The sequence below is a fragment of the Moschus berezovskii genome, chromosome 6 (genome assembly GCF_049115385.1).
Source record: "Moschus berezovskii isolate FMDL1 chromosome 6, NW_MosBer_1.0, whole genome shotgun sequence".
Taxonomy (NCBI): Eukaryota; Metazoa; Chordata; class Mammalia; order Artiodactyla; family Moschidae; genus Moschus; species Moschus berezovskii.
The window spans coordinates 25,953,773-26,025,861 of NC_142465.1; the positions used below are offsets into that span (position 1 = coordinate 25,953,773).

The 72,089-nt window shown below is 41.4% G+C and overlaps 1 long non-coding RNA gene across 2 annotated transcripts; it reads right to left on the reverse strand.

Moving 5' to 3' along the window:
• Positions 1-6,976: 6,976 nt before the first annotated feature.
• On the reverse strand, positions 6,977-51,808 carry LOC129537252 (uncharacterized). Of its 2 annotated transcripts, none has more exons than XR_016037497.1 (4): positions 51,518-51,808; positions 50,390-50,519; positions 49,438-49,515; positions 6,977-7,108 (listed from the first exon to the last, which is right to left on the reverse strand). It is a non-coding gene; the product is annotated as an uncharacterized LOC129537252 (long non-coding RNA). The 2 variants fall into 2 exon arrangements; XR_008681960.2 differs by lacking the exon at positions 6,977-7,108 and adding an exon at positions 45,954-47,702.
• Between the last annotated feature and the right edge of the window lie 20,281 nt (positions 51,809-72,089).

The window sequence follows — 72,089 nt, forward strand, 5'->3', positions numbered from 1 at the left end:
GCTTCAGTCCAACGTCTGACCGGGCGTGTTTCAGTCTGTGGGGCAGCAAAGCAGAGATGTTGGAAAAGAGAAAAAGGAAGGGAAAAGAGTGTTCTTCAAGACCGATCAGGATTTTTAGAAGTGTGCTTGCTAAATATCGGCAGCATCTGACATGAGGGCTACCACATCAAAGTTCAACACAAGAATTCAATCCACTCTCCTTCCTACCTTCGCCCTTGCCTTCTGCCCTTGGACTCTTCCCAGGTCGTTTGTGACCCTGTTTGAACCTACAGAGTCTCAGCATGAAGTTCACACACTGACACTGGAATGCAAAACAGTTTAATTAAATAAAAATTGCAAATTGTTCTCTTATTTTTCTCCTAGTGTCATTTCATTAGGTCCGTCCAAGTTTGGTTTACTTTTCTGAAACTGTCTACATTTGCACAGTTACCCTTTAACTTTTCTATGGGTTTGGATAGAGAGTTGGTTATTTGTTTGCAGTGTCTGAACATCCAGAAAACAAAGAATATAAATGAAAAGTTGAATGAATATCCAGGCTTTCCCTTCCTTTCCAATTACCAAGAAAATGCAAGTGCCTCTGTGTCTCCTTTATTTGGCGTTCATAAATAAAAGCAGATTCTTTTTAGGAGTTGGTGTGAGGTGATAAAATCACCAAGGTATCCCTGACTTAAATCTCAAATGTGCCAGCTTGACAAGCAAAGTACAGTTTCAGAACTCAGCCCCCTTTTGATCATTTCAGCTTTCAAGATCTTTGGTGCTGGAGGTAGTTACAGGAATATTCAGTAGACAGATACAATCATTCCTGTTTATAAAGTTCCTGTAAGAAAAGAAAGCGGACCAAGGCTCCCTGCTGTGGACTGTGGATTGAAATATATTTAGCCAATGAAAACACAAGCCACGGGAAACACTGGGGAGAGGGAGAGCGTGTATTTCTTGGCCAGGAGGTCACCAGGCCTTGAAAGACAAGGAGTTAAGAGGAAAATTTGCTCACTGCAGTCTCTTCCAATTAAACCCCCAGGAAAATGCTCTCATTAATCACTTGCTGCTTCAGACATGACTTTCTAGCCCCTCATTTCATGTTCATAATCATATTCCTCTTTTCATCATACAAACATCTTTTGGGGACTGTAAATCTAGAAGCATGTTGGGGAGACATAAATAAACCAAGCCCTGCCTTTAAAAAAGAGATCATATTTTTTGTGGTGCAGAAAATAATGTCATTTAGCCAGGTCTCTGCTCATAGATCCCCTCCTCAGAGCAGCTTTCCATCACTCTGCCACTTAAAATACCAACTCCCTGATGTCCTCTATTTTCTTCTTCTGTGTTTTTTTTTCCCCCACTGCCCTCACAACTTCCTGGAATTACATTACATTTGTTTGTTGTCAGTCTCCTCCAATAGAATGCAAATTCCATGAAGGTAGAGATTTTATAATTTTATCTGTGCTGTAAATGGCTGTATTTTCAGATCCAAGAGATTTTTTGCATACAGGAAGCTCTCAATGACTATTTGCAAGATGGATGAATGAATGGGTGCATGGGGCTGCAGACAGCTCACATGGTGGTTAAAACTTGTATTCTGAAGTCAGACATCTGGGTTTGAATTTTGTTTACACACATTACTTTGGGAGAATTATATAGTCACCTAAAGCCTCAATTTTCATTTTTCTGTTATATGAAGATAACAATAATACTAGCTCATGAATTACTTGTGCCTAATGTGGGAAACTCCAATACTTTGGCCACCTCATGCAAAGAGTTGACTCACTGGAAAAGAGTCTGATGCTAGGAGGGATTGGGGGTAGGAGGAGACGGGGACGGCAGAGAATGAGATGGCTGGATGGCATCACCGACTCGATGGACATGAGTTTGAGTGAACTCCGGGAGTTGGTGATGGACAGGGAGGCCTGGTGTGCTGTGGTTCATGGGGTCGCAAAGAGTCGGACACAACTGAGCGACTGAACTGAACTGAACTGAACTGAATGTGTAAGTGTGGGTTTCCCAGGTGGTGCAGTGGTAAGGAATCCACCTGTCAATGCAGGAGATGAGGGTTCGATCCCTGGGTCAGCAGGATCCCCTGGAGCAGGAAATCACAACCCACTCCAATATTCTTGCCTGGAGAATTCCATGGACAGAGAATCTGGCAGACTACAGTCCATAGGGCCCCAAAGAGTTGGACACAACTGAGCACACTGAAGGAAAAAGAAAAAGAAAAAATGTGCTAATTAACATTCAATAAATATCAGATATCATTATTATAATAGAGGCATGAACACAAAGTCAGAGAACACTCCAGCTGTGTCTTAAAGGCATGGAGGGTACAACCTCCAGAAGGGACAGCATAGAAAAAAATACGTGGACATGAAACAATTCAAAGCTTTTAAGGGCAATGCAATGAAGAAGCTAAGATAGCAATACAGAATGCCCCAATTACCCAAAGCTGCCCAAGAACGATATCGCAATCCTGGCTGGCCCAGAGCCTCATAACATGCTTTCATCAATCACAGAAAGAAAATCCTATCTTCTGTCTTCAGTGATAGGACTCAGCAATAAATTAATAAAATGAGACGCTCTAGAAGAGCCTTTTCTCTAATCAAAGCCATATGTGTTCCTAAGACTTATGATGAAGAGACGCAAGATGGTAAAGGACAAAGAATATGAGTCTACCCCACTGGCCACAGGCCCTTTAAAGTTGCTCCAACCTCCCCACCCTATGCACCACCAATCTGAAAAATGTGAGTTACAAAGAGCAATGATCATTGAAAGAATCCTCTGGAACTCCCTCTCACCCATCTTGACCTCCTCACCCTCTGCACTGTCTTCAGCTACCTCTGAATTCTTCCTGAGTAATTCAGCCGCAATCCCTACCTCTTGTTTCTCTGACCATGCAGTCTTATATGCCACCACTGGAGTTTGGGCTTCTTCTGTTGTAAGGTGGCTTAATCTTTTGGCTCCCAGGATCCTTTACTACACTGGGCAGAAGCATCTTGCTGGAACCTCAAGCCTTAGATGCCAGACCTTACCTCCATCCATGAAGTCAACACCTAAATAACTAGCCCTAGCCATCATCTTTCAACTCCACCTACAATGTAGAATCAGGAGACATGGGTTCAATTCTATTATACCTCTTATAATTATACTCCAAGACCAATACGGGATTTCTCTGGTTAATGATACCCATCAGGCAATGCAAAGGAGACCAAGAGTTATGATCATTCTCGCACTTGGAAGGCAGAAGAGGAAGGCACCAAGGCTCAGACAGGGGACCCTGACTGCCTATGTTGGAAGAATGTCCAGGTGGGCAGGTAGAGCATGGTATCTTGAGGAACTGCAGTGGGAAGCAGGTAAAGACTTCCATAGCAATTGCTACTGGAGGACTGTGACAGAGGGTTAAAGAAACACTGGCTGGTTGGGTAGCCTGAAATCACAGGGACCATACACATAGTACTGTTCAGTACAAACTGGAGAAACAAGGGCATGGAGCAGTAGGTAACTCCAGCTTCCTGGTGACATGAAAGATCTAGTTTTTTCCTTGTGATATTGGAAGAAGCACAATAGACCACTCATTTGAGTTACCGTATGACCAAGGAAAGGACTCCTGCACAGGGGACGATATTGAAGTTTATTTATAGAAGCTAAACATGTAGCTGATACATAGAGATAAAAATCTTGATTTCCTGCAGCTCATCTGTTCCACCTCTTTTTTGTGGTTTGTCACTTCTCAATCTCCATTTCCTCATCTATAAAATAGACTCAAAGTGTTTTCCATCTGACTGAATTTTGGAAGGATTACAATGATATTCAAGTTAAAGTCTTATAACAGTGCATGGATTATATAAGCACTTGATAAATGTTCACTTTGATTATTAGTTTATAAGATAAAGAGACCAGAAAACCAGAATGGCCTCTGCATGCATGCATATGTACTCAGTCATGTCCAGCTATTTTGAGATCCCCTGGACCATAGCCCACCAGGCTCCTCTGTCCGTGGGATTTCCCCAGCAAGCATCCTGGAGTGGGTTGCCATTTCCCTCTCCAAGGGATCTTCCCAACCCAAGGACTGAACCCACATCTGCATCTCCTGCATTGGCGGGCAGATTCTTTACAAACTATGCCACCATCATTAATTAAGATTTAATTAGCAATTATTTTTTGCCAGCCATTCTAAGTCCTTTATATAGATTTCTTCATTAAATCCTCAAACAACCCTGTGAAATCTGTATTATTATAATCTCCACTGAGCAGATAGGGAAACTGAGGCACATCCAATGAGAGCAACTGGCCCCAGGTCACACTATTAGCAAAAGGCAAACTGAGGCATAGACCAGGCAACCCAATTTCAAAGCTTGAGTTCTAAACACTCTGCTTACTCTGCTGCCCCTCTAAGTAAGGGGTATAGAACTGCCCTCTGAATGTTAAGCTATGAAATAAACACAGAAATGTGCAAAGTCTCTCCAAGGAGTCAGAATCGCCATCTGGCTAGAGTCAGCCTTTCCTGTAAACTCATTAGAGTTATTAATGTGGTGATCTTAAAAGGGGAGTTGGTCAACCATGGAACACAGAAAAATGAGGCTCCTGGAGACAAAGAGTAGCAGAGCATGTACAACTCCAACTAGGGGTGGGGAAGCTCTGGTCACCAGACAAAAATATTAAGGCCCATACTCCTACAGAAGACAAAAAGATGCCCTAGTTATCTTAGCTAAGGTATTCTTAAGATCAACCAGCTCTCTTTGCTCTGATGTCATGCTCACCAAGCAAATGTTTGATTTATTTGCCTATGGGGGGAAAATGTGTTGCTGTGGGGATTCAAGTACTTTGGGTAACTTAAAACTAATATTCTTGCTTAAATAGTATTTTAAAAAGTATTTTCTGTATTTATTTAGTGTACTCTTGCCTTGAGAGTTTTCTCTGCCATCGGTCAACACAAAATAAGTCTTTGAAGTGGGAGACCAGACATAGGCAATTATACAGAGAATCCACTAAGGTAAAGGCTGTCGTACAAGGGCTCTTACAGTACACTGATCAGCCTCCCTGGGTGAGACGTGTTCACCCCATTGACCACCTTTGCAACGTCATCATGGCTCAAGGTAGGACAAAGTCAACAGCAAGATCATTGCTGCTGAATCCTGGTGTCAGATTAGGGAATTGTAAACCCTTCAGTCTGTCCTCAGATCGGGGTTGGTGAGACTGAGCCTACACATGGGTGCTTGTGGCTTCAAAAATTAGCTGTGGCTGCAGATGGGGAGGAAGAAACTGAAAACAGGGAAGGACCAGGTTCCTGCTAGCAGTAGCCCCAGACAAGTCATGTAACTGCTCTGAGCTTCATTCTCCTAATAGAAAGCATTTTAGATGGAATGTCTGCTTCACTCACATCTATAAGCACTTCTTACAGAGAAGCAAAATCCATGCAAAATCATTCTGTGAACTGTATGTAATTACATAAAGCTAAAAAAATGCGAACGTGAACCCTCAATATATGATGTCTCTCATTAACTCAGCACTTACCTCACACCAGGTAATGTTCCAAGCGTTTTCTATGTTAATTTATTTCATACTCACAATCACCCTGTAGTTAATGCTATGATGTGTCACCTAAAAAATGCCTGCAGGACAGTCAGGCAACTGAGACACTTATTTCCCAGCTACCACAGCAGTCCTGATGACTGACCACTCACAGCCAAGTTGCTCTCAAAAAAGTGCTTTCAGGACTTCACTGGTGGTTCAGTGGTTAAGAATCCACCCCCCAACGAAAGGGACGATCCCTGGTCAGGAAACTTCTTACACGCCAAGGAGCAACTAAGCCCATGCTCCACAACTACTGAGTCCCGTGCGCTAGAGTCTGGAAACCCCAACTGCTGAGCCCACGTGCTGAAGCTACTGAAGCCTTGTGGCCCTGCAACAAGAGACGTCGCCACGATGAGAAGCACATGCACCACACTGAAGAGTAGCCCCCTTTCACTGCAACTCTAGAAAGCCTGCACAGCATCAAAGACAAACACAGCCAAAAATAAATAAATACGATTTGCAAAAAGAAATTGCTTTTAGCCAAAGGGAACGACCTCACCAACCACCCCTTGACTGGGGGTAACCCACTTTTAATGACTGGTTGCCATGAGAGGGGACAAAGTCTTAGCCCACTTACCTGAAAATGAGACCACTCTGAAGGGCCATTTAGTTCCACAGCTCCCCGTGGGAAGGGCTGAGGCCCCAAGTGTACCTGGTTCACTTATCAACTCTTTACTCAACCCCTTCTTGCGCCTCGCACTCCCTTTCATGTTACTCCTGGGAGCCTTCTTCACTGCATCATCTTTCACAAATACCTGCCTCGGAGTCTATTTGAGCGGTCACCAAACTTAAGACAGACCCAGTGAATTATTATTCTTGTTTTAGAGGGATGAAGTAACTTGTTCAAGTTCACACATCCAAGCAGCAGAGCCAAGATTTGAAGCCATGCCATCTAGAAAATGTTCTTACTGTAATATTTGGCCCAGGAATTTCTCTAAGTGAATGGACTGCTTGTGTTTGATGCATATTTTGATTAATGGTTGGGCTAGAAGCTGAGCCCTAGGAGCTAGACATGGGTTGTTGCCATAACTTCAGGGGAAGAAAAAAGCTATTCTGAAAAAAATAGTGAGGCAAACTTGTAGTTGAGTATTTAGAGATTAACCAAGAATGGAGGAGATGAGAAGGAAAGAGGGTGGAGGGAGAGAGGAGGCGATATAATTAGGGGGAAAGCTGTGGGCTGTGTGATGTGATCCCTCCCCATGACATTGCTCCATCCAAACATCTTCAGTAAAATCTGCCCAACTCAGGACATGTTTGGTGGTGTATTGCTTTACCAGAGCTGCCATAGCAAAGTACCACAACTGACTAGATAAAGAACAGAAATTTATTGTCACAGTTCTGGAGGCCAGATGTCCAAGACCAAGGTATCAGCAAGGTTGGTTCCTCCTTGGCTGTGCAGAGAAGATTGGTCCCATGCCTCTTCCTCAGCTTCTGGAGGTTTGCTGGCAATCATTGGAGTTCCTTGGTGTGTAGAAACCTCACCCTGACCTCTGCCTTCATCTTCACAAAGAGTTCTCCCCGTGTCTGCATCTGCTCCAAATTTCTCCTGTTTTAGAGAGACACCAGTTATACTTGATTAGAAGCTCACCCCATTCCTTTATGACTTCATCTTCTTTTATAATAACTGCATTTGCAGCAGCTATACTTCCAGATAAGGCCACATTCTGAGGTACAGGGGTCAGGACTTTAGCACATGAATTTTTGCAGTACACAATTCAAGCCATTACTGGTATGGATTGGCTTCCTGGTGGAAACCTGTAAAGAGTGTGCCTTCTACAACTGGGTTGACATGGAAAGAAATGGAAACCACTAAGTCTGATCAATAGGGCTGTGGAAAGAAATTCTGAAGTGGCCTAGTGCTTTCTCAATTTGAGGAATTGGGATTAGAGACAAGCCTGCCCACTTTTGATGGACTGGCATGCATGCATGCTAAGTTGCTTCAGTTGTGTCTGACTGTTTGTGACCCCATGGACTGTAGCCCACCAGGCTGCTCTGTCCATGGGATTCTCTAGGAAGAATACTGGAGTGGGTTGCCATGCCCTCCTCCAGGGGATCTTCCCACCCCAGGGATTGAAGCCAGGTCTCTTACATCTCCTGCATTGGCAGGTGGGTTCTTTACCACTAGTGCCACCTGGAAAGCCCAAAGACTGGCAGACCCACCTAAAATCTGATGACAATGTCTCGAAATGAAGTCATTTCAAGGACAACGATCTATTGCCTCCCCACTATGACCCTCAGACCCTATAGAACCAACTCTATCTTCTCAACTCCCCAAAATAATTATCTACTTCTACAAATTTTCAGGTCTATCAGAGGGAGAATTTCTATTTCTTTTATGTTTTCTGCATGTCTAGCACAGGGAAACATCCTGCCACAGGCCGATTACTACATGATTTCTGCAAGGGAGTTCACAGTACCTAGATGGCTTTTGAACACATGCAATTTTTGATGATACTGGAATGGCTAAATTTATATACATCATTTTTCTTGGTCTCTGATTTAAAGAAAACCTTATAGTACAAGAAATACAGTATATATATATATATACATATATATATGAAATATAGTAGTATATGAAATAGGAATTTCCTACTTAAATGGTCTGAGCTAAAAATCCAGCTCTATCACTAGTCACTGTGTGACTTTGGGAAATTTACTTAATTTTCCTGTACTTCAGTTCCCTTGTCCATAAAATGGGGATAGCAATATATCTATCTCAATGGGCTATTATGAGAACTATGTAAGTAAAACACATAGCGTGTTGCTCTCACATAGTAAGCTCTCAATAAATGGAGGCTATTATAATGTCATAATAGCCACTCTCCTTCATACTATCAAACTGTGGTACTGGAACAGTACAAGAGATGATAAAAATAAGGATCGCACTTAAAATTAAGTAGAAGAGTGGAAATAGCTCTGCCTTCTAAGACTCATAACCACAGGTAAAACTTCAATCATTGGTCAGGGACCAGGAGATATTCACCAGATACTTAGGCCATTACACATATTTCAGATAGAAACTGCCAAGCCCAGAATCTACATTATCAGCCAACTCAACTACATAGTCAAAATAAAAATTCATGGCTCAACCACAGATTATAATAATTTAATTATTTGTTTAATCTACCAACATCCTTAAAAAGACAATCTGATGGCTTCCCTAGTAGCTCAGAAGGTAAAGCGTCTCCCGACCTGGTTCGATCCCTGGGTTGGGAAGATCCCCTGGAGAAGGAAATGGCAACCCACTCCAGTGCCCTTACCTGAAAAATCCCACGGACAGTGGAGCCTGGTAGGCTACAGTCCATGGGGTTGCAAAGAGTCAGACACGAATGAGCGACTTCACTCGCTTTCCGATGGTTTAAGAATATAAATCCTAGGCTCCAAGATGCAATTTCAGAGTAACCATTACCTTCCTTGCACTTTAGAAATGTCTGGGGAAGAAAAAGAATGCACCTCATAAACAAGAGCCATTATGAAAAAAAGGGAGGTGAGGTATCGACTTGAAAATAAAAGTCAAAGATCTGACATACTCACCAGGTTTAATTCTTTAAAAAAATAATAAAAAAACAAATGGTGAGGTTCTTATCTTAGCAAGTCTGTCATGAGCTCAGACATTTCTCAGAAACACCACCATTTAGAAGACAGCAGAGGTTCTTCGTCTACCGATAAGTATTTCAAGGCATCACTGGAGGATCAAAGTGAGATAATTTCCATAAAGGCAATTTGAAAACTATAAAATGTACATATTGTTGTTGCTTAGTCGTGTTTGACTCTGTGATCGCATGGACTCTAGACCATCAGGCTCCTCTGTCCATGAGATTCTCCAGGCAAGAATACTGGAGTGGATTGCCATGCCCTTCGCCAGGGGATCTTCCAGACCCGGGGATCAAACCTACATCTCCTGCATTGGCAAGTGGATTCTTTACCACTGAGCCACCAGGGAAGCCAAAATGTACGTATGCTAGTTATTATACTTGTAGAGAGAATTATGACTACTCAATAATTACTAGACACTATTATATGAAAATGGGCTTCCTGAGTAGCTCAGCTAGTAACAAATTTGCCTGCAATGCAGGAGACCCCAATTTGATTCCTGGCTCAAAAATTTCCCCTGGGAAAGGGATAGGCTACCCACTCCAGTATCCTTGGCCTTCCCTGCTGGCTCAGATAGTAGCTAATATCCCCCCATGGAGGTGATGGAATTCCAGTTGAGCTATTTCAAATCTTGAAAGATGATGCTGTGAAAGTGCTGCATTCAATATGCCAGCAAATTTGGAAAACTCAGCAGTGGCCACAGGACTGGAAAAGGTTGGTCTTCATTCCAATCCCAAAGAAAGGCAATGCCAAAGAATGCTCAAACTACCGCACAATTGCACTCATCTCCCAAGCTAGTAAAGTCATGCTCAGAATTCTCCAAGCCAGGCTTCAGCAATATGTAAACCGTGAACTCCCAGATGTTCAAGCAGGTTTTAGAAAAGGCAGAGGCACCAGAGATCAAATCACCAACATCTGCTGGATCATGGAGAAAGCAAGAGAGTTCCAGAAAAACATCTATTTCTGCTTCATTGACTATGCCAAAGCCTTTGACTGTGTGGATCACAATAAACTGTGGAAAATTCTGAAAGAGATAGGAATACCAGACCACCGGACCTCCCTCTTGAGAAACCTGTATGCAGGTCAGGAAGCAACAGTCAGAACTGTACATGGAACAACAGACTGGTTCCAAATAGGAGAAGGAGTACATCAAGGCTGTATATTGTCACCCTGCTTATTTAACTTCTATGCAGAGTACATCATGAGGAACGCTGGGCTGGAAGAAGCACAAGCTGGAATCAAGATTGCTGGGAGAAATATCAATAACCTCAGATGTGCAGATGACACTACCCTTATGGCAGAAAGTGAAGAGGAACTAAAAAGCCTCTTGATGAAAGTGAAAGAGGAGAGTGAAAAGGTTGGCTTGAAGCTCAACATTCAGAAAACAAAGATCACGGCATCTGGTCCCATCACTTCATGGAAAATAGATAGAAAAACAGTGGAAACAGTGTCAGACTTTATTTTTGGGGGCTCCAAAATCACTGCAGATGCTGATTGCAGCCATGAAATTAAAAGATGCTTACTCCTTGGAAGGAAAGTTATGACCAACCTTGGTAGCATATTAAAAAGCAGAGACATTACTTGCCAACCAAGGTCTGTCTAGTCAAGGCTATGTTTTTTCCCGTGGTCATGTATGGATGTGAGAGTTGGACTGTGAAGAAGGCTGATTGCCGAAGAATTGATGCTTTTGAACTGTGGTGTTGGAGAAGACTCTTGAGAGTCCCTTGGACTGCAAGGAGATCCAACCAGTCCATTCTAAAGGAGATCAATCCTGGATGTTCATTGGAAGGACTGATGCTAAAGCTGAAACGCCAATACTTTGGCCACCTCATGTGACGAGTTGACTCACTGGAAAAGACTCTGATGCTGGGAAAGGTTGGGGGCGGGAGGAGACGGGGACGACAGAGAATGAGATGGCTGGATGGCATCACCGACTCTGTGGACATGAGTTTGAGTGAACTCCGGGAGTTGGTGATGGACAGGGAGGCCTGGCGTGCTGTGATTCATGGGGTCACAGAGAGTCGGACACGACTGAGCGACTGAACTGAACTGAGTATCTTCCAGGGAGAACCTAAACTAGAACCATTTATCTGAATCAAAGCTCAGTGTCCAGAAGGCCATACAACATATACTTATGCTGAATACCAGAGCACCCCAAAACTAAGTAGTCTTTTTTTTTCAGTGAGAAAGGAATTGTATTGTGTTAATTCATGACATTGTTGAGAAATTTGTTACAGCATTAACAATAAATCCCTAATTATTGCTGTTTAATGCTTATACAAAAAACAATTCCCCATTTACATCCTCATCCAACCCACCAAAAAAAAAAGGAATTCTGATTATCTATCAGTTACTTAGGTTAAATATCTTGCAGTCATCATCCTGGACTCCTATCTCTCTGAAATCTCACCTCAGTTTATCTACAATTCCTATCAGAACAACCATTAAAATAAATCCAGACTATAAGCATCTCCGGAGAAGGCACTGGCAAGCCACTCCAGTACTCTTGCCTAGAAAATCGCATGGATGGAGGAGCCTGGTAGGCTTTCCGTCGGTGGGGTCGCTAAGGGTCGGACACGACTGAGCAAGTTCACTTCCACTTTTCACTTTCACAAATTGGAGAAGGAAATGGCAACCCACTCCAGTGTTCTTGCCTGGAGAATCCCAGGGTCGGGGGAGCCTGGTGGGCTTCCGTCTATGGGATCGCACAGAGTTGGACACTACTGAAGCGACTTAGCAGCAGCATAAGCATCTCACCACATGTCTGACCTGTGCATCAGAGTTAAAGCACCTTGTAGTAACTGCTGGAAAATTTTTCTAAAACTAGGTAGCTATGTTGTTGTTGTTGCTTAGTCTCTAAGTCATGATCGACTCTTTGCGACCCCATGGACTGTCGCCTGCCAGGCTTCTCTGTCCACGGGATTTCCCAGACAAAGATACTGGAGTGGGTTGCCATTTCCTTCTTCAGGAGGTCTTCCTGACCCAGAGCTTGAACCTGCATCTCCTGCATTGGCAGGCAGACTCTTTACCACTGAGTCACCAGGGGCATGTATTACTGTGAGAAGCTCGTGGCTGAACTGGACAGTTCTCCCAGTGTCAGCTGAGCTGATGGGTACATCTGTGGTCAGCGATGGGTTGAGTGAGAAACACGGCCGCTCTTGCTCATTCTTTCACACAAGTCTGTGGGATGACTTGCTGTGGGCCAGCCTAGGTGGGCCTCGGCTAATGTAGTTGGGACAGCTCATCACTCCTTGTGCTGCTGCATCATCCAGGAGGCTATCCCAGGCTTGTTCTTTACAGTGGCCCCAGCGGTCTGAGAGAGGAAATAAAAGTGGGCACGTCGTCTTGAGGGTTTCCCAAGTGGTGCTAGTGGTAAAGAACTTGCCTGCCAATGCAAAAGACACAGGAGATGTGGGTTCAATCCCTGAGTCGGGACGATCCCCTGGAGAAAGGAATGGCAACCCACTCCAGTATTCTTGCCTGGAGAATCCCATGGACAGAGGAGCCTAGTAGGCTATGGTCCAAAGGGTTGCAGAGAGTCAAAGCCGATTGAAGCCATTTAGCACACATTCACACACAGCCTGTTGAGACCAGGAGGTAGAAATAGAACTTTGTTCCTTCTACTGTATTCTATCAGCCAAAGCAAGTCACAAAAGCCAACCCCAAATCAGGAAGCGGAGAAAGAAATTCCACTTTTGGATACATTCAGCTGAAAAATCACACAACAAATAGAATGCATGGGGAGAGTTGAATTGGCCATCTTTGCAAGCATTCTACTGTAGCCAGTGATATGTTTTTAGTATATCAAAGAGGATGGGGGCTAGCATATTAACACACATATTAGACATTTGCATTGATCTGTTGGTCTTCACTTTGCAGGATAGAAATCTCTCAGTTCATCAGGCAAGGGATTTGATCATAAAATATAATCTACTCATCTTTGTATTCCCAACACTTTGCATCTCATCAGGCAGATTGTAGGCATTCCACAAAAGTTACTAATAATGATAAAATAACTTTCTTGGTAAATGTCACATTGCACCTGAAAAAAATGACACTTATTTTCAAATATCTTTTGATATTGATTTCTAACATAATTTCACAGTGATAGGAGAACAGACTCTGTATGCTTTCAATACCTTTAGATAATGCAATTTTTGCACTTTGTTTTATGTCCCTGGATATATTCCAGTGTCTCCTGGTTTATAACCTATGGGAACTTGGGTGGAATTTGTATCCTGATGTTGTGTGTAAATCTTAGCTATGTTGAAGTGATTTATAGTGCTTTTCAGGTCTGCTATATCCTTCTACTCTTCTGTCTATTCATTCTTTTAATTTTTGAGAGCTTGATATTGAAACTCCAACTAAAAATATTAATTTATCTATTTAAAATAATTGTAAGATAAAGTGGGACATAACTTTGTTCTGCAAAAAAAAATTAAAAATTGAGAAAAAAGAATATAAATACATTTGAATAAACAATGGTAAATACAAAACAACAGAAATGGTAACGGAAAATTACTCTATTAAAAATTAAGAGGCAGCTGAATCATAATTCAGCTATGCCAGATTACCTGTGTGACTCTGGAGGGAAATAATTCTGCCTCCCTGGGATTTCTAGAGACAGACTGGCCATTCTCTAAACTATTCCTTCCTTCATTCCCTTCTTCCTTCCCCTCTTTCTTCCTTTCATTTTAAAATATTAAGTCTGTAAGAGCCTTAGAAATCATGTAGATGCAACCCACTTATAATATAGATGGGGAAACTAAGGCTAAGAAAATGAATCAGTTGGCTTAAAAACACAGATGGCTGACATCAGAAACTAGAGCTCCGAGTTCCTGACTCCCAGCCCACCTTCCCCTTGTGTTATTCCAGTACATTGCCATTCAGAGCGCTTCCATGAGCCAAGAGCATCAGCATATGGGAGTTTGATAGAAATGCAGAATCTCAGACCCTCTCCCAGCCTTCCTGAATTGGAATCTGGATTTTAACAAGATCCCCAGATAATTTGTACATATGTTCAAGCTGGAGATGCTCTAGGCTTCCTAATAAATGCTTAATGGCTAAAAAACTAAAGTGTCTTGTTAGTAGCCTGTTCCTTTGGATACATTAACACTGACGCCATATTTTTGCACACCTCTCACTAATGTTTTTAACAATTACCTCCTGAGACTGACTCTGTCTGAAGTGTTGTAAAAATCTGCTCGCAAGCAGGTTTTGCCCTTCTGGAGTTCACTAGTCCCGAGGGAGACAGACCCCTTCCCCTTGTCCCACACCTTCCTTCTTCTGTGCCCTCTCTTTGCTCTTTACCTTCCCAACCTCCTCCCACTCCTCTATGTAATGATTCCACCACCGAGATCTATTTCTGAAGTTGTTGGTTTAAGAGCAAAGCACTTCATTCATTTGAAATTCCAATTTCAGAATAGTGATTTAAGATGTTGGAAAATTTTTATTTGGCTCACTTCCAAGTGACTTACATTATAACAGCAGCAGGCAGAAAGTGAAGAGGAACTCAAAGGCCTCTTGATGAAAGTGAAAGAGGAGAGTGAAAAGGTTGGCTTGAAGCTCAACATTCAGAAAACAAAGATCATGGCATCTGGTCCCATCACTTCATGGGAAATAGATGGAAAAACAGTGGAAACAGTGTCAGACTTTGTTTTTTTGGGCTCCAAAATCACTGCAGATGCTGATTGCAGCCATGAAATTAAAAGACGCTTGCTCCTTGGAAGGAAAGTTATGACCAACCTTGATAGTATATTAAAAAGCAGAGACATTACTTTGCCAACCAAGGTCCGTCTAGTCAAGGCAATGGTTTTTCCCGTGGTCATGTATGGATGTGAGAGTTGGACTGTGAAGAAAGCTGATCGCCGAAGAATCGATGCTTTTGAACTGTGGTGTTGGAGAAGACTCTTGAGAGTCCCTTATACTGCAAGGAGATCCAACCAGTCCATTCTAAAGGAGATCAATCCTGGATGTTCATTGGAGGGACTGATGCTAAAGCTGAAACTGCAATACTTTGGCCACCTCATGCGACGAGTTGACTCACTGGAAAAGACTCTGATGCTGGGAAAGGTTGGGGGCGGGAGGAGAAGGGGACGGCGGAGAATGAGATGGCTGGATGGCATCACTGACTCTGTGGACATGAGTTTGAGTGTACTCCGGGATTTGGTGATGGACAGGGAGGCCTGGCGTGCTGTGATTCATGGGGTCGCGGAGAGTCGGACACGACTGAGCGACTGAACTGAACTGAACTGAACTGATGACCCTAAAACTGTGTATGAAAATGACTGAAGTACTCTGAACATTTTGGGAGGAAATTCTGTATGAACATAGTACAGGTTAATCATACATATTAGTTATTGCTTTTGTCTTTTTCTAATGCAGTCTTTTTCTCAAAGAAGATAAAAGTTTGGGAAGCTGAGATACTATCACAAAAATACAATAAGACTGTATTTTTTTCCCTCAAATATTTAAATCCAGCACATCATTGAGATGCAAAAGAAAAAATTTTCAATATCAACAGATTAATTTCATTCAAGAACTTAGTGTAAAACAATTAAACAGAAATCCAGTAAATTAACTGTTTTCCAGTGAGTAATATGTAAGATGGCGTCTTTATGGTAGATAATTGGATCACAGGTAATGGTTGCATGATGATATTCAATTCCTTTGAGGCTTATATGCCTGGCATTTTAAATTCTGGTGATTAAAAATATTGTACTTCTCTCTTTGTGTCTTTTCTTTTCAATACTCCCTCATAGTCCTGAAAAGCCCTGAGCTCATTTCATTCTTTCCTTTCCTGTCTTCTCCCTCTTCAAAGATATTCCATGATGATTTCACTTTTCAAAATCAAGACTGCTTGAACTTGAGCCGAGAGTAATGAAATTTCAATCTCTCACACAATGGCAGCTCCATCTTCTTTCTGCTCTCTTGGTGTCAGAATAGCAACTGCCCAGCGTGAACAATAGGACTCCTTTCAGTTCTAAGGGGTTGACCGTTGCTGAACAGCAGTGCATAGAAATAATCCTTGGCAATCCCATGGGTGGCATTTCTCCTTCCTTATCGCCCATGCTGCATGCAGCCGGAACTTGATAAGACACCCAGAAAGAAGATAATGGCTGCTATCAAGCTGTCTAGGTAGAAATAATAATAATAATCTGTTTATGGAACAGCAGCTGTCCTATTGTTTCGGATTTCATGAAATCTCAGAGTCAGATCCTCTCTCCCATGCCAGCCCCACTCCTGGTCCCCATGCCAATCCAATCACTTTGGGGCTTTAATGATGGGCATTTTGTTTCATGATCTTTTGATACAATAGACAAGAATGCATGTAAATATCCTATAATCATATTCAGTCACAGAACATAGTTAAAGACTAGAGAAGAAGCATTTTAAAGGAAGATTTGGAGGCTGGGAGGACTTGGCAATGAATATGGGACAGCCCAGCATCCCTTTTAAAATATATAAAAAAAAAAAAAAACACAATAGTCCAGTGATCATTCCAGTCTGAAATCTTAACCCTCACAAACTGCAAAGTCTCAGCTTCTCAGAGTGAAACCCCAAAGAATTGTGATATTGTGATTGCCAACCATGTGGGCTCCATCCATGTTGATTGTTTTTATATGTCCTAAACAGAACAGCCCAAGGCTCAGAAGCATCCTGGCTGAAACACCATTGTCCTCCTTTTCTTTGAGCTGGATTGCTCCCTTGGCTGGGACTGAATAGGTGATCACTTTATTTCCCAGTGTCCAGCTAGACCCTTGCCTTTAACAAAGTCATCTTCATGTAGGGTTATCTGTGGATGTTATTTCTGTTCTTTATCCATCCCCAAGTCTCTGGTGAAAGAGTCAGGCAATCATGCCCTTCAAGGTCAAACATCAAATTGAAAAGAACAGAGTATATCAGTTCCTTTTACCTTCACCTGGTCTAAAACACAACCAAAGGCTGCATTTTCACATCCAGTGCTGGCTGGTATCTTCATTTGTGTGACTGTCATCCCATAAGGGTCCCACCTCTGCAGTAAGCAGAGACAGGTTAACTTTGGTCCTTTTCCTGTAGTCTCCATAAGTCATCACTTCTAATTTACCACAGCTGCACTCACCTTCTCCCTGCATCCTCTTTTACTAAGACATGACAATGCCATAAGAGCAAAGAAGACAGAGATCTGGGCCTCATAAATAGAGAAGCAACCTTGAAAAATCTCCCACTGCTACCGCCACTATTTTGTGCATAGACTCACTCTGTGTAAGTCAAGTTGCTTTGCCTCTGGTAAGTCCAGGTCTCTTTCTACACAGGACTTCCCACGTGCCTCAATGGTAAAGAATCCACCTGCCAATTCAGGAGACGCAGGTTCAGTCCCTGGGTAGGGAAGATTCCCTGGAGTAGAAAATGGCAACCCACTCCAGTATTCTTGCCTGGAAAATTCCATGACAGAGGAGCCTGGTGAGCTGCAATCCCTGGGGTGGCAAAAAGTTGGACATGACTGAGCAAATGAGCATGCTTCCTACACACCAAAGCACACCTTACCGGATCTCTCTCTCTCTCTCATATCCCACTCCATAGAGGAGTAACTCAAATACTACTTTCTCTCTGGGGCCTCACTCTAATCCTCTCCCTCCTTCTTCAGCAGACTCAGTTAATCATGTATCTAGCTGTGCACATTACTGTAAGATACCCTTTTCCATTCTGTATCACATGACTTTCTCTCCAACTGGAATATGAATTCCAAGAAATTGAATAAAATGCCTTTTTATATTTGTATTCATTTTTAGGAAGGCAACTTAGGCAAATGAATGGGGAAATGGTTTTACATCAGATAGGTCTAGATGTGAATCCTAGCTCTGTTATCAATCAGCCATGTGTCCTTGACTTTTCTGAATTCATTTTACTAAATGTCAGATGGAGCTGTTTCAAAAGTTGTTGCTAAAGAATTAAGTGAATTAAAGTACGTGTATGTAAGATGTTTAACATAATACCAACATGCAATAAGGTCTAGATAAATGGTAGCTATTATTATGACTGCAATTAACTTAGTATCCCCAGTCATCCCATAGTAGACAATCAATAAATATTTATTAAAGAGTAAAGGAACAAATGAAACACACACATATATACACAGAACGTACACACAAACCATCATCCACCTACTATAAATTGCATTGTTCTCTGCTTGTCTGAGCTCTCAAAATGGGAGGTTGACCTGTGGGGTATGTGACAAGGGAAAGAAAGGGATCACAAAAGAGTTTGCAGGGTTTCTCTTTTCTGGCAGCTTTACTGTAAATGGTGACCTCAAGGAATCTGCATATTTTTCTCTGAAAGTGCCGAACTGGCCCTTGTAACATCCAGCTGAAAACACAGGTGAAGCAGGTGGTAAGAGCACCGTGCCTCTTACCAGAAGCAGATCTGCAAAGGGAAATGCACAGGAGATCAAATCGGTGTCCGCTTGCTAGAATGAGTCATGGCAGAATTCAAGAAACACAGAGATGCATCCTTGAACTTGTACTTCCTTCTTGCAATAGTCCTTTTTTGCACAAGTCATTATAAATCGCCTGGTCTCACACCTAGTGACTGTAAAATCCTGGAAGCGTCTGGATGCAGACTTGTCATTTCCCCAAAGGGGTTAATGTCTGGCCAGAAATCAAAGTCTGGCAGCTTCCACCCCACACATAATGGGCATTGTTGTTCCTGAGAGTGTGTCTGTTTTTTCTGGCAGACTTTACCACTTGGAACCGATTCTAAAACAGAAAAAGGAAAAGTCAGTCTGCTTTTTTTAAGTACACATACAACAAAGCATAGGGCTGGTCACAGAACTGTTGTTTTGCTAGATTTCCAGGAAAGTTGTTGGCCTACTACTGTTCAGAGAAGATGAACTGTCAACTTAAAATTCATTTACCTCAAAAGGAATTCATTTGTATATGTGCATGAGTCACACATAATATCTTGAGGTGGTCTCCTTGTCTCAGATATGAAGCAACACATTACGACTATATTAGCAGGTAAGTGAACTGTGGCTGCCCATGCATCTGCATATGAAACCCATTTGCATGACGTTATTAATGGGCTCACTCATCAACCTTTCCAGGTCAGTTGCAATCCCAGAACCTGTTCTTCACTCCCACCTGATGGGCCCCCAGATGTTCTCATGTAAAACCGCATGAATATGTCTTACAAACTTATCAGTACAACAAAATCCCCCTACAAAACACCAAATTCTCTCCCAATGGGAAAGGCCATTATTTTTTATTTCCAATTTGTCATAAACCAAGGCTTTTATATGTACCAAAATCGTGCACTTGGATGTCAACCACACATCAGATTGTTATAGATGTTTCTAAAGACTGTTCATTTCTGGGGAAAGTTTTCAATTAGCAATAACCACGCTTAGAATAAACCTCATTGGTTATGATACTGCTACTGTGCAAAAGCTGCTTTAAGCTTCTGCACTTCGCTTCTCACAGATCAGTAACAGATGGTTTGTGAATCACACTGGCCCCTGGACCACACTTTGCTGGACTGTGGGCTTTGTTATATTGCTGACAGACCATCTTTTAGATAAAAGTTCACCAACTTTTTCTGTAAAGGGCCAGAGAGTAAAATTGCACGCTTTCAAGCCTGCTCAGACTTCCTAACTCCTCGATTCTGCTGTTATAGTGAGTGGGGGCAGCCATGGACAAAAGAAAATGAATGGGTATGGCTGTATTCCAAGAAAACTGTATTCACAAAAGCCAGTCACAGGCTGGGTTTGGCCCACTTGCTATAGTCTGCCAACCCCGGAATGATGACGATGATAGGACACATTTAGTAAACGACTCTTAGGTATCAACCTTTTTCTATCTTCCCACTATAGCCATGAATTATGTAAAATTGTTTTAATTTTACAAACAACGAAACTGTGGTATTAATAAATGAAGAAATTATTTCAGCTTATTCTGAAAACAGGTGGCTGTTTCAGGATCACAATCACAGTCCCTAGGCTCATACTATATACCATATATGCACAATGAGTGGGATGTCTTTTCCACCATGAATGGAAAACTTGAAATATTAGTGTCATCTTGGTCATCTTTTTCCCTTTTTTCATCTCCCTACCCACAATCCACCTCAAACAGTAACAAGGTCTTGGAATTCCCTGGTGGTACAGTGGATCAGAATACCCTGCCAACGCAGGGGACATGGGTTCAATCCCTGGTCTTGGAAGATTCCATATGCAGTGGAGCAACTAAGCCCGTGTGCCAAAGCCAAGTACTAAAGCCCATGCACCTAGAGCCTGTGCTTGGCAACAAGAGAAGCCACCACAGTGAGCCCAAGGACCACAAGGAAAAGTATCCTGATAGCCACAACTAGAAAAAGCCCACACATAGCAACAAAGACCCAGCACAGACAAACATAAATAAGTAAATAAAAATAAAGGTCCATATAGTCAAAGCTATGATTTTTCCAATGGTCATGTACAGATGTGAGTTGGACCATAAAGAAGGCTGAGCACCAAATAATTAATGCTTTCAAACTATGATGCTGGAGAAAACTCTTGAGAGTCTCTTGGACTGCTGAAGATCAAACCAGTCAACCTTAAAGGAAACCAACCCTGAATATTCATTGAAGGACTGATGCTGAAGCTCCAATACTCAGGTCACCTGATGCAAAGAGCCGACTTACTAGAAAAGACCCTGATGCTGGGAAAGATTGAGGACAGGAGAAGGGGGTGATAGAGGATGAGATGGTTGGATGGCATCATCGACTCAAAGGACATGAGTTTGAGCAAACACCAGGAAATAGGGATGGACAGGGAAGCCTGGCATGCTGTAGTCCATGGCGTCACAAAGGATTGGACGTGATTTAGCAACTGAACAAAAAAAACAACCAATGTCTTAGTGTTCAATCACCCTGTGGAGTCCCTACAGCATCAGGGCCAGGCCTGGGCAGTCTCCAAGCTCATCAAGACACTTAAGTACTCACCAAATATATGTTGAGAGTCTCCTCTGTGCCATACACCATTCTTAACAATGGGGCCATAACAGTGAATGAAATATACAAGTCCTTACCCGTTACCTTCTAGTAAGGGGTTATTGTCACCCTGCTTATTTAACTTGTATGCAGAGTACATCATGAGGAACACTGGGCTGGAAGAAACACAAGCTGGAATCAAGATTGCTGGGAGAAATATCAATAACCTCAGATATGCAGATGACACCACCCTTATGGCAGAAAGTGAAGAGGAACTCAAAAGCCTCTTGAGGAAAGTGAAAGAGGAGAGTGAAAAGGTTGGCTTGAAGCTCAGCATTCAGAAAACAAAGATCATGGCATCTGGTCCCATCACTTCATGGGAAATAGATGGAAAAACAGTGGAAACAGTGTCAGACTTTATTTTTGGGGGCTCCAAAATCACTGCAGATGCTGATTGCAGCCATGAAATTAAAAGACGCTTACTCCTTGGAAGGAAAGTTATGACCAACCTAGATAGCATATTAAAAAGCAGAAACATAACTTTGCCAACAAAGGTCCGTCTAGTCAAGGCTATGATTTTTCCCGTGGTCATGTATGGATGTGAGAGTTGGACTGTGAAGAAAGCTGATCGCCGAAGAATCGATGCTTTTGAACTGTGGTGTTGGAGAAGACTCTTGAGAGTCCCTTGGACTGCAAGGAGATCCAACCAGTCCATTCTAAAGGAGATCAATCCTGGGTGTTCATTGGAGGGACTGATGCTAAAGCTGAAACGCCAATACTTTGGCCACCTCATGCGACGAGTTGACTCACTGGAAAAGACTCTGATGCTGGGAAAGGTTGGGGGCGGGAGGAGAATGGGACGACAGAGAATGAGATGGCTGGATGGCATCACCGACTCTGTGGACATGAGTTTGAGTGTACTCAGGGAGTTGGTGATGGACAGGGAGGCCTGGTGTGCTGTGATTCATGGGGTTGCAAAGAGTCGGACACGACTGAGTGACTGAACTGAACTGAACTGAACTGAAGGGGTTATTGTTGTTCAGTCACTCAGGCAATAAACATGTAAAGAAATATATATCATGTAGGGATATCATGCAAGGAAGTCAGGCTTGGAAGAAAAATAAAGCAAAATAAGAGTAACAAGAAGATGTTTCTATTTTATCTAATTCTTGTATCTTTTCTTTACCAACTAAGATATGTAAATTCCAAACAGATCTATACTTTCAAGTACACCTATTAGATGTAAACATATACCTACAGGATTTTTGTAACATATTTTTATCAGCTATTTTCCCCATAGTTGTGTGGGAAAGGACACCAAGGAAGAAATTAGTATATTCATTCATACTGTAAATATTTACTAACTGCCTACTTTGTGTAATGTTTTTAGAATAAAGAATCCAACAATGAGCAAAATACACAGATTCTTGCTCTCATGGGTTTCCATTATGGCCAGAGGAGTCAGAGAATAAACAAAAATAAAATAAACATATGTTAGAAGTCTAGAATAAGTACAATGGAGAGAAAAAACAGCAGAGAAGGAGACAGGGAAGGCCTGGGGGCAGGGACCAGGCTGTCATTTTAAGTAGCAAGCAATCGTCCCTTGATCAGGTAGAATGCCACAAAAACAATACCTATGCCAATAGTAAGCCTTAGGTTTTAGTTTGCCCATTATTATAGTCAGAGTGTCATCAATTAAAAGAAAACACAGGATGTTTTGTGTTGAGCGTTCTATTTAAGTCCATAGAAAGAAATGTTATTCTTTCAAACTCATTTTTGCCCTTCCCTTTCCCTTGCTTCAGAAAAAAATGAGGGGTTGGCAGCCCAAACAATGTAGGGATGGGAGAGGGGAAAGGAAGGAAAAACTAAGGGCCAGCATTCACGCCGGCGGACTGTTTTAATAAGGATGTAGCTGTGACCCAGCCCTCCTGGGTCCCCAGACAGCCTTGTTAAGGAACCCACAAAAACAGAGCTGGCAGACACCAGGCATTTTCCATTAAGCATGGCATGCACTTTTTTTCAAGACGTAACGAGATGTTAATATAGATTTGAATTTTAATCAGATCCAACTTGGGAACAGAGTGCTTTTCTATAAATGTGAAATACTTCTAGGCTTTTAGGAAAATGTCATCCATATAAAGGCTAACTACTGTTTTACATATAAAACTGCCATTTTTCATTGATTTTTCAGGAAAGAGAAAAATACGATAATAAAATGAAACATCACCACAAAGACGTCTTACTTTCCTGTGGACATTGTTTCCAAGGATATATTTTTTCAGAATTCTTACATACTAGGAAGAATGCTTTTAGGCTTAAGGCAAAAATTTAGGGAATTTCAGCTTATAAATTATGAAAATAGACATAACAAATCTATTTCTTGATAATAATAGTATTAACTTAAGGAGGGTACACAACCAGTAAGGGTGGATTCTAATCCCCATCTCACTTTTTCTAAAATCAGCATCTTAAACTAAACTTTTCCCCTTTTTACTCTTTTTTATTTTCCTCTATTTTTCCCCAAAATCTTTCAAGGATATGTGCTTCTTTTACAATTAAAAAAATTCCCTTTTGGAAAATAATTGTTGTATAATACATACATTACACTTAGTTGATCACCGATCAGTTTGTTCTGATCAAATTCATAATTACCACATGTTTTTGTAAACCTCAGCATAAAGTCCTCTGGGATGTGATGCGGCAGGCTAGGTCCTGGGAGTCACTATTACCTCCCTTAGAGAAATCAAGATTTTTCCACCTGACAAGTCTATCCCACAATCCACATCCACAATCAAACAAGGAATAGGAACTGCCTACTCCCAATCCACTTCCTATCCACCCCCTTGAGATTTCTCTTAAGACCACTAAAAATCAACAAGACCATGTCAGAGTCAACAGCTGGTAGAAATCAGGAGACTAGGGACAAGAATTCCCTAAGCCCCCTGAAGTCTGACATTCGTATTCCATAGAGAAAGGGGAGACGAGTTCCATTGAATGTTCATGTTCAGAGGCTGGGCTTTCTTGCAAGCTTGATATTTTCCATCTGTGCATATTTTTGGATGTCTAAACATGTGTTTATAACACACAATCCTATTATTAAACATCTAGAGAAATAAGACAAATGCATTGGAGGGAGGGGTGTTTATTTACTCTATTAAAGCATTTTTCACATGAAATTATAAATCCCTATTGCATTCTTTGCAAAGTAAACTGCCTGAAACTCTGAGGTGCCAGATTTCTTTTCCTAAACCAAGACAGAACACACAGACTGGGAATATAAACCAGGCAACTATGGCAAAGGGGAAGAGGCATGTACACAGACAGGTGTTCTGAGAAGTCCCTCTAAAAATGACCAGCCCCAAACCTCCTAAACAGATTTCATTCTTCCCTGTAGCGCAAATGGTGAAGAATCTGCCTGCAATGCAGGAGACCAGGGTTCTATCCCTGGGTTGGGAAGATTCTCCGGAGAAGGGAATGGCAATCCACTCCAGTATTCTTGCCTGGAGAATTCCATGGACAGAGGAGCCTGGTGGAATACAGTCCACGGGGTCGCAAAGCGTCAGACATGACTGAGCGACTAACACACACACACACATAGAAATTAAATGTATCCATTTGTAAAATCGCACATATCATCTATAGGAAGATCCACCCAGGTAGTAAATTTGAGTATTTGCATCAGTGAAAGAGAAGATGGATCTGTGGATTTCAGGTTTGGCATCCATCAGAAGCACTTGGAGTGGTCTTCAACTTGTGCCATCTGAGCCCACAGCTGAAAATTTTGATTCAGTGAATCTGAAGGGATCCAGATTAAATCCAGAACAAGTCGTTCCCCTGGAACCATCCACCAGGCTACATGGCTCTTTAACATAATGTTTTTTATTTATAGCATATATTTGGTTTAAAATTAAAAGGGAAATTGATATTCTTCTGTTGAAACCTTCTCTCATAACAAATCTTGGCCTTGTTTTTGTACTATCTTATGCATTCTCCATATTTCTAATATTGCGATTCTTTTTTTTTTTTTTTCAGTTCCCCAACCAGGAATGGAACCACACCTACTGCGGTGGGAGTGCAGAGTCTTAACCTAATCTTGGACTCACAGGGAAGTCCCTGCAATTTCTGATACAGAATTTCCCTGGTGAAAATCAAGAGATACCTCTAAGAAAAACCAGAAAATGAAAACCATTATCTGTTCTTAACGCTCATTAACAAATGATTCCTGTGCATTGTCAGTCAGCTAGACCTACCATAAGCATGGGTGGCTTAAGCAACAGTCATTTACTTCTCACATTTCTGGAGGCTGGGCAGTTCAAGATCAAGCCACCAGCCCATGAGGTTCCTGGACTCTCTTCCTGGCTTGCAGATAGCTGCCCTCACACTACGTCCTTACATGGCAGAGACAGAGAGAGAGAGGGAGGGAGAGAAAGGGACAGGAGCCAGGGAGGAGAGTGAAGTGATAGGGGTGGAGATAACTCTGGCGTCTCTCCCTCTTCTCATAAAGTCACTAATCCTATCATGGGGGCCCCAACCGCATTATTACTTCCCAAAGGCCTCACCTCCTCACCTCTAACTGTCAGAACACTGGGGCTTAGGACTTTAACATATGAATTTTGGAGGAGCACAAACATTCAGTCCCTAGCATACACAAGGATAAATTTTATGCTCTTCAGACGAGAGGCTGTGAGCATCAGTCTCCACATCGATTTGTCGGTCTTTGCTCCCTTCAAATGAGTTCTTTGAGGTGAGAATGTTAACATACTTGAGAGAATGTAAATCAATCTTTTACTCCGCCCTAAAAAAGATGCTGGTATTCAGTTTTGACTACATTGATAGTCAAACATTTGTGGAAACATAACAGTAACAAAGAATGAAATTCAAGAATCTACTTGTTTACTTGGTGGTGATTGCTTGGCTGGTGGCATTGACTGTTCAAAATGAAGTAGTAAAGAATGACTGCAGTTATCTAACCACATTTAACTCTTTAATTCTATCCATAAATTGTCCATTCTACTTCATAAAACTGTCTTTCCTATTTCATTTTTTCTCTTACGTCAGACACTCTATACTACTGATTTTATAAAAGTGTTATACAGGCTGGTAAATTTGAGAAGTACTTCTACTTAGATATGCCAGAGACAGAACAGTTTTCTCCTCCTCTTATATTTCTATTAGCTGGTACTTAAAGAGGCTGGTGAAAGAGGGTATATTCTATCATTTTATCATCTGCTTGCTCCCCTCCAGCCATCACGGGAAAGATTCTGAACACAGACATGCTATCAGATCTGTACTCCTGGAAATGAGGAGTTTGTGCAGTGAATAGCAGTTACATTCTAATTATATTAATTCAGACTGCAATTTCTTTGAAATATAAAGGACCTGCTTTCAGGGTGGTGTGGACAATGGAGGCTGAACATGTCAACGACATGACAAATTCCGCGAACAGAGTGCCAGATGTATTGTTGCCTGGGATTCTTTTCTGAGAACAAATTCAGCAAGCGCTATCAGTGTCAACTCCAGAGCAAGGAACTAGTTCATCTGTTATCTTTCCAAGTTGCAGGTACATCTGCCAGAAGAGTCTGCCAACAGATGAATTGGTAATTAAAATCATTTCCGTGGTTGGAAGAGTGATTCCAAAATTGTTCCTCTTTGCTTTCTTCCTTTTCCTGTGCAAGATAAAACTCTGGTGAATACTGATATCGATTCGGACAACACTAGAATTGCGTGGATCACTAGGCTCTCACTGCTCACTTTAGTGCTTCGACATCTTTACTGGGACTTATCGTCAAGGTTTTTTAACAGATTTTTCAAGTTCTGTTCTTTGCTAGTATCATATCCTCCCTTGTTTTGTAAAAGTTCCTCACAGATGTTTGCAAAACCTAATATGGGTCAAATACATCTAACTGCTCAATTGACAGAAAAGGTATAGTGTATCTCCTCTCTATGCCAGATATGTGCTAGGATATGTAATGGTGATAGATTTTAAAAATATTAAAGTTGATAATAAATTGTATAAGACAGATGCTAATTTGGTACCTGCCTCTAGTAGGTATTCAACAAGTATTGGTTTCTACTATTCTTCTCTTCTGTGTCGAGAAAGAGACACTGCTTTGTAAATATTCACATATTTGCACATCATCATCATCATTATGACAACAAAACCAACTAGCGTTTGCTTTATCCTTACATGTCTGTGCTATTTTATTCCTATTTCACTGGCAAGGAAACTGAGCCACAGAGAAGCAACAGTGGGCAAGTTGACACAACTAGGAAGGACTGGAACTAGAGATTTGACCTAAGTGTCTGAATATCAAGGCTTCAAGCTTAGCCACGTCACTGTAATGTCACATGACCCTACACAAATAAGTTAACTGCAACAGTTTCCCCAGACTATGCAGTAGCCTATTAATTCATCAGCTGATATTTTTTTACAATGTATTTATTTTTGATTGCACTGGGTTTTCATTGCTGTGTGTGGACTTTCTCTTGGTGCAGAGCACGCGCTCTAGGTGTGCGAGCTTAGTAGATGCAGCTCATTGGCCCTAGAGCTCCCAGGCTTCAGTAGCTGTTGTACATGAGTTTAGTTGCTCTGCAGCATGTGGAATCTTCCTGGATCAGGAAAAAACCCATGTCCCCTGCATTGGCAGGCACATTCCCATCCACGGTACCAACATGGAAGTCCCTTAAGTGGCTTATATTTTAATACTTATTTGCTTGCTCTGGTTTTTATTTCTTCTTCCTTTCCTCCTCCTTCCTCCCTTCTTTCTTTCCTGCTCTTTTGTCGATAAACACAGCTGCTTTTGTTTTTCTAGCAACAGAGGAAGGTTTTCTACCATCTTCAGAGACTCAGGGGAATCTTTATAAGAATCAGTAAATGGAAAAGGATTGTAAGATAAAATGTAAAATCCCCACAAGAATTATTTCCTCCAAATCAAAACACCAAAATAGTGTATATTTATAGACACTGGTAACCTAGAAGTTTACCAACAAGTTATCGAGTATATGTATATTCACATATAGAATATATGAAACATCAATATGCTTAAATGCATGATCTCTTAGTGACAGTGATAGTAGCAGGAAAAGCAAAAGCAACAGCTTTGTTCACTTCAGAGAGTACCAAAGAGAAGCAGCTCATTATTCTACAAACTAGGAGAGGAAGGCAAAGAACAAAACATTTGTCCTGTTTATTTATATATATACATATATATACACATATGTATATATATATGAACTTTACTTCACATAACCAAATAGGCAATGAGAGGGAAGTTTCTCACTGTAGAAGGACTCTGGTTGATAAAATCACTGATGGACACATGCCATTACATATTGATCAAAACCTACAGAACATGCAATGCAAGGAGTGAGCCTGTAACACTAACGACCAACTCTTGAGTGACCTCGATGTGTCAGCGCAGGCTCGCTCCTGGCCACGTGCACCACTTTGGTGTTGGGTGTTGAAAGTGCAAGAGGATGGGGGAGGGGAGTGGGGGAAAAAAGAATATAAGTGTACGTCTCACTCAGGTTTACCATGAATCTAAAACTACTTCAAGAAATAGTCTATTCTTTTTAAATCATGAAATTAGGATATCACAACTTTGCAGCAGCTAATGAAATAATGGATCCAAGCAAAAATCCTCAATAATTGATAACATTCAGTTCAGTTCAGTTCAGTTCATTTGCTCAGTCGTGTCTGACTCTCCGCGACCCCATGAATCACAGCACGCCAGGCCTCCCTGTCCATCACCAACCCCGGAGTCACTCAAACTCATGTCCACAGAGTCGGTGATGCCATCCAGCCATCTCATTCTCAGTCGTCCCCTTCTCCTCCCACCCCCAACCTTTCCCAGCTTACACACACACAAATACATTTCTATAGATGAAAATATATACCACGATTAATGACATAGTCTTGCTAAAAATATGGAACCAGAATCAAACAAAATCTCTGCCTTTACCTATAAAGGCATAGGAAGTACAAAGTACAAGGCAGTAAATATATTCAAGAAAACCTCAAGGAACAGAATCAAGAAAATTCAGATTGTTAGGAAATTTCAGGGAAAAACAATTCAGAATATTAGAAATTTCAGGAAAAAGCACTCTCACTTTTTCAGCCAAGAATCCTGAGGAAAAAAATAATAGAGTTAAACGAGGAACCCACAGATTTTAACGAAACCTAAGAGACTCACAAACAAGCACAGTGCGTGGACCTTTTTCGGACCTGGATTTAAATGAACTTTTTTTTAAAAAAAACCATATTGTAAGACAGTTGGGTATAGGTGAATGCTAACTGCATAATTGTTGATATTACTATATGTTGTATTATCGTTAATGTTTTAGATGTGATAAAGTTATTATGGTTATTTTATTTTAAAGAATCCATATCTCTTCAAGAAGATATATTGAAGAAATGACCTATATTTGTTTGGGATTTGTTTCAAAATAATGGGGCGGGGTCAAGTAAAATAATCCCAGACTTTCATTTTACTATTTTATCTTTTTTTTTTTTGCACATATTTGAAATGTTTTATAATACAAGTTTGTATAACATAAATTTACTTAACCTACCCAACCTCAGTTTTCATTTGTAAAACAGAAATAATATTATCTAGAGCAGGAATAACATCTCCTTACAGGATTTTTGAAAAAAATAAAGTATGGATTTAAACACCTCGCATACTGTAGATAATTGAGAAATTATTTTTTAGGGGCTCAGGTTTATCACTTATTACTGAATTAACTGATCTAAGCTTAGCAGAGTTTCCACACTGTCTCTGAAGTGTAGTAAGACTAGGAAGGCTTAGGAGGGGACAAGAGCTTATATCTTCATGTGCCACCCTTGTGGGAACCATGAACATGCTGGTTGGAGTTGTTTTGTTTTGTTTTTTTCAGTTTCAATCTCGTCCCGAGTTACAATTTTCAATTTTGCTGATCCTGGAGCCCATGTAGGTACACAGTTTTGTTAAATATTTATTCAGTTCTCAGCAACCACAGGTGCAAGTGTTAATCACTCAGTCATGTCCGACTCTTCATAACCTCACGGACCATAGCTTACCAGGCTCTTCTGTCCATGGAATTCCCCAGGCAAGAATACTGGAGCGGGTAGCTATTCCATTCTCCAAGGGATCTTTCTGACATAGGGATCAAACCCTGATTTCTTGCATTGCAGGCAGATGCAAGTTCAGTTCAGTTCAGTCGCTCAGTTTTGTCTGACTCTTTGCAACCCCATGGACTGCGGCACACTAGGTTTCCCTGTCCATCACCAACTCCAGAGCTTGCTCAAACTCATGTCCATTGAGTCAGTGATGCCATCCAACCAACTCATCCTCTGTCATCCCTTTCTCCTCCTGCCTTCAGTCTTTCCCAGCATTGGGGTTTTTTCTAAAAAGTCAGTTCGTCGCATCAGGTGGCCAAAGTATTGGAGTCTCAGCTTCAGCATCAATCCTACCAGTCAATACTCAGGACTGATTTCTTTTAGGATTGGCTGGTTTGATCCCCTTGTAAGGAGAGGGTGCAAATAAACCACATCTCCCTAAACCATTTACTCCAGCTCCACCTACACCAAGACAGGCACTTTTCTTTAATGAAATACCGAAAGTTATCAGAAAAGATGAAATTGCTCAGAAAAAAGCAGTCTGCTCTCACAGATGACACGCCCTAAGCAGGAATTCGTCTGGTTCATTTTTCAATGGCTGGATTTTTTGGCTCTCCGGGTCCTGCTGGAGACTTGAGTTTGTCAAGGGCTGAATCTGGACTTTCTCCAGGTCATGGCTGTGTGTCAATTCATCTGATTTCTAATAAAGCCAATTTTTATTTTTCTAACTTGCTTCCAATTCTCAAGTTTAGCTCCAAAGAAAACAGAAAGTAATTAAAATGTCAACACTTCCCTGAAAAGGAACAAAAACTCTCTTTGGATTTTCTTCCCACTGGAAATGCTGCTTTTCTCCAAGGCACTGGCCCCATGTGTGGTAAACAGCAGTCACCCACAGCAGAGTGGGGTGATAGGCAATGCACATAAATCCCCCTCTGTCCATTTCCTTGTTTGCCTCTCTTCTCCCATGCCATTTTCCAAATGGAGAGATCCTATCAATGAAGTATTTAAGTCTGTCTCTTATAATGGACTAATATCTACTCCATTGTAATATATCCAAATTTTATGCGATATGAAATAAGCTCCAGCAGCAGTAGGCTATTTGATCTAACGTGAAAAACGCATATTATGCAGCACAGTGCAATAAATTAACTGAGCACCATTTTGCATAATGGGAGCCTGATTATTTCTTTTCCCTTCCTTTAAGTGGTTTGGTTGCATTATGACACTCTTCAGGTTTACATGAAATAACTTCTCCTTTCAATGTCTGATAATGAAGAATGAAATAAGGGAGAGGAAAATATGCGGTGACATCATTTTGTGATTTTGTATTTTGTAAGGTTAGTCCTTCAAAAGAGAGGAAAAATGTGTGATAATTGGCCCAAGAACTGCGATGATCAGTTTAGGAAAAACAAAGGTTCATGTTAATCTTCTACTCCAGCCCCTTTACTGCTTTCTTCTCTGAGATCGCTGCCAGTTTCCTTGACTCAGTTTTGAAAAGTAGTTTTTAGTGAAACTCTTGATTCCATCTTTCGGATATCTCCCTGACTCCAGCATCTCTCCTCTGCATACCCAATTCCTTAGAACTCTGGTGCACATACTAGGCTGACTGTAACCACTGGTCAGGAGCCCAGAGGCTTCATCTAGAACCACATTCCCTCCACCTACCACCACAGGTCTTAAAAATACATGAAAATGTATCAAAACACATGCCAACGTTAAAGGCTGCTGCAAATTCTCACAACCATCACTTTTGAAAACTAAGCAAAAATCAGGCAACTCTTTAATTTTTCTGTGCTGTGTGCTCAGTTGATCAGTCGTGTCCAACTCTTTGCAACCCCATGGACTATAGCCCACCAGGCTCCTCCATGGGATTTCCCAGGCAAGAGTATTGGAGTGGGGTACCATTCCCTTCTCCAGGGGATCTTCCCGACTCAGGGATTGAACCTGTGTCTTTTACATCTCCTGCACTGACGGGCAGTTTCTTTACTAGCACCAACTCTATTAATACCATCTTCCCAATTTATCAGGTGGAAACCGAGTCTGACAGAGATTACTTTACCCAATTTGCATAGCAAGTGAAGTTAAATCTGGGTAACTTCAAAGTTCATGTGACAAGTTAACATTATTTGCTGGAAAAAATTAGCAAAAATAATATCTCTATGTTTCTGCATTACCATCGAGGAAAAAACAACAACTCAAAGTGGGTTTTCTTGACAGTGAGGCTGAACCTTCATCATCATTGCAGATGAAATTATTTTTATAGTACTTAAAATACGATAAATATGTGGTCTGCTGGTTTTGCTTTTTAGAGAGACATTTGAGTATCTTTTCTGGATCGTAAACTGCTTGAGGCATTAATGTGCGATATTTGTTTTTCTCTTTCTGACTCCACTCTGTATGTCAGGCTCTAGGTCCATCCATATCACTACAAATGACCCAATTTTCCCTTTTTATGGCTGAGTAGTATTCCGTTGAATATATGTACCACATCTTCCTAGAAAATGGTACCGATGAACCTAGTTCATGCTCAGGAATAGAGATGCAGCTGTAGAGAATGGTCATGTGGACACAGGGGCAGAAGGGCAGCGTAGAACAGATCGAGAGGGTATCACTGACATATACAAACCACCAAGTGTGAAGCAGATAACTAGTGGGAGCCTGCTGCACAGCACAGGAAGTTCAGCCCGGTGCTCTGTGATGACCCAGATTGGGGGGACTGCGGGGAGAGGTGGAAGGGAGGTCCAAGAGGGTGGGGATAAACGGAAACCTATAGCTGAGGCGCTTCATTTACAGCAGAAACCGATACAATGGTGTAAAGCTATTATATTCCATTTTTTAAAATTGCTTTTTAAAAGCAGTTCTAATGTTTAAATGTCCTGACCCTATTTCATCCCTTTGTAAGACTGAATAATATTCAGCCATAAGTATTGAGGTCAGGACATTTATTTCTACTTTTATAATCAGTAGAATCAGTGTGGTATGGTGTTTGAGTCAGAAAATCTGAGGTTTCCATTTTGACTCTATGTACTACTAACTCACTGGAAAAGACTCTGATGCTGGGAAAGGTTGGGGGCGGGAGGAGAAGGGGACAACCGAGAGTGAGATGGCTGGATGGCATCACCGACTCTGTGGACATGAGTTTGAGTGAACTCCGGGAGTTGGTGATGGACAGGGAGGCCTGGCGTGCTGTGATTCATGGGGTCGCGGAGAGTCAGACACGACTGAGTGACTGAACTGAACTACTAACTGTATAGTGAATTCCAGTTGTTTTAACTCAAAAGCAGGTAAATATACTACATAGGAAAGGTTAAATGAAATAATTTATATGAACACATAGCACAGGAGACATGACCAATGCATTCTATTTCTCTCTCTTCATAACTATCCCACCCCTATTATCTAAGCATCGGTTTTCCATGCCAGAGATATTCCAGGGAAATGTCAATTGGACACAGAAGTGTTATGACTGAAAGATGTCCTGACTGAAACTCTTCTTCCATTATTTTCTCTTACCATTATTCGTTTCACACACATTTAGCCATCTCACCAAAATGAGATTTTTAAAAGATGATTTTAATTCTAAAACTAACAGCAATAAAGTGAATGAAGGTACTTGGCATTCATCTCGACATTTCTTTCTTCCAATCCCCCCTTTCTTGTTTCTTCACTTCTTCTCCCCAGGTCGTGACAGGAAGTGCTGCTGATAATATAAGAAAGCTTCAAATCAAGATCAAGGACGTATAATTTTAAACTTCTATCTGCTCACGTCTCTGACATGAAACTCTCCTTCTGAGAGTAAAATAGCAAAAGCTGAATCTTTAGTTTTTCAAAAATTTGAAGAGAACTCGAAGAAAAGAATGATTGATAATCTTGTGAACAAGAAAAAAATTACATGGCAAAGCCCAGCTATAAGTGGTTTCAATATTTAAAGATATATAAGGAGGAGGACAATTTTTGCTGGAAATAGTTTCATTTTGTGGGGGTCTGAATAAAATGTTTGATAAAAATTATTATTTTAATGAATGAGAACTTATGTCATCTTTGACTTATGACATCTTTTCCTCTGGAGAACTCAGAGAATTTGATACGTGTCCTTGACGTATAACAAGAACATTATTTGACAGAATTTAAGTTGATAAAATGGACAATTCAGAGAGGTTAAGTGAAATATACAGGGTCACACAGCATATTAGTGACTGAAATTCAATACTTTGAAATTAAGAGAGTGCAGAAACTTCACAATGAGAAACCAGAGGTAAGTTGCTGTGGACAGAAACTTTGTTTGCTGAGGACAAAAACTTTGCTCTTGAATCCCCCTCTCCATACCCTAAAGGAAAGCACAATCTCATCGGAAAGGGGGCGCGCAATGGGGCATATGTGAGATAGTACTTTGCCTGGAAAGCTGACAATGGGTACAAAAGTAGCATGCAAGGTGAGCTTTGATGGAAGAGTAAGACCTCCACGGTCCATGCCATGGAGTAGGGGTGGGGAGGGAAGGCTTGTTCCAAGCAGATGGGAGAGTTGTGCAGGAGCATGAAACCATGAGTGTAAATTAGCTGTGTTGTGAAAGTTGAAGGCGGCCTATAAACAGAGTGTTTATGGCCCCCAAATTTATATATTAAAACCTAAACCCCAATATGATGATATTAGGAGGTGGGGACTTTGGGGTGATTAGATCACTTGTGCCCATATAGGAGATGTGGTATATATGTCCAGTGAAATATTACTGAGTCATAAAAACGAATGAAATTCTTATTTGGGGCAACATGATGGACCTAGAGGACGCATTCTAAGTAAAATAAGTCAAATAGAAAAAGACATACTGTGTGACTTCACTGACACAGAGAATCTAAAAGCTGAAAGAACAAATATAAAGCAAATGAAACAGAGCAAGAACGGAGCGGGACCCCATGGGCCTTGCTCCCCCCACCCCACATGACCATGTGCTCTGCCTGCCTTTTGTTTGTGGAAAACTTTAGTCAAAGAATAAATCTAATCAGAAACGTGAGAAATGCTGAAACAAAGGAAAACAACCAAAGACGACTAAACAGTAATAAGGTAGTCATTAAGCACACTCAAGGACCTTTCATTCTTTCTCAGGGGCTATAGATAATATTCTAAGACATACCCTGTGATCTGTCTTATAGATACTAAAATGCCCTGATGGAGAAGTTAACTACACGATGACCAGACTGTACCCAGGACATGAGCTGCAACGATTCCGAGAATTAGCCGCAGAGAAACGTCAACAAATGGAACTGAAGGTTAACTGTTCCTAAAACAGTCAAGATGACACTGCTCAGACCACCGATGGCCAATCAAGATGACCGGTAGAGATGACTGTGCTGTTTCTGCATGTAGTGTCCCCCCACACACACCCTGTCTATAAAAGCTCTCTTCCCCTGCTGGCTGGGTCATGGGGGGAAGGGGGAGAGGCAGTCGACTGTGGGACAGATGTCTGCCACCCTCCCCCCCACCTTCCTGCCAGTTGCCAGCATCTGAAATACAGCAAATGTTCCTTTCTGCAAACCTGGCCTGTTTATTGACTTTTGAGCTGAGAGCAGCCGAACCCCACCACACTCTTTCAGTAATAGAAAGACTCATATACACAAACTAGGCTTGCCAGGGGTAGGGGAGGCTGGGGAGCGGACAAAATAAATGAAGGGGATGAAGAGGTACAAGCTTCCAGTTAGAAGACATAAATCAAGACAAAAGACATAACTCACTTGCCCTTTTCATCATGTAAGGTCACAGTGAGAAGACAGACATCGATAAGCTGGGAAGAGGGCCCTCATTCAACCATACCGGCACCTTTATCGAGGATTCCCCAGCCTCCAGACTGTGAGAAATAAAAGTCTGCTGTTCATAAGCCACCCAGTCTGTGGTATTTTGTTATAGCAGACTGAACAGACTGATACAAGGGGGCAGTAACTAGATCCTGATCAGGTTTGCCCTTTGGAAAGCTGATATGGTGAGGGGAAAGAATGGAGCTAAGAGCTGGGAACAGAGCGATCCGCTAGGGAGGCCTCATCATCACCTGGGGGCTACAGGGGGATCCCTGCTGTGATGCTCAGTCAGTTGAGTTCAAGAGTGTAGATTCTGGGTGGGCTGGCCACCGTCAGAGGCGTTCCTCTCACTCACACATCATCTGCTTATCACATTAAGCCACGTTCGCATCTCAGCAGATTCCAGAATGTGTTCTATACCTTTGGCATTACTCTAAGCAACAAATCGATCGAAGCCATAGTTGAAAGTAAAGCTAAAGAGACAAAAGCACGCCAATTTGAGAAGGGGTGAAAGAGAAGAGGAACCCATGAAGGCTACCTAGAAGGAAAAGCCAAAGAGTAAGGAGGAATTTCCAGAGCTTTAAAAAAAGGAAGTCAGGAGGGAAGAAGTATGCCAGACACAGGGGGAAAAGGTCATGAGCACCCAGGGCCGGGAGGAGGCCACACGAGCGAGGGCAGACAAACAGGGGAAGCGCCTGCTAAAGCGGAGACTCTGGGGCCGCCGCTGACCTGGACGAGAGCAGCGTGTGTGGAGCAAAGAGTGCAGAGGCCAGTTTACAGGTAAACTGCGGGAGTGTAAAGGGAAAGCGACAGCATACACGAGTGTCCTGAAAAGACATTTAAGTTATGGAAAAGGGGAGGGAGGGGCTACGGCTACAGATGGAAGAGTTTGTAGAATGAAGGCGGGGACTTTTTCACTTTAGTTTTTAAATGGCAGAGAGCGTGGAACCTGTTTAAGTCACAAGGGTAAGGAGTCTGGGGAAAGGATGTAATCAGGGAACCAACAGAAATACAGATGCTGGAAATGAAGAATTGGGGTGGGGCAGGAGATGGTTATCTGTAATTTAAAAGGGAAGAATTGAAAAGGGCAATTTCATCAAAAGAAGCAAGGAAAGCCCTGGGAATAATATACCTCAGAGAACAAGTGGAAATAACTGTTTAGACTCTAAAGCATCAGACACATCCACCATCAAATCTCAGCTACACCTCCTGGGAGCAGTGTTACCCCTGACTACATGTTTCACCTCTCTAAGATGCAGTTTCTTTATCATAAATGGTGACTAATATCCCTGCCTCAATGAGTCACGTGAGCTCTTCCATCTCACCATTCCTTATCTTTTCCCAGCTTATTTTTTGTTTCCTCACTAATACAACTTTTTATTTATCTCACTTATTATCTTTTTTCCTATTAGAATGCAACAAACCAGAGTGTGAATTTTTATCCTCTGCTATATCCTTAGCAGTGCAGTACCTACACATAGCAGGTGCTCCATAAATAATTATTGAATGAATAAATGATTGAATGATTAGGATGTTGCAGAGCAGTTTCTCAGCTTTAACACTGCTGATATTTGGAGCCAGATAATTTGTTTGGGGGCCCATCCTAGGCTCTGCGGAATGTTTGGTAGCATCACTGGCCGCTAATCATTAGATGCCAATCACACTCCACCCCAGTTAAGACAAGCCAAAATATGCCCAACGTTGCCAAATGCCCCTTGACTGGCAAAAGTTCCAAGGTGAAAACATCTGCTTTGGGAGTCAGTGCCTTAAGTGCTGCTCTTAAATATTGTTAGAATTATTATTAACATTAGAATGGAGGAAAGAATAAGAAATGAAAGTAGCACTTGGTCCCCAAATTCTCCCACAACCTGTTTGAGTTGAGGTAGAGAAAAATACTGCTGCTGAGATGGGTATTGGCTTCGCAGCACACTGTCATTTTAATTATTTTACGAAGAAACTTGTTCAGGAGAAAACAGTCCTAAAATGAGAAAGTGCCTCCTTAGTCTCTCATCTGTTAGTTGCACGTGACATATTTTCTTCCTTGTCACCTCTCTGGATAAACAATAATAACACAAATAATTATCCCTACCCACTTAGGTATCATCAAAGTTAATCACAGATGAGACAGAATTTAGGAGCCAATCCTTTAAAGAGAATGATGTCTCCACCTCCACATTCTAACTAATAAAAGATTATAAAAAGTCAGAATATACAGCTCAAGCTTTCCCTTCTGGGATGATCTCTCCCTTCAGATTTTCCGCTTTACCATCCCATTCCTTTACTTTGAATAGAAACCAACTGTCTTGTACTCAAATGGCTAATTGAGTGACCTTACAGAAACATGAGGATTACATAAAATGGGGGATGTTCCAAAAATTGCTTTGGGGAGCATAAACACATAATGCCATAAAAAAAAAAAAACCAGAAATGCCTTGGCCACAGGTTCTTCCCCCTTAAGTACACACACCATGAACTGGGGAGCAGTGTTAGACCAACAGGGAGCTCATGGTTACGGCACCCTTATGTCTGCCTGGGTCAGGAAGATTCCCTGGAGAAGGCATGGCAACTCACTCCAGTATTCTTGCCTGGAGAATCCCATGAACAGAGGAGCTCGACGGGCTAAAACCCACCGGGTCACAGTCGGACACAACTGAAGCAACTGAGCGTGGATGCACACACGTCTGAGTCTGCCTGAAACAGTCCCACTTTATGCCTGCTCTCCCAGGACACTCATGACCAGCAGCCTCTTCCATTTTCAAAATGTCTGGGTCTGGATGTGACATATAGGTTCACATTTACACTGAGTTAGTGAACATTTAACTTGCACACAAAAGAAAGGCAACACTGAGAACTGGCCATCTGTTTTCCTATCTCTGGATCCCAACCACACCTCAGATTTTTCTCCGCGCTCTGGCAGCCTAGCTCCTGGAAGAGAACTTTCTGTAACACAAGCTCAAAGATAAACTATCTGGGAGTCAATAAATGAATCAGTCCTCCCAGCTTATTGATCTATGTGTCACTTATCTCTCTAGTCCCAGGAAAAGTGAAATGGTAATTAGATGATCACATCCCAGAGTCTGGCAATTAGGTGATCATGTCCCCGGATCCTGATTGTTCAAGATTCCCAGAAGGCACTTAGAGTCAAGGCCAAGTTTAGTGAAACTTGACCCTCACCAGCCTTGGCCTCAGATTCCTTGGCCTGTTAAAAGGGCCCCAGACTGCCAGGTGCTGGCTAGAAAAGCCCCTTGATAAGAGCCTCCTTGCCCTGGAGCCCAACCCCCCTTAGATAAGAGGAGGGCTGATATTTACAGACAGCCAACTGACCGAGAATGTCCTGCCATGTTACTAGTAAGATAAGCCTTACCTTTTCAGGACCAAGAACACAGCTTAAAGGTTACACGTGAATCAGGAGTTAGCACCATAACTGTAAGCCCACTCAGATCAGCGTCCCGTGAGGAAGAGAGGGACTGAGAACTTGGGAACAGCTAAAAGGTGGTTGGGAATTCAACAATGTCTGCTAGGAGGGTACCCAGCGTTTCCAGGACCAGCAGTCCTGCTTACCCCCAGTTGCAACTCTCACCACAGATCCCCTCCAATTCCAGAATGAACTGCTTTCAGTTTCTCAGACCCATCAAAGTAAATCTCTTCTTCAGTTCGTTCAGTTGTGTCTGATTCTTTGGACTGCAGCACACCAGGCTTCCCTGTCCATCACCAACTCCTGGAGCTTGCCTCTCTTAGTGCCTTGGAATATGGAGTTCTTTAGAACACACCGCAGCCTCTAATCTGTATTTTACTCATCTCTCTAGTCTCAGTGTAGATATGATATCCTCCCAGGAACTCTCACTGAAACCCACCAAATTGGAATCATGGGATTCCTCCTTCAAAAACATCCATTTTGTATTTCCTGCTATCAATGGACTTAACACATTCGGTTATAATGGTCTCTTTATTTGTCTATAACCTCTCCTCAATTATAACCCCTTTGAAGTTAGGGCTCGTGTCTTGCTCCTTGTTCTCTGTTTTCTCCCAAGTAACACAGACAACATCTGGTATATAGCAGAGACTCAATGGAGAAGGAAATGGCAACCCACTCCAGTGTTCTTGCCTGGAGAATCCCAGGGACGGGGGAGCCTGGTGGGCTTCCGTCTATGGGGTCACACAGAGTCGGACACGACTGAAGTGACTTAGCAGCAGTAGCAGACTCAAAGAACATATTTTGAATGAATGAATGATCAGTTTCACTTTGGTAGCATGAACTGTGCAGCCTAATGCATGAATAATGACTCCTGACAATTAAGGAAGCACTTACTCAAAAAAAACATGGTATAGAGAGCATCCAATATTTCCATTACCTTGTTACTGATATGTCACCTACCATGTACCAGACATTGTACTTGCAAAGTTATTGTGAGTATTAAATTAGATAATGCACATATTTGATGTTTAATAAACAGTAGCTGATGTTGTTATAATACTTAAGCTTCCTTACAACCCTATGATGTAAGTAAGCATTTATGATCTGCCTTTTAATACTTGAGGAAACAGCCTAGAAAGGTTAAAGTGACTTGATAGAAAATGGCCTTGTCAAGATGCTAAATAATAACTGCTTCACTCTAAAATCCAAGATCTTTCACTGTAGAATACAGCCTGTTTATGAAATGAAAGGGAGGGAGGGAGGGAGGGAGGAAGGAAGAGAAGACAGGAGGGAGGGGAGCAGAGAGGGAGGAGAGATATAAAGAAAGAAGAAAGGAAAGAGGATTGAGAGGATTTTTCTTTTAAACCTGCTTAAACCTTATCCTTGCAAAATTCCTCAAGCAACATCATTGCATCACTTTCCATGAAGGACCCAGCTCCACTTATCAGTTATGATTTATGAAGGAATATTTTAATGATCTCCCTGGTGGCGCAGATGGTAAAGCATCTGCCTGCAATGTGGGAGACCCAGGTTTGATCCCTGGGTCTGGAAGATCCCCTGGAGAAGGCAATGGCACCCCACTCCAGTACTCTTGCCTGGAAAATACCATGGACGGAGGAGCCTGGTAGGCTACAGTCCACGGGGTCACAAAGAGTCGGACACGACTGAGCGACTTCACTTTCACTTTCATTATAATGATGATCAAAATCCCTGATCTCATTGAGCTGTAGCATTGATTGCTTGGGTATCATAACCAGCATGAAGCTCTATCCACACCGACTCTTCTTGCCACAGCGTCACTGATGGGTGTGTTCTGAATCTGTTACCTTTATCCTGACTCGGGTGAGATCTCTGGCTTGCTGGTGTTGATCCCTTCATTCTTGTGGAGGATGATGAGTCAGAACGCTCAGTCAAGTGCTTTAGCAAACTGAGGTTAAGGGTCTATATGAAAAGTCATAAAAGTTTGTGGGGAGGTAGAGGAGGAGGCATCATCAATTAGCTGCTTACATCTGGTTTACAAACAGCCTTTCTACACAGATGACACAGGAAAAATAGATAAGATCTAAACTGTCTAACACCTAGTGGCTGTGGGAAATTTATCAGGCCAGGTCAATGCCATCTTTATTCGCCTCCCAAAAGAGAAAACCCCTAATAAAATGCTTCCCTGTCAACAATACATTCCAGAGAACTCAGAAAGGAAGATGAGTCTCATGCTTTCTTTCAGAAATGTTGTTGGAGGATTCAAGGACAATATATGACCTCTGATGTAACTATCTCGGTCAGACCTATACAATCATATTTCTTCCTTCTTTGAACACATCTAGATGCCAGGCACTGCATGAAACTCTACAACTGAATTGTTAGCTACACAAAAATGATATCTGCCCTCTTGGGCCATATAGCTTAGTATGAAAACAGGTAATCAAATAATCACAGAATACATAGATGAGTACAAACTATCAATATTTTAGCCACCTGATGCGAAGAGCTGACTCATTTGAAAAGACCCTGATGTTGGGAAAGATTGAGGGCAGCAGAAGGGGATGACAGAGGATGAGATGGTTAGATGGCATCACCAACTCAATGGACATGAGTTTGGGTAAACTCCGGGAGTTGGTGATGGACAGGGAGGCCTGGAGTGCTGTGATTCATGGGGCTGCAAAGAGTCAGACATGACTGAGCGACTGATCTGAACTGGACAAAATACCATATTCTATCTCTTGAAGAAAATAATTTTTAAAAATATTATATAATGAGCAAATTTTTAAGAAAGAGGTATAATTGAAATTTTGGCTATAACAACCAAAAATCTACTAATAAGTCCCCAAAAGATAGAGCTTGCTGGGTTGATGAAGATAAAATTATTCTAAAGTATAAGCCTGTCCAGTAAGAAAGGCTATTTTCTCATGTACTGTATCTTTTTCCAAGAAGAAAGTGATGTAAAAAATCATTCTGATATTTATGGCTACTAAGTGTTATTCATTTATTTTGTGTGGATCAGTGAAGTACAAATACTTTATTTCAGAGAATTATGAAACTTTAAAGTTGGGAAAAGGTTTTGAAAGTAAATCATATCCCCCCTTATAGTTTCACAGATGAGGAAACTAAGATCCAGAAAAAGCAAGTGACTTACTCAACATCACACAAGTATGTGTATAAGAGTTGGAAGTGAAACTTGGGTTTCCTCATTCAGGCTTCTTTCCTCCAAACCAAGTTACAATAAACCCTTTATTTTTTTGTAAGGGTGTTAATTACCCAACAGGTCAGAGTTTGCTTTTAAAAGCTCCCCCCCTCCCTAATACACACACACACATACAGACACAGAGAGACAGAGAGAAATGAAAGAATATGCTTAAAGCAAAAGCTATCAACTAAATAGTAATCTAGCTTTCCACTACTAGAATTACACAACAAATAGAAAAAAAAATGTGTTCTTTGTTAATTCAATCCCTAAATGAAGCTTTCAAACAAAGTCCAGTCAATTACCCCAGATTCTTTGCTGTCTACTTGTGGGTTTGTTTGATTTTATACAGAAAATGGTTTAGTTAGTTCCACATAAAAGCCCATGTGGAACAGACTGGAACTTTTTCAAAGACTCAAAATATTATGTTATTATACTCAGTCTTTGACAAGCAAAATTTTTCCCCAAGGTGACATTCATGTACTTTCCATACTGTGGTTATTCAGAATTTGCCTTAGCAGCTTAATTTATTTTACATATTCAAATAGCATAAGCTTAGACGATTAAGAAAAAAAGACAATGCAAAACATAAAATTTAAGCGTATTTCTTCAAAATCAAAGTAGTTTAGTATGTATCATCCACATTCTAGAACTAAAGACATTTTTAAATCTCCTGAAATTTGGCATCATCTTAACTTGAATCATCTGCTCAAAGCAGGAACAGGAATAAGAGATGCCAGAAAACCTAATCTACCCACCAAGGATGTACACCCTTTCTCATTAGTGTGAGCCTGTCATGAAAATTTAACCAAGCATTTTTTTTTCCTCGACTTAAGTTTTCTCATGGAAACAATGAAGAGTGGGATAAATTACCTTGTTAGTTCCTTGTAGCATCAGAATAGCCTGGTTATTTTAATTCTCACTTTTATTATTTGCTCCAAAATCTAAATAAGACTCAACATATGTCCCAGGAACAGAGAGAACTGGCATAAGAATAAAACACAAAGCAAAGGAGGCTTCAGGTAAAAATCTAAAGGTACATATGAATCACATGTATTAGGAAAAAAAGGCTCGGTGCTCTGTGATGACCTAGGTGTATGAGATGGGGGTGGGTGGAAGGGAGGCTCAAGAGGGAGGGGATATATGTATACTTACAGCTGATTCATACTTGCTATACAGCAGAAACTAACACAGCATTGTAAAACAACTATATTCCAATAAAAAGAGAAATTATATAAGTGACACTCAGAAGTTAAATATATCTCAAGATGCTGGCAAAACTGTACTCTCAAAATACAGATTTCAAGGTGTTAAAAGCATTAAATATCTACAGATTTTTTTTTTTTATGAACTACTGTTTGTGTACTGATCAGTTTCCTTGAATTTACATGAAAACTATTGGAATTTCAAGTATGTTTGGAGAATTTGAAAGGAGAATATCATTCCTTTGCTCTATGAGAATTGCATTAATTTAGGTAGACCACACTTCCTGGTATCCATTTATCACATACAATATAATAACATTATTACTAACCTTAACACTCATGCCAAAAATGCCTTAGATGAAATAATATAAATTAACTTCTAAGGTTTTACATTATAATTTCAGAGATGGAATTGCAGGGCAAAAGCAATAACTGGAACCAATAAATGAGAACAATTTCTCTTAATGAGAACAATTTACCTTAAAAAGCACAGAAATATATTTTTTAGCTTAATAAAAACTTTATAATAGTTTTTATAGAAAACAGTAACTCTCTGATAAAATATTAATATTCTTTGCATTGATTCCAGTAGCAAACAAGAAAAGTTGACAACGCAATTCCAGAAAATAAGGTGATTGCCAATTGAACATGTGGGAAGGGAAAGTATCCGTTTCGCTGAAGGAACATACAGAGTCCTTTTAAGATAAGTGCATTTAAAGAAAACCGTTTTGGACAACACTACCTCCATTGTACGTTTTTGGCTTTCTTTTACATGACTGATTTTACAGATGCTCTTAGTACCAGTAGGGGAATCTATACTGGAAATTCTTTCTTTGCCACTTGGCAGAATACACATAGTAAATAAGTAACAGAGTTAAGATTTTATTGTTGGTTTTTATGTGTGGCTGGCTGAAAAGATGAACTTTTACCATCATGTGGGATTATACTGAACAAAAATAAGGAGAAACAGCTAAGAAAAAAATAAATAAATAAAAAAAGACAAGACCAAAGGAAAGGAAGAACAAATTAAAAAATTAACATTTCTTTTTGAAACACCACAGCAAGAGTAGAGGAGCTGGTTAGCAGGGACATTGTTTCCTGCATTATATGTGTTAGCAGCATTGTTCCATGTTATGTATGCAGTCCAGAAATAGGAACAAAATAGTGGAATGAACACACTCTCTCCCACTCTGCCTCTGATGTGATCAAAGAAATATATTCATAGCAGCACTGGAGAACAAGAAAGAGTAAAGTCAACACCAAAGAGGAAGATCATCGTATGAGGTTCAGAGCAAAGAGGTTTGGATTCTCGGGGAAACAAGACCAGAGACTAGCGTACAGGAGAGAAGCAGTGTGGAATGAGAGTGATTACAGGGAACCTCAGGCAGAGGGAGGTCAGCGAGCAATTGTCACAGTGATTAACTGGGGCAGTGCATTCAAAGGAACGAGGCTTGTCAGCCAGCCCCCTGCCTTCTGAATACATGGAGCAAGACAGAGTAGGGATTGCCCACAGGCTAAAATACAAGACTGTAGGCTTTGAGACCAAAGAGCTGGGCCAGTTCACTGTCACAAGCAGCTAGTGATATTCACATGTCCTCTTTGCAGGATGTCTTCTTCTGCCTCCACAATTGCTGAGATGAGCTCTATAATCTGAGCCAATTTTTACTAAAATGTAAACAAGTTATTCAATCTTATATACCAATGAAACTAAGAAGGTGAGATAAGGAAAGATGTGGGATATAAGAAAGCATGGTAAAAAGAACAAAAGAAACAATTAAAAGTGTATTGTTACGCTTAAATTTTTTATGCTTAAAAGAAAAAAAAAATTTACTAAAATTTCAAATGATCCCAAATTGGGAAGGGATGAAACACAAGGAAATGAAACAGCATTAACATTCTTATTTTGTTTTCTGGGAGCATATAATGCTGATGAGCTCTATTTGTTGTCCAAAACTAATTGTTTAAAGCTATCTCTTAAGAATTTAGGAAACTCACTGGCAGTCCAGTGGTTAGGACTCTGTGCTTTCACTGCCAAGGGCAAAGTTTCAATCCCTGCTTGGGGAACTAAGATCCCACAAGCCATGTAGTATGGCCAGAAAAATAAAAGAAAAAATAAATAAATAAATTTAAAGGTAAATCCACTGATTAAACATAGTGAATTAAACACCCATATTCATTTTATTTCCACTGACATGCTTCTAAAAACTTTAAAGGAAATTAAGTACACACATGCACACATTCACACTCTAAATCAATAATCCTGATAGCAAAGAACTGAGGAGGAAATGACAGCAAATGAGGTGTGCAAAACAAAGAGAGAAAAGGAAAACAGTTGAATAAGCGGTAACTTATTTGATAGATTCAGTTCAGTTCAGTTCAGTCGCTCAGTCATGTCCGACTCTTTGCGACCCCATGAATCACAGCACGCCAGGCCTCCCTGTCCATCACCAACTCCCAGAGTTCATTCAAACTCATGTCCATCGAGTTGGTGATGCCATCCAGCCATCTCATTCTCTGTCGTCCCCGTCTCCTCCCACCCCCAATCCCTCCCAGCATCAGAGTCTTTTCCAGTGAGTCAACTCGTTGCATGAGGTGGCCAAAGTATTGGAGTTTCAGCTTTAGCATCAGTCCTTCCAGTGAACACCCAGGACTGAGCTCCTTTAGAATGGACTGGTTGGATCTCCTTGCAGTATAAGGGACTCTCAAGAGTCTTCTCCAGCACCACAGTTCAAAAGCATCAATTCTTCGGCGATCAGCTTTCTTCACAGTCCAACTCTCACATCCATACATGACCACGGGAAAAACCATAGCCTTGACTTATGCAGAGTACATCATGAGGAATGCTGGGCTGGAAGAAGCACAAGCTGGAATCAAGATTGCCGGGAGAAATATCAATAACCTCAGATATGCAGATGACACCACCCTTATGGCAGAAAGTGAAGAGGAACTCAAAAGCCTCTTGATGAAAGTGAAGGAGGAGAGTGAAAAGTTTGGCTTGAAGCTCAACATTCAGAAAACAAAGATCATGGCATCTGGTCCCATCACTTCATGGGAAATAGATGGGGAAACAGTGGAAACAGTGTCAGACTTTATTTTCTTGGGCTCCAAAATCACTGCAGATGCTGATTGCAGCCATGAAATTAAAAGACGCTTACCCTTTGGAAGGAAAGTTACGACCAACCTAGATAGCATATTAAAAAGCAGAGACATTTGATAGATTAGATAAAGCTAAATTTTATGCCTAAAGAGAGGAATGCTAATAGGAAATAAGACAATTTGTGCAGAAGAAACCCAGAATACTTTAGGAACTGGAGTTTCCAAGTACCTCTGAAGATAGAGATGAGAGGGTAAAACCAGAGAAAGGAATCTTCAAAGAAAGTCTAAATAAGGAGCAGTCAGACCCCCAAAGTCCTCCCCTATACCAACAACTAGGCGAGTACCTCTTCAGTTCAGTTCAGTCACTCAGTCGTGTCTGACTCTTTGCGACCCCATGAACCACAGCATGCCAGGCCTCCCTGTCCATCATCAACCCCTGGAGTTCACTCAAACTCATGTCCATCGAGTCGGTGATGCCACCCAGCCATCTAATTCTCTGTCATCCCTTTCTCCTCCCGCCCCCAATCACTCCCAGCATCAGAGTCTTTTCCAGTGAGTCAGCTCGTCACATGAGGTGGCCAAAGTATTGGAGTTTCAGCTTTAGCATCAGTCCTTCCAATGAACACCCAGGATTGATCTCCTTTAGAATGGACTGGTTGGATCTCCTTGCAGTCCAAGGGACTCTCAAGAGTCTTCTCAGCACCACATTCAAAAGCATCAACTCTTCGGCGATCAGCTTTCTTCACAGTCCAACTCTCACATCCATACATGACCATGGGAAAAACCATAGCCTTCACTAGACGGACCTTTGTTGGCAAAGCATCTAAAAAAGATAGTAGAGATAGAGAATCTACATTTTCTTGTATTAAAATACATCACAACTTCGGCTGACAATTACAATACAAATTCAAAACCACAGGGTTTTTACTTAACCTCTTTGATCTTATATTTGAATGACCTTCTTCCGTGCCAATAATCTAATTCCCAGCACCAACATAATTTCTCGTTTTTTTATTCCGTAGTATACACATAGTATTCCCTGGTAGCCCAGTTGGTAAAGAATCTGTCTGCAGTGCAGGAGACTGGGGTTCAGTCCCTGGGTCGGGAAGATTCCCTGAAGAAGGAAATGGCAAACCACTCCAGTATCCTTGCTGGAAAATTCCATGGACAGAGGAGCCTGGTTGGCTGCAGCCCATGGGGCCACAAAGAGTCGGACACCACTGAGCGACTAACACACTACAGCGAGAGAGGGAGAGAAGGAGAGAGAGAATCTAAAACAGCAACAACACTATCATCAGCAATGAAATTAGAAAACTCAGTCTAACATTTTTTTGACATTTTTTCCCCCTTAAGGTATTTCTACAGATGAGATAGCCACTTGAAGTACTTTCTGAGTTTATGGTATTAATTTGATACTCATGTTCATTTGTGCCATTTTGCTTTCCTTTTTTAAAGATTGCTTTGTCTTGAGATTACCTTCGCTTTACAGTCATGTAAAATGCTTGTGTGTTTTTTAAATTTAAATCAGAAACAAAATATATTCACACATTTAACTTTTACCCTGTCCCTTCCGACCTCATTTCCTCTCTCATTCCCCCAAAGTGTCTTCTTCCTGAGTCTTTTTTTTTAATATAAGCAAATTTATATTCAGATTACCTTATTCTCAGAGCAGCATACCATAAACACTTCTTGCATCATGATTTTTTTAATTAACAATAAATCGTAGAGATCATTCCGTAAACTTACTAATTTTTGAAAAGTGTGTTATTTTGTAGCCCATGTGAAAAATTTGGCTATAAAATAGGAGCATTAGTGGCCAGCTGCTGGGTAAAAGATTTAATCCAAATGCTTAAAAAATATATATATGCAGATTTTTGGAGCTTTGTAGTAAACCTTTAAAAAATGACTCACCAGATTCACAGCATCGTGCTGGGAAAAATTAGAGTAGGTGGCTTTGCTTCTGAGAGGCATACACAGTGTACAATTTTACCATGCAAAATGCTTCTGCTACTACAATTTTCCTTTGCTTTGCCTTTTTGAAAAGTAATGTTCCTTCCTATTTTAGCAGCACCATTTGCATTCCTATTATCCATATTGAACTGGGATTTCCATTTTTATCTTCCTTTTGTTACTTGTTTTCATTCCAGCACTTTCTCTTCTTGCTCTTTGCCTTTCCTTTATCTTACCCTTAAATGGAGGCCTCATGCTATGGGAAAAGTGCCATGACCTTATCCTCCATCAAGCCAGGCCTTGTCCCAATTTAATAAGATAAGTTCCCCTGAACCACTGCCAACAAAGCTAGGATGTCCCACACATGTTTGCTATGGAAACACCTTCATGACTAACAGTCTCTCAAATTAAGGTATTTTAAAATTGAAGCAAGAAGTGTTTTTCATTTTTTTAAAAAAACATATCCTGCAACTAAGGAAAAAATATACTAATTTTCTAAGTTGTGAGTTGCTATACCAATATATCCAGCTTCTCTGAGAAGTAGAATCTTAAACAACCCCCATTCCAAGGTATATACATAATAAAAGCAAGAGGTCATGAATACTCACCTGAGTCTTTGAACAGCCTCTGTTCTCTTCTGTTGTGTGTTTATACGGTCACGTGTTTGAGTTGTGCCGAGATCTTCCCTTAGAACAGAAGTGTGGGCATTGAAGACCCTGCATGATTTGGATGCCACCAAATCACCAGATGTCCCACCACTTTCCATCTCACACTATAATGGCACGTTGTTGACTCATAGACTTCTATAGACCCACAGGCCATTCTACCTTTGTTCAAGCTATTGCCTTTGCCTGAGAAGACTGGGTCTATTTTCCAGGTGAATCTCCCTTTCATTCTTAAACACCTTGGTCAGGCACTTCCTTCTCTAAGATTTCTCTGGCATACCCTTTTCTCCTGCCCAGGGACAGCTGATTATTTCCTCTTAATTTCTTACATGCCCTTAGAACTGGGGCCATTTAGAGGGAAGAAGGGACTGTTTTATTTATTAAGTTCGCCAATCCCTGCCCCCATACCCAACAAGCATGAGTTCTGCTCAATAAAAGATGCTGAATTAAATGACTGAATGAGCAAGTGGGCATGTGATGTCCTTTGTTTTATTGTTTAGTTGCTAAAGTGAAAGTGAAAGTCACTCAGTCTTGTCCGACTCTTTGTGACCCCATGGACTATACAGTCCATGGAATGCTCCAGGCCAGAATACTGGGTAGCCAGACAGCCAACTATCTCAAGAATCCTCTATATCCTTTGGGGGCCTTCATATATGACTCTAGCATGCTGCTAACATCAGTCCAATCTTGCTTCTGCCATGTCCCTCTAATCTTCCCTTTTCATACCCTGCCTCCACCCCTAACTGAAAGCTGGCCTGTCCAATAGGTGATGCCTACAGATCTCAAATGGCAAGTTGCTAATCTGATTAATTTATCTATCCCAAGGAGAGAAGACTAGAGTGGTGGCTGATTAAAAGAATCACCCAGATGAAATTATGAATGGCTCTGTTCTTACCTGGTGCTATTTAGTAGGTCTCAGTTTGACAAAGGATTTCTCTGTCCTTTTTAAAGCATCTTCCTGATTCCAGTCATGAGGCAAATTTTGGGACTGCCCAGTGAGAAGCACAATCACAGCTTGCTCTCTCCTAAAAGCCATTCAAAAAACACACTCACTGTGTTGTCCATCTCCTGGATGGCAAAGCAGTGACTCTGTAACTCGGTGAAGACAGAAGGGGAACAATTTCCTTTTGTAACTGACTAGCAGAAGTCATTGGAGAAGGAAATGGCAACCCACTCCAGTGTTCTTGCCTGGAGAATCCCAGGGACGGGGGAGCCTGGTGGGCTTCCATCTGTGGGGTCACACAGAGTCAGACACAACTGAAGTGACTTAGCAGCAGCAGCAGCAGCAGCAGCAGAAGTCATTCCTATTCTAGTTATGCCTTCATAACCTCCAAATACAATGAATTAATTTTGGGTCAGCTCCCTGACCACAGAAGTGAGATTCTATTCCTTATTCCATCTGTGTCTTTGTAATAGATGTGATTTTTAGGCCCAAGGTCATTTGGAAACTGATAAGTATATTGTGTAAAAAAGTCAGCTCTAAGCCCTCCAGCCCCCTACAGAAGGGATGGCGCCAAAGGCAGAAACCCCAGGCTCGAGGATGATCGCGCTTCCTCTGATTTTCTCAGTTTCAGCTGTCATCACACCTTTCCCCAGCAGCCACTCTTCCTCTCCTGACTCCGTAGCTGCAGGTTTTGACAGAGCAGACTTCTCCTATGCTAAACAAATGACTTTTTTGAGGCACATTTCCCACTCACTAATACTCTGTGGGCTTCCAGTAAAATTTTAAGTTCGCCACATATCCCACAGGCATTAAAGACCTAATTTTAGAGAAGACGGCAAGGGCCGCTGGGAAAGCCCATCCTTAACCTAAGAGTAACGAAGAGGAGGTGGCCGTGACCCACTTCCTCAGTCTCACAGAGCAGCATCTTCATGAAAAATTAGCTCAGCTGTTAACAGCCCAGGGAGGGACTGCTATCTACCACATCACAGCCGGCAGAGAAGAACAGGATGTTATGAGTACAGCGTGAACCTCACAGCCAGAGTCAAAACCATACTCGGCGCTTCCCAAGCACATGCTTACCTTGTTTTCTTCAAACTTCAAGAGAAAGCTCTTCTGTTCTGTAAAAGTGTAAGAAAACGCTCCCCGGGGAATGGGGCAGCACAGAACTGATCCATCTCCTTGTTTTCATGTCATTACTGAAAAGAAAGCCCACTCTGGTTTATGACGATATAGTGCCAGAGTGGCCGGTAGCTCCTCCTTGACTCTTAAAGGACCCACGCTTTGTCTCCAAGTCTGCTTGTCTGTGGCCCAAGGAGCCCCAAAGCACTTGTGGGAGATGCACCTGCAGGTCAGCTCATTTCTGCCAGACTCTTTGACTGAAACATGAAGACAGTTGAGAGCTTTCCGTTAAACAAAATGAAGTGGCAGCAAGGGGGCACTGACCACTCCACTGAAGGTGAAGAAAGTTTAACCCCCTAAAACTGGCCGTGCTGATTAAACACTCATTTGTTATCCTCGGTACCTCCCTTTGTAAAACTGAACAGCCCACTAGCTGTCAGGCCTAACTTTCATCCAGTAACCCTGCAAAGTTCAGAGTATGCTCGTTAAGAATGCAATGCTTTAGACATATCTGGGTTTGAATCCCTCTACTATTTGCTGAGGGATCTTGTGCTAGTTACGTAACCTTTCTGAGCCTCAGTTTCTTTTCTTAAAAAGACAAAAATCTATCATAAGAATTAAATACGAGAATCTATATAAAGGATTTACACAAGACCTGCTCTTTGGGGCGTTGGATGGCATAGTGGTAAAGAATCTGCCGACCAATGCAAGAGACACGGGTTCGATCCCTGGGTTGGGAAGATCTCCTGGAGTAGAAAATGGCAACCCACCCCAGTATTCTTCCCTGAAAAATTCCATGGACAGAAGAGACAGTGGGTTACAGTCCATTAAGTCACAAAGAGTTGGACACAACTGAGCACACACACACAGTCAGTAGGTATTATTATTATCATACTAGTATATGAATGAAGACCTAATAGGTTGCGAGCGAAATAGCTCTAATACAAGCTGAGTTAAATAAAGAAAACACAAAACAAAAAAATAATAATTCCCACACACAGTGGCTACTTTGGTTCAAGCACACACTGATCTAATGAAGCCCTAGAACTTGATTTCCAACCCCAACCCCTCCCTGCCTTCTTCCATCTGCCCTGCTCTTTGGCCTTCACTCTTCTGCCAGATCGTTCCAGGATTCCAGGTTTCCATAAAGAAACCACGGTGTAGAAATCTCCATCAAGAGCTACTCTTTTGTAATCTCATTGATGGGATGGACCGTTTGGGCATCCCTGAAGCCATCGGCCTGAGAGAGAGAGAGAATGTGCTAATTGCTCAGGCCTGGGTCACGTGTTTGTCTTGGAGAGGAGGGTGATACCCGCCCTCCAGCCTCACAGAATCTGCAGCCACTGAGGCTGGGAGAAAGTGCTTCTCCAAAGGAAGATGAAGGCACCCTACCACCCAAGAAAAGTGGCATGGATGCAGAGTAGATACCACTGCAGTTCCCAAACTAATTTCTCTTTCATTCAAGACTCTTGCTTGTGAAAAGGGGATGTGCAAACTTAACCTTCAAGTTGTGACAGCAAGGTCAGAGCTAGTGGAACAAGTTCTCTCAGCTGCCTTGTAAGATGCAAGACAAGAATGTCAAACCTTTAATCTCTCAAGATATTGAGTTGTCCCAGGTCCTCAGGGAAGGCAGATCCTTCATTTTGGGGCTTCCCTGGTAGCTAAGATGGTAAGGAATCTGCCTGCAATGAGGGAGACCAGGGTTTGATCCCTGGGTTGGGAAGATCCCCTGGAGAAGGGAATGGCAACTCACTCCAGCATTCTTGCCTGAAGAATCCCATGGACAGAGGAGCCTGGTGAGCTACAGTCCATGGGGTCACAGAGTCAGACATGACTCAGTGACTAAGCACAGACCCAGAACAGATCCCCAAAGGCCATTCTGGGAGTGGAAATGCTGTTGGTGACAAGTTAAAGGTTACTTATAAACTGACTTTTCTTGCGCACTCTGTGTAAGATTGGAATTTTTTAATTGGTTCTGATTTAAATTTGTTTCATCTGTGGATTTCATACTGAAAAGAAATTTGTCAATGTGGTATCTTCTTATTTGGCCCTAATTAAATGTCACTTGGAAACTGTGTCCCTTCATCCTAATATCCCTTCATTCTGGCATTTCATCGTTTGCTGACTAAAGAGCCGTGCTAAAAATGTCCCCAGGTTTTTAACACACTTGCCAAAAAAGATTACAGCTTCTTAAAGAAAATTTAAACAAACTCATGCAACATATTGGGCTTCCTTTGTCGCTCAGCAGGTAAAGAATCCACCCACAATGTGGGAGACATGGTTTGATCCCTGGGTTGGGAAGATCCCCAGGGGAAGGGAAAGGCTACCCACTCCAGTATTCTGGCCTGGAGAATTTCATAAACCGTATAGTCCACGGGGTCGCAAAGAGTCAGACACCACTAAGCGAATTTCACTTTCACTTTCCTGCAACATATTTCTTCTTATGAAAGCAATTTTGTGGATAATTCTAGAAAGGCAGAAGCTACAAATAAGCACACAGAGACTGTATTATCATCCTCCAGAGAAGCTGTGGTTAAGCATCTTTGTGTTTAGCCTGTCAAAGCCTTTCTGATGACACCTTGGCTTCTGGAATATTTTAAGCTGAAGGAGTTTGAAAACAAACAACAGAAACTGGAAGGTCACCCTGACCTCTTCCTCCTTCACCTTTCTTCCCCAAAGAGGCCATAAAACCCTCTAGTGAAAGGGCTCCCCCAACACCCAAAGGAGGCAAGGGGACACCATGAAGAATCCTAGCAAACTGGCTTTGCTAAGTTTCCCCAGTTCGCTGCAGGTACCTCATACTCTTTAACTTATCTTGTCCTCTTTATTGAAGCTAGGATAAAATATTCAAGTTTGTTTTTTGCTTGGGTGTTCGTTTCCTTATGAAGGCTGCTGTAACATGTAAAGCTTATGTTAAATAAATGTGTTTATTTTTAATAAATGTGTTAATAAGTGTGTTAAATAATGTGTTTGCTTTTCTTCTGTTAATCTTTGTCAGTTGAATTTTCAGGCCCAGCAAGGGATCCTAAGAGGGTTGAGAAAAACTTTTTTCTCCCAATATATATGTAGGTGAGTTTTTTTTTTTATAATGACATTTTAGTCTTTTTATAAGCTGCTTGTTCCACTACTCCATATATGGAAATTATTCAATATTACTTCTACTAAATTCTTCATATTGAGTGTTCTTAACCTTCGAGATAGAGAAGTTTATGCTGAAATCCCCTGAAAATATTGAGCATATAGACATTGTTTTCTGAGGAGGTGGTTGATCACTTTTATCAAGCTCTCCAAGCTCATCAGAAATTTAAAATTAAAAACCCACTCTTTCACATCCTCATTTTATATGGTAAAAACAGAAATTTCTGCAGGGAAATATACAGATAGATATCATGATCTGTTTAACCAAATTATTCTTGTAAGACATTTAGGTCCATTCCAGTTTTTGGCTGATATACACAATACACAGTGAATACAACTATTGCTTTAAAGTTTAACCACATATCTCTGTATTTTTCCCATAAGACTGCAAGACATGAAATGGCTGAGAAATTTTTAAGTGTCGAGTAACACAGATGGAGAAGGAAATGGCAACCCACTCCAGTGTTCTTGCCTGGAGAATCCCAGGGACGGGGGAGCCTGGTGGGCTTCCGTCTATGGGGTCACACAGAGTCGGACACGACTGAAGTGACTTAGCAGCAGCAGCAGCAGCATCACAGATGGACAAGTTGTCACAGCTCTTAGGAGATGACTGTCTACCCTAGGGACCCCTCATCGCTAGAACACCGCCACCCAATGCCCCAGAACTCTTCCAGAGAAAACCCATCCTCCTGCAAGTACCAGCTACTCAGGGAAAGGAACAATGTTTCCTATCTTTGTCTGGCTTTGTTTCTTGACTTGAAGTCCTTCCCCTCACCCCAGGGCAGAGCTGCAGCAGCTCTGTTTACATTTTTTTGGGAGGACACGTGGGTAAGCCCAGGCAAAGCCAAACAGCACACTGCTCATTGATCACAGACTGGAGCGTCTGGTGATCCCCTTTGGGGAAAAGAAAATGATTCTGAGAGTTGGGTCACCGCCAATGGAAAATTCACACAGAGGGGAGCCACAGGAACCTCTCTGCTAGTAGCTTCAGAGGTGTGGAGGAGGGAGGAGGCAGAGAACAGGTAAACAAGATGGTGACAGAAAACCAGGGTTTCCACTGAGTTTGCTGCTAAGGATGGAAAAGTCCCTCCAAAGCAACAAAACTGCCCAGATGGTAGTGGTGGTTTATAATCTGAAGCTGAGCACATAGGAATCTGCCTTTTCTCATTGTGGAAAGGTTTAGTTCAGCCTCTCAAATGGTATCCTCACAACAAAACAACAGCATGAACAAGTGAGCCCTCATCAAAGCCTTTGTCAAAGACTTTCTAATGACCTTCTGGAAGGAATTACCAGGAGCGCCCCCTCCCTTCCTTCAGATCTGAAATTTCCTTGGCAAAGACTTTGGCTCAAACTTGCCATAAAGCTACTGTGCCACCCCCAGATTACAATCTCTGGTAAGCAGTGATCCAGAGTTTCTGCAAAAGCTCTCGAGTAACACACCTTCTGTATCCTTCCTAAGAGCTCTTTCTTTAGAAGCCACTGTGCGTTATCATGCTTGCACAGATGGGAGAAACAAAAACACAAAAAGATTAAACGGCCTATCTAAGATGACCTAGCAAGTCATCCACCAAACACATGACTCCTGATCGCTTGTGACACACAAAGGCTTCCACTGACAACTCAACCTCTCCCCTGTGTCTGTGCAGAAAAACAAGGCGCATCGTTTATTGGCCCTGAAAGACCTCACGATGTTCTGTGAGGATGGCAGATTCAATCAGACCCTCACTAACTGGATCCAAATCAGGCCTGACAGAGAGGCTTCATTAGGCCCAAAAATCCTGCCTGTGGTAGCTCCGAGTCTCCCAACTTGTTCATATTATGGCAAACTGACTGTTCTAGAGTCAGGGAGAGCTCTCCACCAAGTGCTTACAGACGACAATCATCCCGGATGACATGAAAAGCTGGAGTTCAAAAGGGGTTGGGGGTGGGGGAAGACAGTGCAGCAAAGCAAAGCCAGTCCGAGGAAAGGGCCTCGCAAATGGCCTAGAAATGGGGAGAGGAAAACCCAGTTATTTAAATGAACTCGCAACAATAACAAAAAACTACAAAGACATTGTTCTATCATGGAAACTAAGCTTCTCTTCTGAAGCTGAATTTCATGTCAGCTAAGTTCCATTTCATATATTTTATATTCCCAGGTCAGAGAAATGGCACCTTCTACATCTGAAAGAGTTCAGCTAACCTCAAATGAGCCATTTTCTTCTTTCCTTCGCTATAGAATCAAATCCATCACTTTTTTTCTAACGTGGTGCCAGTGAGACCAGCCTTTCAGATAAGCAGAGTCCATGGCCATTGAGTTAATGTGACTTGAGAGGAGCCAAAAAACTTGGCTGCCAAGGGGCCTAAGGCTTCCACCATTAAAGTCACCCCAATGAATGGGGCATTGCATTTCCAAAATGCTCCTGTCACAAATACTAATGTAGGTCTCACACAGTGCCCAGACCATCTCAGTCACTCAGTGTTTATTGAACAAATAAAAGAATGATTGTTGCCAGCAAAGGATAATAAGCTGTGATTATATTGGTTAGATTCTATGCCAAATATATCTGAGTAGTTTCTGAAACATATTAACTCATTTGCTCCCACTACCATGGTCTCCCCTTTACCATAGGGCATCCATTCCTAAGACCTGCAGTGGATCCATAAAACCATGGATGGTACTGAATTTTCTCTATATTATGCTTTATGTTTTTTCCTTTACATACAAACTCATAATAAATTTTAATTTATAAATCAAGCACAGTGAGAGGTTAACAACAATAATAAATAGAACAATTATAACAATATACTGCAATAAAATTTATGTAAATGTGATCTCTTTCTCAGAATATCTTATTGGACTAATATAATGCCTTTTTCCATCTTAACTAAGCACTTATCACACTGTGGCCATGGCTGTTGCAGTTTAAGATGCTACAGCAAAACCAACACAATTTCTTTTTCTTTGTCATGATTTCACAGATAGAGGATAGATCTTAGCAACCTCGGCACAGGATTTTTTTTTCTTTCCTTATTAAGTGGAGAACTTTCACCCTTTTACTTAATGGAAGCACTTTACCCACTTTTCTTTGGCATATCTGAATGATTTCACTGGTCTTGTGCTTTGGGGCTGTTATTAAGTGAAATAAAAGTGACTTGAACACAACAGTAGATCTGATAACCAAGATGCCTACTAAGTGACTAAGCTGTGGGATGGGCTGGACAAAGGGATGCTTCTCATCCTGGGCAGGATGGAACAAGCCAAGATATGAGGTTGCATCATGCCACTGAGAACGTTCGGAAACTTCCAATTAATGTGTTCAAACTATGGCGTTTTCCAGGTGGCTCAGTGGGTAAAGAATCTGTCTGCTTGCAATGCAGGAGATACAGAAGACGCAGGTTCAATCCCTGGGTCAGGAAGACTCCCTGGAGGAGGGCATGGCAACCCACTCCAGTACTCTTGCCTGCAGAACCCCATGGACAGAGGAGCCAGGCAGCCTACAGTCCATGGGGTCGCAAAGAGTCGACACAACTGACGCAACTGAGCACGCATGCGTGCATGTCTAAACTGCGGTTGACCACAAGTAACTCAAACTGTAGAAAGTGAATCTGGATACAGGAGAGACCGCCGTATACGTAGGTATACTGATTCTCAAATGGGCCACATGCTAACAAGCCAGAGGATGCGCTTAGAGACACGGAGCATCAGGAAGGAAAGCGGGTGGCTGCGGCAATGCGATGTGACAACAAGGGGCTGGGACGGTCCTGAGGTTTGGTAGAGGGAGAAGAAACCCAATAGATAAGCCCAGTGTCTTTGCAGCCATTCTCCTGGCCACCAAGCTGAAGAGTTTGTCCAGGCAAAGACACAACTGGTCGATGGTTATCACATAAGCTTGGGAGGTCGAACCCATACTCTCCTGTTCCCCAAATTTAAAACAACGTCTTTAGCTTTTGTTGCTCTGAAATGAACATAAGAACTCTCTCCTTGGGCTGTTGTAGGAATTAAATAATATATATAATAAAGCCCTTAGAAGAGTGCCTGGCTTGACCCAGGAAACACTTGATTCATGATTGTTATTATTGTTTTCATTAACGTGTCTACCATCTACTGTTACTGTAGTATAGGATATTGGGAATGAGCAGTTTATTTCCTACCGTTACAACGTCTATAAATACACGATAGAGAAATTAACCAACTACCTCGGTGGCCTCCAGGTCAGATCGGTTTGTCACATGAAAGTGATAGATGTGTGATTTTACCTCTATACACCTGTCATAGACCTTTTCTTGCCTCAGCTGCTCAACAGAATACATGAACAGTAACAGTATACGTCTCATTGTGTTGACGAGGAAAGAAGTTTGATGAGTTAATGCTCAAATAGGTCTGGAATAGTATTAGTCATTCAGTCATGTCTGACTCTTTGAGACAGTATGGATTGTAGCCCATCGGGCTCCTCTGTCCATGGAATTCTCCAGGCAAGAATTCTGAAGTGCATAACCTTTCCCTTCTCCAGGGGATCTTCCCAACCCAGGGTTCAAACCTGGGTCTCCTGCATTCCAGACAGATTCTTTACACCATATGAGCCACCAGGGAAGGGGTTAGAACAGTGTCAAGCACATGATAAATATGATTATTATTTCACGTGTGCGTCTCACATTTTTCTAGAGATGAGGATGATGCTGATAACCCATTTTCAATTGAAAAAAAATCTACTATCACAAGGATATTTCCCATACTTGATTGTTTCATTGTACAAAGTGCAGTTGCAACTAGTCCGATAATGTTAGGCAGGCTCTGTTATCTTCAGCTTGGCCTTCTCACTGAACTGGTCTGAATGGTAAGTCTTCATTCAAAGTGTGGCTCTGGATTGAAACTGCTGTTTAATGCTGCTGTGGTGATTAAGGTCACTGAAATATATATATCTATATTAAATGCATTATGCTAGGGGGGCTTCCCTGGCAGTCCAGTGGCTTAGACTCTGCACTTCTACTGCAAGGAGGGCAGGTTTGATTCCTCGTGGGGAGCTAAGCACCCAGCATGCCACGCAGCCAAAAATAAAAGCAATAAATTTCACACACACACACACACACACACACAAAACCACTTTGCCAGGGCTTGTCAAAGAGGGTTAGAGATGATCACTCAGTTAACTGGTGGTCCTCATTTTCTAGGCATCCATCTAGAATCAGGAAACTGTATCCAACCGCATTGCCCATAGTGACCCTTAGGCAAGAGACTGATGTGCCCATTTATTTCCAAATGGGTAAAATGGAAGGATTCTTTCCAACTCTGGGAAAATGCTTAGGCAGGAACAGGGTGATAAGCAAAGGAAACAAGTTTGGGTTTTTTTTTTCCTACTGAGTTTTAAAGTCAGAGAGTTTCCTGTGTAAATAGCAAGTATTTTTTTTTAATTATTATGTAAACTCACCTGGAACCAGACATCTTGGAATGTGAAGTCAAGTGGGCCTTAGAAAGCATCACTACGAACAAAGCTAGTGGAGGTGATGGAATTCCAATTGAGCTATTTCAAATCCTGAAAGATGATGCTGTGAAAGTGCTGCATTCAATATGCCAGCAAATTTGGAAAACTCAGCAATGGCCACAGGACTGGAAAAGGTCAGTCTTCATTCCAATCCCAAAGAAAGGCAATGCCAAAGAATGCTCAAACTACCGCACAATTGCACTCATCTCACACACTAATAAAGTCATGCTCAAAATTCTCCAAGCTAGGCTTCAGCAATATGTGAATCGTGAACTTCCAGATGTTCAAGCAGGTTTTAGAAAAGGAAGAGGCACCAGAGATCAAATAGCCAACATCCGCTGGATCATGGAGAAAGCAAGAGAGTTCCAGAAAACCATCTATTTCTGCTTCATTGACTATGCCAAAGCCTTTGACTGTGTGGATCACAATAAACTGTGGAACATTCTGAAAGAGATGGGAATCCCAGACCACCTGACTTGCCTCTTGAGAAACCTGTATGCAGGTCAGGAAGCAACAGTTAGAACTGGACATGGAACAACGGACTGGTTCCAAATAGGAAAAGGAGTATGTCAAGGTTGTATATTGTCACCCTGCTTATTTAACTTATATGCAGAGTACATCATGAGGAATGCTGGGCTGGAAGAAGCACAAGCTGGAATCAAGAGTGCCAGGAGAAATATCAATAACCTCAGATATGCAGATGACACCACCCTTATGGCAGAAAGTGAAGAGGAACTCAAAGACCTTTTGATGAAAGTGAAAGAGGAGAGTGAAAAGGTTGGCTTGAAGCTCAACATTCAGAAACGAAGATCATGGCATCTGGTCCCATCACTTCATGGGAAATAGATGGGGAAACAGTGGAAACAGTGTCAGACTTTATTTTTGGGGGCTCCAAAATCACTTCGGATGCTGATTGCAGCCATGAAATTAAAAGACGCTTGCTCCTTGGAAGGAAAGTTATGACCAGCCTAGATAGCATATTAAAAAGCAGAGACATTACTTTGCCAACCAAGGTCCATCTAGTCAAGGCTATGGTTTTTCCCATGGTCATGTATGGACGTGAGAATTGGACTGTGAAGAAAGCTGATCGCCGAAGAATTGATGCTTTTGAACTGTGGTGCTGGAGAAGACTCTTGAGAGTCCCTTGGACTGCAAGAAAATCCAGCCAGTCCATTCTAAAAGAGATCAATCCTGGGTGTTCATTGGAAGGACTGATGCTAAAGCTGAAACTCCAATACTTTGGCCACCTCATGCGACGAGTTGACTCACTGGAAAAGACTCTGATGCTGGGAGGGATTGGGGGTAGGAGGAGACGGGGACGGCAGAGAATGAGATGGCTGGATGGCATCACCGACTCGATGGACATGAGTTTGAGTGAACTCCGGGAGTTGGTGATGGACAGGGAGGCCTGCTGTGCTGTGGTTCATGGGGTCGCAAAGAGTCGGACACGACTGAGCGACTGAACTGAACTGAACTGAAACCTATCTCATCTAATGCAAACAACTTAAAAAGTCCCAAATGGTTATTCTGAGCATACTTTTATAAAAGAAATGTACACACATATGTCCATAAGATAGTGGGGCTGGGCGATCTATTTCTAACCCTTACAACCTCTACACATGCACAGTAGATTAGTTGTATTAACTCCTTGGCAGCTGCTGCCTGTGCTTAGTGGATGCGTGTCTGTATGAAAGAGACAGACGTGTGCATTTCACATTTAAATCCCTCAGCGAAGTTCCCAAGTTAGGGAAACGGCAGTGCTGGGTAATAGCTACAGCAGAGAGACTTCTGCTCATTGATAATGCAGATGACAATAGGAGGCATTCTGCTGTGTTGAAGGAATCCCATGACTGGTTTCACCACAAGCAGGTTATTACAGTGAAACAAGGCTATTTTGTCCATTATGAAAAGCACTATCCTGTCCCAGTGAGTGACACATTCAGGGCTATTTACATTTCTGCAGACAACCAATAAATCAATATGAATGCTCCTTCAAATCCACGTGTTTTTTTTGAACAACAATGGCTGTTCAAAATCATGGGGTTAAACAAGAATCTGAATCAAGCAGAAATAATAAATTATCCAGCATTTGACAAATCCTATGTATGTTAAATCATTCATAAGTAAAGCATCTCAAAGCCCTGGCATAGAGTTCAGAGTCATCTCATTTTGAGGCCCTAGAAATTAAGATCCAACTCTAAGTAATAACAATAACTGGAAGTAGCTACAGATATCATGTAATATGGTTATAAGTATTTACTACATGATGGAAAATACTGTATGGACGTACTTATTCTTTGAGATAGGTGCATTACCTCTTGTGTTCAGTCACTCAGTCGTGTCCATCTTCTAACAACCCCATGGACTGCAGGACACCAGGCTTCCCTGTCTTTCACGATCTCCCGAAGTTTGCTCAAATTCATGTCCACTGAGTCAGTGATATCATCCAACCATCTCATCCTCTGTCACCCCCTTCTCCTCTTGCCCTCAATCTTTCCCCAAATCAGGGTCTTTTCCAATGAGTCGGGTCTTCGCATCAGGTGGCCAAAGTATTGGAGTTTCAGCTTCAGGATCAGTCCTTTCAATGAATATTCAGACTTGATTTTCTTTAGGATTGCCTGGCTTGATCTTCTTGCTGTCCAAGGGACTCTCAAGAGTCTTCTCCAGCACCACAGTTTGGAAGCATCAATTCTTTGCTGATCAGCCTTCTTCATGGTCCAGCTCTCACATCCATCCATGACTACTGGAAAAATCATAGCTTTGACTATACAGACCTTTGTCAGCAAAGTGATGTCTCTGCTTTTTAATATGCTGTCTAGAGTTGTCACTGAATCTTCACAATAACTCTGTGAGGCAGATGCCATAATAATCTTCATATTAAAGGTAAACTAAGACTTAAGGAAGTTCAATAATTTGTCCAAGACAAGAAACTAGTATAATGAAAGACCCAGGTTTCTAATCCAGGATTCCTATCTGCACTAGAATGGAACTCTTTACTATCACCTACACATCCTCTTTACAGAGATATCTTGGGGACTCAGATATTTTGCTTGAGTTGGATCAAAGATTTTATATATATATATAGTTCAATATATATATAATATATAGTTATATATATATAGTTCAATTTATGTGAATATTACTAACTTCAATTTCAAAATCATTGTTAATGATCAAGTTATCTATAATAAATTTTATTATTTTTATTCATTCACTTTTGCAACAAATATTTACTGAATAGTTAATAAGGCTCAGGTACATGCTAGAACCTGGAACTGCAAGCAGTAATGAGACAGACATACCCCAGATTTTATTTATTTATTTTTTTTAGAATATAAAAATAACTTTTTTTTGTAATTAATTAATTTTTTATTGGAGGCAAATTATTTTACAATATTATATTGGTTGGTTTTGTCATACATTGACATGAATTCGCCCCGGGTTTACATAAGTTCCCCCTCCTGAACCCCCCTCCCACCTCCCTCCTCCCTTTATCCTCCCTCTGGGTCATCCCCGCATGCCAGCCCCGAGCATCCTATAACATGCATTGACCCTGAACTAGTGATTCATTTCACATATGACAACATACGTGTTTCAATGCCATTCTCCCAAATCATCCCACCCTCACCCTCTCCCACAGAGTCCCAAAGACTGATCTATACATCTGTGTCTCTTTTGCTGTCTCGTATACGGGGTTATCATTTGCATCTTTCTAAATTCCATATATATGCGTTAGTATGCTGTATTGGTGTTTTTCTTTCTGGCTTACTTCACTCTGTATAATAGGCTCCAGTTTCATCCACCTCATTAGAACTGATTCAAATGTATTCTTTTTAATGGCTGAATAATACTCCATTGTGTATATGTACCAAAGCTTTCTTATCCATTCGTCTGCAGATGGACATCTAGGTTGCTTCCATGTCCTGGCTATTATAAACAGTGCTGCAATGAACATTGGAGTACATGTGTCTCTTTCAATTCTGGTTTCCTCGGTGTGTATGCCCAGGAGTGCGATTGCTGGATCATATGGCAGTTCTATATCCAGTTTTTTGAGAAATCTCCACACTGTTCTCCATAGTGGCTGTACTAGTTTGCATTCCCACCAACAGTATAAGAGGGTTCCTTTCTCTCCACATCCTCTCCAGCATTTATTGCATGTAGACTTTTGGATAGCAGCCATTCTGACAGGTGTGAAATGGTATCTCATTGTGGTTTTGATTTGCATCTCTCTGATTATGAGGGATGTTGAGCATTTTTTCATGTGTTTGTTAGCCATCTGTATGTCTTCTTTGGAGAAATGTCTGTTTAGTTCTTTGGCCCATTTTTTGATTGGGTCATTTATTTTTCTGGAATTGAACTGCAGGAGCTGCTTGTATATTTTGGAGATTAATCCTTTATCAGTTGCTTCATTTGCTATTATTTTCTCCCATTCTGAAGGCTGTCTTTTCACCTTACTTATAGTTTCCTTTGCTTTGCAGAAGCTTTTGATTTTAATTAGGTCCCATTTGTTTATTTTTGCTTTTATTTCCAATATTCTGGGAGGTGGGTCATGGAGGATCCTGCTGTGATTTATGTCGGAGAGTGTTTTGCCTACGTTCTCCTCTAGGAGTTTTATAGTTTCTGGTCTTACATTTAGCTCTCTAATCCATTTTGAGTTTATTTTTGTGTATGGTGTTAGGAAGTGTTCTAGTTTCATTCTTTTACAAGTGGCTGACCAGTTTTCCCAGCACCACTTGTTAAAGAGACTGTCTTTTCTCCATTTTATAGTCTTGCCTCCTTTGTCAAAGATGAGGTGTCCATAGGTGCGTGGATTTATCTCTGGGCTTTCTATTTTGTTCCATTGATCTATATTTCTGTCTTTATGCCAGTACCATACTGTCTTGATGATTGTGGCTTTGTAGTAGAGCCTGAAGTCCGGCAGGTTAATTCCCCAAGTTCCATTTTTCTTCCTCAAGATTGCTTTGGCTATTCGAGGTTTTTTGTATTTCCATACAAATTGTGAGATTATTTGTTCTAGTTCTGTGAAAAATATCCTTGGTAGCTTGATAGGGATTGCATTGAATGTATAAATTACTTTGGGTAGTATACTCATTTTTACAATATTTATTCTTCCAATCCATGAGCATGGTATATTTCTCCATCTATTAGTGTCCTCTTTGATTGCTTTCAGTAGTGTTTTATAGTTTTCTATGTACAAGTCTTTTGTTTCCTTAGGTAGATATATTCCTAAGTATTTAATTCTTTTCGTTGCAACAGTGAATGGAATAGTTTCCTTAATTTCTCTTTCTATTTTCTCATTATTAGTGTATAGGAATGCAAGGGATTTCTGTGTGTTGATTTTATATCCTGCAACGTTACTGTAATCATTGATTAGCTCTAGTAGTTTTCTGGTAGAGTCTCTAGGGTTTTCTGTGTAGAGGATCATGTCATCAGCGAACAGTGAAAGTTTTACTTCTTCTTTTCCAATTTGGATTCCTTTTATGTCTTTTTCTGCTCTGATTGCTGTGGCCAAAACTTCCAGAACTATGTTGAATAGTAGTGGTGAGAGTGGGCACCCTTGTCTTGTTCCTGACTTTAGGGGAAATGCTTTCAGTTTTTCACCATTGAGGATAATGTTTGCTGTGGGTTTGTCATATATAGCTTTTATTATGTTGAGGTATGTCCCTTCTATTCCCACTTTCTGGAGGGTTTTTATCATAAATGGATGTTGAATTTTGTCAAAGGCTTTCTCTGCATCTATTGAGATAATCATATGATTTTTATTTTTCAGTTTGTTAATGTGGTGTATTACGTTGATTGATTTGCGGATATTGAAGAATCCTTGCATTCCTGGGATAAAGCCCACTTGGTCATGATGTATGATCTTCTTAATATGTTGTTCGATTCTGATTACTAGAATTTTGTTAAGGATTTTTGCATCTATGTTCATCAGTGATATTGGCCTGTAGTTTTCTTTTTCTGTGGGGTTTTGGGATTAGGGTGATGGTGGCCTCATAGAATGAGTTTGGAAGTTTCCCTTCCTCAGCAATTTTCTGGAAGAGTTTGAGTAGAATAGGTGTTAGCTCTTCTCTAAATTTTTGGTAGAATTCGGCTGTGAAGCCGTCTGGACCTGGGCTTTTGTTTGCTGGAAGATTCCTGATTACAGCCTCTAGTTCCGTGCTTGTGATGGGTCTGTTCAGGTTTCCTATTTCTTCCTGGTTCAGTTTTGGAAAGTTGTACTTTTCTAGGAATTTGTCCATTTCTTCCAGGTTATTCATTTTATTGCCATATAATTCCTGATAGTATTCTCTAATAATCCTTTGTATTTCTGTGTTGTTGGTTGTGATCTCTCCATTTTCATTTCTAATTTTGTTGATTTGGTTCTTCTCCCTTTGTTTCTTGATGAGTCTGGCTAGTGGTTTGTCAATTTTATTTACCTTCTCAAAGAACCAGCTTTTGGCTTTGTTGATTTTTGCTATGGTCTCTTTTGTTTCTTTTGCATTTATCTCTGCCCTAATTTTTACAATTTCTTTCCTTCTACTGACCCTGGGGTTCTTCATTTCTTCCTTTTCTAGTTGCTTTAGATGTAGAGTTAGGTTATTTAGTTGACTTTTTTCTTGTTTCTTGAGGTGTGCCTGTATTGCTATGAACTTCCCCCTTAGCACTGCTTTTACAGTGTCCCAGAGGTTTTGGGTTGTTGTGTTTTCATTTTCATTCATTTCTATGCATATTTTGATTTCTCTTTTGATTTCTTCTATGATTTGTTCGTTGTTCAGCAGCGTGTTGTTCAGCCTCCATATGTTGGCATTTTTAATGATTTTTCTCCCATAACTGAGATCTAATCTTACTGCATTGCGGTCAGAAAAGATACTTGGAATGATTTCAACTTTTTTGAATTTACCAAGGCTAGATTTATGGCCCAGGATGTGATCTATCCTGGAAAAGGTTCCGTGTGCGCTTGAGAAAAAGGTGAAATTCATTGTTTTGGGGTGAAATGTCCTATAGATATCTATTAGGTCTAACTGGTCTATTGTATCATTTAAAGTTTGTGTTTCCTTGTTAATTTTCTGTTTAGTTGATCTATCCATAGATGTAAGTGGGGTATTAAAATCTCCCACTATTATTGCATTATTGTTAATTTCCCCTTTCATACTTGTTAGTAATTGTCTTACATATTGTGGTGCTCCTATGTTGGGTGCATAAATATTTATAATTGTTATATCTTCATCTTGGATTGATCCTTTGATCATTATGTAGTTTCCTTCTTTGTCTCTTTTCACAGCCTTTGTTTTAAAGTCTATTTTATCTGATATGAGTATTGCTACTCCTGCTTTCTTTTGGTCTCTATTTGCATGGAATATCTTTTTCCAGCCCTTCACTTTCAGTCTGTGTGTGTCCCTCGTTTTGAGGTGGGTCTCTTGCAGACAACATATATGGGGGTCTTGTTTTTGTATCCATTCAGCCAGCCTTTGTCTTTTGGTTGGGGCATTCAACCCATTTACGTTTAAGGTAACTATTGATAAGTACGATCCCGTAGCCATTTTCCTTATTGCCTTGGGTTCGAGTTTATACACCCTTTCTGTGTTTCCTGTCTAGAAAAGATCCTTTAGCATTTGTTGGAGAGCTGGTTTGGTAATGCTGAATTCTCTCAGCTTTTGCTTGTCTGTAAAGCTTTTGATTTCTCCTTCATATTTGAATGAGATCCTTGCTGGGTACAGTAGTCTGGGCTGTAGGTTATTTTCTTTCATCACTTTAAGTATGTCTTGCCATTCTCTCCTGGCCTGGAGAGTTTCTGTTGAAAGATCAGCTGTTATCCTTATGGGAATCCCCTTGTGTGTTATTTGCTGTTTTTCCCTTGCTGTTTTTAATATTTGTTCTTTGTGTTTGATCTTTGTTAATTTGATTAATATGTGTCTTGGAGTATATCACCTTGGGTTTATCCTGTTGGGGACTCTCTGGGTTTCTTGGACTTGGGTGATTATTTCTTTCCCTATTTTAGGGAAGTTTTCAACTATTATCTCCTCAAGTATTCTTTCATGGTCTTTCTTTTTGTCTTCTTCTTCTGGGATTCCTATGATTCGAATGTTGGAGCGTTTAACATTGTCCCAGAGGTCTCTAATATTGTTCTCATTTCTTTTAATTTGTTTTTCTTTTTTCCTCTCTGTTTCATTTATTTCTTCAATTCTATCTTCTAGCTCGCTTATCCTGTCTTCTGCCTCTGTTATTCTACTGTTTGTTCCTTCCAGAGTGTTTCTGATCTCATCTATTGCATTATTCATTGTATATTGACTCTTTTTTATTTCCTCTAAGTCCTTATTAAACCTTTCTTCCATCTTCTCAATCTTTTTCTCCAGGTTATTTATCTGTAACTCCATTTTGCTTTCAAGATTTTGAATCATTTTCACCATCAAAATTCGAAATTCTTTATCAGGTAGATTCCCTATATCTTCCTCTTTTGTTTGTGTTGGTGGGCATTTATCTCATTCCTTTACTTGCTGGGTATTTCTCTGCCTCTTCATCTTGCTTATAATGCTTTGCTTGGGGTGGCCTTTCCCTCTTCTGGCCGTTTGTGGAGTTCTCTTTATTATGTAGTTTCCTCGTTGTGTGTGGGGTTGGACAGGTGACTTGTCAAGGTTCCCTGGTTACGGAAGCTTGTGTCAGTGTTCTGTTGGGTGGAGCTGGATTTGTTCTCTCTGGAGTGCAATGAAGTGTCCAGTAATGAGTTAAGAGATGTCAGTGGGTTTGGAGTGACTTTGGGCAGCCTGTATATTGAAGCTCAGGGCTAGTTTCCTGTGTTACTGGAGAATTTGCGTGTTTTGTCTTGCTCTGGAATTTGTTGACCCTTGGGTGGTGCTCGGTTTTAGTGTAGGTATGGAGACATATGATGAGCTCCTATCGATTAATGTTCCCTGGAGTCAGGAGTTCTCTGGTGTTCTCAGGATTCGGGCTTAAGCCTCTTGCCTCTGGTTTTTGGTCTTATTCTTGGAGTAGCTTCTAGACGTCTCTATCTGTCATTTCCAAGGTGGTTCCCTCTGTTTTAGCTTCTGTTTGCTGGTCTCTTCAGTGTCTAATTTCTGCCCTGATACTAGGGGGTGGGTGGACACTTTTTAAGGCTCAGTTGTTCAGTCCTGTTCTGGGAAGGGAGGAACGCTGCAGACAAATATCTCTGGCGTCTGTGGGGAGTGCTCACAGCGACTCGGCCACACTGGGTTTGCCCCCACTCACAGTGCGTGTGCTGTCCCAGTCTACACTGCACAGGCTCTAGGTTGCTCTGCCAGGAACTGTCCGAGGACGGCGCCGGGTTGTATGCACTTCTCAGGTCTGAGCGGCTCAAGTTCAGGTTCTCAGGTACTCGACAAAGGCGCAGACTTGGTTGGGCCTGCGTTTTGTGCCTTCCCTGGTCCGAGCAGTTCAGGGGACCAGATGTTTGGCGAGCACTGTCTCTGTGACTTATCGCCTCCCCAGTCCCCGCCACTCAGTTTTCTGGGTGTACAACCGGCGCACCTTCTCAGGGGGATATCGACCGGCCCGAGCCCAAGAAGTCTTGAATAGCAACAAGCCTGTCTGAAGTTTGTATCTGATGCCTTTCTGGGGCCGCGGTTGCCCGCTCCGGCTCTGGCTGCGCTCCCTGCCTGTCTCGGCAGGGGATGGGGGATGGGCCGACCGCAGCCAGCTTGCTCTGCTCAGTCCTTTATTCTGTGAGCAGGGCTGGCCGAATCTTAGGTTAGAGCTTTCCGCCTTTTCGTGGGGAAGCTATCCCACAGTCTGCTTTGCTCTCCCCAGTTCCCTCAAATTGTTCTCGCGGCATTCAAGCCCAGTCCTCTCTCTAAGCAGTTTAGCCGGTTCCTCCCTGCCCAGCCCCCACTTGCTAATGGCGTATGCAGGCGTCTGCGCTGCTTCTCCGCTGGGAGTTACCGTTTGGCGGGTAGTCTGTGGGTTTTAAAAAAATCTTAAAAAAAAAAGAGGGTTATGTGGCCCTCTGATCTTCCAAGGCTCGCCTCAGATTCGCCAGTGAGAGTGTTTCCTGGTGTTTGGAAACTTCTCTCTTTTTAAAGCCTCCCTTCCCGGGACGGACCTCCGTCCTTACTTCTTTTGTCTCGCTTTTTATCTTTTATGTTTTTTCCTACCTCCTTTCGAAGACAATGGGCTGCTTTTCTGGGCCTGACGTCCTCTGCCAGCATTCAGAAGTTGTTTTGTGGACTTTACTCCGCATTCAAATCCAGATTTTATTTAATTTACAGTCCTCTAAATGAAAAAGATAATGGCATGAGACAAGGATGCACAATCAGGAAAAGCCAGATCATGCAGGGACTTGAAGACCATGTTAGAATTTTTGGACATTTTCCTAAAGTTAATGTAGAGTTTCTGGTGTCTGTCATGAAAAAATTTACATATAAAAAATATTCACCTGTAAAAGAAAAAATCATCAAAAATATATGCCTATATATCTTATACATATGTGTATATGAATAGACTATCTCTGCAAAATAAACAGTAAATTGGTGAATGTGGTTGCTTCTTAGGAAAACAATGGAGTAGAGAGACTGCTGATTGCATGCAAATTTGAATTTTTCTCTATGTTTTCTTATCTATATTTATACACTGTATTTAACTTTTTTTGAAAAAAAAAAGCAAATTGTTTTGAGTTATTAGTCTGTCCATTGTATGGAAAGAAACACTGAAGGTGGGAGATAGTACAAGGGGACAAATTAAGAAGCTACTGCAACTGGCCAGGCAGGAGACATTGGTCACTAGGCTTCTGATGGTACAGAAACAGAATTTGAATCCTGTCTCCTAAGACTGAGGCTCCTGCCCTTTTCCACCACCACAGATAAGCTTTGTATTTTTAAGGGAAGCACAAAGGGCAGGGCAGAGTGAAATGGCTACACAGCCCAAGTCATTTCTGAGCATTAGATGCAATGTGGGGAGGTTTGAGAAAGAGCCAGAACCGAAGGAATGGTTATAAGAGGATGATGGGGGCCTGGGGAAAGGGAGCTAGTTTTTATTTGTGCAGAGGCACAAACATATTTGATTTACCTGAGCTACTGATATCCCCAGATGTAAAATTATGCAAATGTAACACCTTTGAAAATGAGACTGCCTCTGAGTTGAACTCTCGAGACCCCAGATTGTGGTGTGGAATGGGAGCCTTGAAACCTTCGAGCAGGCAGCCCACACCTAGAAGGAAAATGGGAAGCTGCAGCCTACTCTTTCTTTGCAGGCTGACTTCACATTTGTTCTGTTGAACTGAATACTAGATAATGTGTCCACATCACTGGCAAAAGTAAAGAAAGAAATGATTAGTGAAAAAACGAATGAATGTCAGCAGCAATTTTAGCAATAACCATACAATATAGGACTTTTCCTTGGTGGCTCAGACGGTAAAGAGTCTGCCTGGAATGCGGGAGACCTGGGTTTGATCCCAGGGTCAGGAAGATCCCCTGGAGAAGGAAATGGCAACCCACTCCAGTATTCTTGCCTGGAAAGTCCCATGGAAGAAGGAGCCTGGGTGACTACAGTCCATGGATCACAAAGAGTTGGACAGGACTGAGTGACTTCACTTTGTTTTGTATACAATATGAGTGCAACAATTTTAGCAATAACTGTATACAATTAACAAAAAATACAGTGAGTTTGGGGAGAACACATTCTGTCCATTGCAATAGGGAACTCCATTTACATCATGGTTCTGTTTCACTCTGTTTAATCCTCCCCATCTCACAATTCACCTCCTCCATAAAGTCCTACTCTTATCCCTCAGGTTGAATGCAATCAGAACCTTTTATCATTTCATGATACTTCTCTTATTTATGGTGAATGAACCTAGGATTGACAATCAATTTATATGGAAATTGGGTTTGAACTTTTGGTCTAGGATTCCTACCTTTACAAGCTGGATGACCTTGGGTAATTTACATCACCTTTCTGTTAATCCATTTCTTCATCTGTAAAGT